At 46.9% G+C, this 60,948-nt stretch overlaps 2 long non-coding RNA genes across 2 annotated transcripts; both read right to left on the bottom strand.

The window, feature by feature from the left end:
• Positions 1 to 2,478: 2,478 nt before the first annotated feature.
• LOC134521779 (uncharacterized) lies at positions 2,479 to 25,164 on the bottom strand. The gene is made up of 7 exons (XR_010072872.1): positions 23,023 to 25,164; positions 21,240 to 21,393; positions 18,646 to 18,992; positions 15,518 to 15,653; positions 11,658 to 11,793; positions 4,631 to 4,778; positions 2,479 to 2,907 (listed from the first exon to the last, which is right to left on the bottom strand). It is a non-coding gene; the product is annotated as an uncharacterized LOC134521779 (long non-coding RNA).
• A 3,934-nt stretch (positions 25,165 to 29,098) lies between these two features.
• Positions 29,099 to 42,192, bottom strand: LOC134521780 (uncharacterized). The gene is made up of 3 exons (XR_010072873.1): positions 41,985 to 42,192; positions 39,699 to 39,927; positions 29,099 to 29,164 (listed from the first exon to the last, which is right to left on the bottom strand). It is a non-coding gene; the product is annotated as an uncharacterized LOC134521780 (long non-coding RNA).
• Positions 42,193 to 60,948: the final 18,756 nt, after the last annotated feature.

Here is a 60,948-nt window from a genome sequence, read left to right as displayed (position 1 = left end):
TGTGCATTTTTGCACATTTCGCCATGTCGCCCTTCCACACATATTTTTTTTTTTTCCATCCAGGCCTGTTTCCCAGACTTGCCGTGCATTCCTGAGTAATCTCATTCCCAGTAATCTCAGTTCCCAGAGATTCCCTGACTAATCTCATAATCTGTTCCCCGTCCCGGCCCCCTGCCTCAGCACCGCGGCAGTGACCCGGGGGGGCTGGGTGCGAGCCCCGGCGAGCGCAGCCGCTGCTCACCAACCTCAGCGTCTCTTAATGAAACGACAACCCCGCTTCTTCCAACATCTGTTTGCCTTCGTAACACACCGTGGCTTTTTCAAAACAGCGTAATTTGCTGAAAATCTTTTAAGCGGCTCTTCTTGTTGGCACGTGCTGATTTAAGCCGTGCTGTGGGTAGGGTGTGGGGGACGCAGACACCTGGCAGAGGTGGCTCTCAGGTGACAGCGCGTCCCCTCTGAGGCACCCGAGGATGAACATTCACGTTTGTCCCAGGAAAAAAGTCCTTTAAGACCTCCTGAGTTTTCGGGAGGTGCAGTTAGATCTCCTAGACTATTTCCGTTGCCCGGGCAGACAAATAAAGGCAAAATGAAAGAAATCAATTTAAGATTGGATTTTGCTGTGTAAAAATGATTTGCTTTCCTTTGGTGGCTCAAGAGACCGCAAGCGGAGCAGTAGCGCCGTACCTGCTCTTGTGCTCCTTTCAACTTTATTTAATTACGATAATACCTCACTATGTTTTAGGCGATGGCGGGGGTAGTCCTTGAGAAGCCGAGCGCTCTGAACATGCCTCAGCGCCAGCGCACACTGTGCTGCTCAGCCGAGTGCCAATTGGCAAGGCTCTGGCCAGCTCCCGCGTAATAAATCTGAAGAAAAACTAAACTTTTACAGAATATATTATTGTTCTCATTCCCTTTCATGTGGAGAGAAAAAAAAAACAACCACCCAACTTTGTTCTTCTTTACCGACCGCTGGGGTGAAGACAAATTCCCGCAGGGGGGAAGGGTGCAGAGGATGCAGCTGGGGGTGTTGGTCAGGACTCAGCCCAGGCTCCCGACACCTCCCGGTGCCCCGGCTGGGCTCGCTCTCCCCCCTCGGACCTTCCCCTCGCGAAGGAGGAGACACGTCGGCAGCACCCGAGGGCGCTGGGGTGGCGGTGCCTGGTCTGCTCCCCGCAGGGGCCCCGCTCTGCAGCTTCCCACACGTTTTCTAGGGCAGAGAGCTGAATTTTGCTATTCCTAGCACTTCTGAGTACCGCCTTGTCTTCTTTTCATGTCAGGGCAGGTGTGAAAGAGCAGCGGATGTTCAGGTTAGACTACCTGTACGATAATTACTGAGGATTTAATTGCCTTCCCTGCGCAGCACTGTATGATGTGCATGGAAAGTAGGAGAGATTCCTTTTGCTACCAGGTGACATCAGAATATAATTTTAATCTGCCTTACAACTATATAATTAAAGGAGCTTAAATAGAGGAATATATGTATGTATATTTCTTTTTCTCGCTGGCTGGGTTACAGTCGTTCTGTGCTGCGACCAGCGCGAGCAGCACCAGCCCAGGCCTGGGCTTGCCCTGTCCCTGCAGGGGCTGTTGCTGTACCCAGGTAAGTGCTGGTGGGAAGAATGGCCCGAACTCATCCCTTCTTCAAACCCTTGTCAGAGGAGAGGACACCTCTCCACTGATGTAACCCCCGCAAAGGACAAGCTGTCCCAGCACTCAGTACAGGGGGGAGGAGAAGGTCTGGGGTGGGAAAGGTGCCGGTGGTACCTGTGTCACCCTTCCTGCTCGCTCGTCTCAGCCGTTCCCGCAAGACGCGATGTTCAGGCAGGGTGAGGTGTGGACCCTGCGAGTCATCCATGGGCTTCAGAGAAATGGGAATAAATTATTACTGTGCCCCCAAACCAGAGAAAATGAGCAGCTCGGTGGTACCCGGTGGAGAAGGAAGATCCCTCCCACTGTCAGGCAGGGCTCGGGTGGGACGGCGGCGCTGGGGACGCAGACCTGGGCCCCCTCCAGCCCGCAGCAGCCGCCTCTCCGCGCGGTGCCGAGGGCAGGGCACAGAGGAAACCTACTGCAGGGAACTGAGACAAGGAGATTGTCTCATGCGAGAGCACAAAGCAGCAGGTACGCGCTTCTTGCTCGACTTTTCGCTCCCGTCGCCGCTGCGGAGCGCCCAGGAGCTGGCGCTGCCCGTCCCCCAGCTGGCAGCGACCACCCCTCGGGCTCCTCTGCCCAAGTCTGTGGGGGAGAACTCTGTAAATACAGCAGGTTAAAAACTGGCAAAGTAACAGCAGATCTGTATTTAATGCAGATGTTTCCCATGTTTTGTAGTATTGTTTTATTGATAAATAAAAATCAACCAAAGACAAAAAAGGCGTTTGGCATCGTCTGTGTGACCTGGACCAAGCCACTGGCATGCACGTGCCCATGGAGAGGGGACGGTCCCCGTCCCAGGAGGAGCTGCACGTCCCTCCGTCTCCCCCCAGCCTCACACCCTCCTTTTGGGGTGACCACAGGGGACCCCGTCCTCGGCTGTGGGTGACACCGTGGTTAGTCCTCGTGGATTCCGCATGGAACCACTGCTGTGCTGGTGACCGCTTCATCAGACAGTTTAGACTAAAATTTTGGGAGACAATCTTTTCAAAGCCATTTGTGGAACATGTACTATTAAGCAGCTGAATTACCTGGCCAGACACAAGCCCATGGGATACATAATGCATTCTGCATCGAAGCCACGAAGATGCCTTGTGATCATCCCTGTGTGTCTTCCCTGGTCCCTCTTCCACCCCCGGCACAGGGAGCTGCAGGGATGGAGGAGGCTCTTTGTCCAGTGAGGGCTCTGGGATATTCCCTTTTTATTCCTGACAGCACACATCGTCTCTGCCGCGATCAGTCTATATCCCACTCCTAGATCAAAGATACAATACAGAAGTTGAATTTCAAGACAAACCAGACTTTCTTTTTCACGTAAGAAATAATAATAAAAGAGAATTTAAAAAATCAAAAATGTAGATTAGAAATGTACATCTGAACAAAAGTATTTCCATATCTGGGGAGGCACAGGGACTGGGTTCAAGGGTGCTGATTACAAACCAAAGCCGACTCCAGATCTCAAAGCAACTACACACTCATTTTTAGAGCAGCCATGAAAAATACTGCCTACTTCATCCACCCATTCCTTGTTTAATCACGACAATACGAGAAGGTGAAACTCCATCATCTTACCAGAATTTTGACAAAGAAAAAATATACCTGGAATTTGCAATTTGGTCCCTCCAAATTAGGGGACGCAGGACCTAAGTGTGATTTCAAACAAGTCCATTCTGAACCTGAGAGAGAACTCTGTATATGTTAAAGAACAGCCCAACTTCTGGCACCTGGTCGCTGAGAGCAATATTTGTATTGCTGGGAGGAGAATGACAAAGCGGCAGCTCAGATGTTCATGGAGGCGGGTGCGAAACCGGAGGGGAAATTCATCTGCCGTGAGCGGGAGGCTGGACCAGATGACCTCCGGAGGCATCTCCCAGCCTGGCTTGTTGTGCTGGAGGGGGGGAGCTTGGCAGAGGAAAGGCAAATTCGTTTAGGGAGATGCGAGGTGGAGGACTACAAAATGGGGAGCAAACCAGGATCAGAAATAATAAGTGGGAGATGAGAGCAGCCCTTCAGCTGGAGGAGCCGGAGGCTGGGCTACGGGAGAGACGTGGAGAGCGGTGTAAGAGGAGAGGAGCTTCCCCTTGGCCCGAGGGGTGTCTCAGGGCCAAGACCTTTGTGAATGGCACCAAAACTATTCATCTTGCTCCCATGAGTCGCTTGGCACAGATTTAACTCTGGATTCCGTGTATTATTTGCTCCATGTTGTCAAACATTGAAGCCATGGTCTTCCAAAGAGAAGGACAAAACTCATTTAGCCGGGAACCAAGAGGGCAGTTTATCTGCGAGCTGATTGATACCCGGCTTTTGTAAACTGCTCTCGAGAGGGCGACTCCAGGAGACCCTTGCAGCATTGCATCCAACACGCATTTTCTTCTCAGCTCTACACTCAGTGTAGAAACAATAATTCCCACACACATCTTCGGTGGCAAATGATGTGTTTGGAGCCACCAGTGAGCTTGAAACAGCCCCTTGTGCAGCCCAGCTGGGGGGCACCAGCCAAGCCTTCAAGCACATTGTGGCTGGAAGGCAAAGCCACGACAAACTCAAAGTAAATGGGATTACTTTTTTTTTTTAAGTATTTTTTTATCTGAAGGAAAGTACTGTCAGAGGGCACCTCATATCCTCTGACCCACGCAGTTAATGAGCACTGATGCCTATATGAACTCTGCGATTTATTTCTTAAACACTACCTAGGACGGACACGGAATAGCAATGCATCCCTCTGAAACCCAGTTATCGCAGCGAACACCCTGCCAAGCACAGCGGGCGCTGGGTGAGGATGTCACCACTCTCTCTGGAGCACCACAGCTTGACGCGGGTCACATTTATCCCCACCGACCCCTCCAAGAGGTCAGGGCCCCTCCGGCTTCAGGTGTGCTGTGCTGGGCACCCGGAGCAGGGCCCCTTTGGTCCAAATCACTTGCTTAAAGCCAAGTGGGGAGTCGGTAGCGGAGGCAGAGGTGGAAGCACGGAGTACCTGAGACTTGCTGTGCTCTTTTTCACCCTGGGCCCTCTCCTGCTGCCGGTGAGGGTGCAGGCCACCATCAGCAGAAAGACCCCGGTAGCTCCATCTCAGCGTTATTCAGCTCGGGGCTTGCTCCAAACACTGTTTTTTTCTTCCCCATCTGAAACATAAAAATTAAATTACAAACCCTGCCCTGCAAACCCCCCACAGTGGTGGAGCACGGGCAGCTGAACTGCTAAGCGGTTGGTGGCGTTACCGTAAAAACCTGCTCCTACGCCCATTTTAAACTAACGAGAAAAGGTGCACTGAGCTTCGCGGGACGAGGAGCCGCGCGCTCGTCGCCGGCTGTGAACGCGTCCTGCTCCGCCACGGGGCTGCTGGTGCAACCCTGAGTCACGAAGCAGGACTGTGAGGACAAAAATATCACTAATGGCTGACAAATTATCCCAAAATGCTCAGGATTTTTAAAGCACAGCAAGCCAAACAAAACTTGAAGCAATTTAACTGCATGTAAATTAGCTGCCTCCCAAAGAAAAGCTTGAGAAAAATGGTTTCATCAGAGACTCACTAAAAATCACTAAAAACATTAATTCTATAAACATCCTCTCTGGGGCACTAATTTTGCATCTTTCCAGATGTATTTTTATTATTATGCCCATTTTATGGGAGGGGAAAGTGAGGCGCAGCTATTAGGATTATTTTGCCCCAGAGATCACAGCAAACAGCAGCCAAGAGGTACTAAAACCATCTCGTCTTAGCGAATTCCCAGTCAGGTGTGCCTGTGCTGTGCCGGGCTGCCAAATCTAAGCCCCTTTATCAGATTTTATTTAGTCTTTACTGAAGCAAAACATTCCCCGATTTTGAGATTTAGTGCTGGCGGTACCGGGAAGCCACTACCTGTGATTCCTGCCCATGTCCATTTACCCATGAAATGGAGCTGGGGGAGCAGAAAGGATGCAGGAAGAAACTCTGCTCGGGATTTAACCGCTTGAACCACCTGGGAAGTGTTTACAGAGCTCTTCCAGCTTTAGACAGTGCTGGACTGTCAAAAATTATTTAGGACATTCTAGCATATGGGTTTGCCGAGCTGCGGAACATAGCGCGAGGAGCTATCGCTGCGTTCGCCCTGCCGTCCCACCCTCCTCTGTAACCCTGAATCCCGGAGGTCCGAGCACGGGGTATCGAGGGCGTTGTGCTGATGAAACAGTGACTCAGGGAGGTCCGAGCTCTCCAGGGCAGAAGAGCTGTCACGGAGAGAGGTGTGGGCAGCTTCCCCGGCGGGGAGGGGAGGGACGGGGGCGGCGGGACCCTCCGTCCCCAGCTGGGCTCTGCCACCGCCCTGGCGCCGTCGGCGGGAGCGATGGAGAGGAGAGACGGGGCCGACCCAACACCGCAACCCCTCTGCGCCGAGCCGGGGTTATGGCAGCTCGTCCGACGCTAACAACATCATTAACTTTGCTCCCCCCTCCCCTTACTCCCTCTTTATGAGTTGATATAAAGCGAAGATAAGCTCCAACAGCAGACGAGCGGTAAGAGATAACGGGCTCCGAGTGTGCAATGGGCCGTACGTGCTGGCGGCGGCAGCCACGGCCTCGGCTGTTCCTCCAAAGATAAATCCCGCACTTTTGGTCAGTCCCAGGCAGTGACCCCCGCGTTCAAGCAGGCGCCCGCCGTGGCACAGCCCCGTCCAGGGCATCCGAACGGCTGCAGCCGCTCGCAGGCACCTCTCGAACATGGAATTTCTGCTTTCTCTGTGATCTCTCTGACGTTGTTATTAAGCTACTCTAATTATTTTTTAAACTCCAATAAAGACGTCTAATATGTGTAATTTTAACATAATTTATTGGGAATATTATGGAGTTTGGTGATATTACCAGTGCTGAAATAAACGGTGCTACTCATGTAGCTGTGAGCTTTTATTTTCACCAGTAGCCTGAAAGAAGTGGTCTTGATCTATTTGTAATTATTCATTAGGACTGTTACATCTTATTCCCTTCCTTCCTTCGCTATAAAATACTCTCTGTCTTATTGCGAACACTGTCAACAACCACAGAATTTTACTTACGTTGTGATCTTGACAGTGAAATATGTGTAAAAAGAGCTCGGACAACCCGTGCTGCGTGTCTGGGATAACCACGTGCCAGCTGAGAGAGAAACACGATTTTTCCTCTTGCCACCGATCTCTCCCTGGCCTTCTGCATTAATGAATTAATCCAATCTAAACCTGTGAGAGCTGAAGAGCGCGTGGCCTGAAATAGCATGGCTTTAGGCAAACCGATAACGAATGCCGAGGACGCAGGCAAGGCTGCAGCTTGGTAATACTGAGAGTGCGAGCGTGATTGCCAGCACTTAATGCCGTCCGGCTGCCGGGCTGCTGAATTACACGCTTCGACTGTGACGTACAACCTGGGACGGGTGACAGTGAAGGTCAATGCCCGCACAGGCAGTAATAGAAGGATTAAAAATATGTCTCTGTTCTAATAATCCCTCAATTAACAGCAGCATTAGCCTGGATGTGTCCGCCCATCCCTTTAACCCAGAGGACCAGCCACAAGAGCAGCTGCTGGTTCCCAGTGCCGAGAGCCGTACGCGGTCCCACGACTCGCGCACGTTTCGGGGAGTGGGGGACCCTCTCCGTGCCAACACGTACCAAGCACAGCAGCTCGGCCAAGCTGCCCCTGCTGGCTCAGCGCCGGGATGCTACGGCTGAGGTGGAGGAGAGGAGCGGGCTGGGAGCAGCCCCCGACGCTGGGAAACCTCCAGCTCGGGAGAACGGGGACCGAAATAAACTCACTCCCAAAACCAGGGACCCGCCTGCGTCTCCAGAGTGCCGGCAGCCCTTGGGGGAGAGACGTGGTATCCCGCTGACATTGCTTTGGGCAATGAAACCTCGCACAGCGGGTCCCACAACCCCTGCGAGGTTATCCTTGAGTTGCCACTGCTGTCCGGAGCTGTAGAAGAAAATCCAAACAAAAACCAAAACAAAAAACCCCAAACCAAAAAACAACAGGAAAAACAAAACAGAATCAAAAAAATGCCCCCCAGAAAAACCCCAAACTCAACAGCCCTCTCTTCTTTCATGATAAAATTGTTGTTTAATGGAAACCTGTCCCTGACTACAGCGGCAACAAGCTGTAGCTGCCTAAAATGCCGAAGTCCGGACACCTTCAGCCACACTTTTCCCGCTGCCCCAACGTCTCCGCTTTCCCTCCAGCTGCGTGTCCTCCTTCGGATTGTTCTTCTCACCTGAATCACCCCCCACGGCACTGCTGCTGCTTTTGTCACTACATTACAATTTGCTCTTTAAGCTGTCCACAAATCTAATATATTGATCTAGTTAGCTACAGAAATCATTCCAGTCTGCACCAGCCTCTTCGGACATTTTTGCAGCTCTTAGCCGACACAAAGGAAGATCTTCCCTCATGACTTCATATATTTTTAATCACTCACATCTTCATGTCATGTCTAATACCTTCATTTACATCTGGGGCAAGCTGCACTGAACATAAAATATTCTTCAACTCTTTACCTCTGCTGCTGCTTGTTATGCCCTGCGTTGCATTGTGGTATTAATACTTATCTCCGACTCACAAGCATGTTTATTTTTCCAGCACTATGGATAAGAAATAAATCCAGCTAACAATGCAGCACTGAAGGCTGGCAGTTTAATTGCAGCTGTACAATATGCGTCCCTAGCAAGTAAAATACAAGCAAGAACATTTTCCTCTCCGCTTCCCCCGAGTACCATGGAGTTGTTGCTGCGGTTGCGTACCCCAGACTACAGAGGCCTGATGCGGAGAGAAGTGACAGATTTTCATCTGCTTAAGACTTTTAGTGATGCATTCAGCTGCATCCGTAGCATCCTCACCTTTCCTCCTGCGCTCCTTGCACTAAGCGGCCAGCCAAACACCCCGGAGAAGCGTTGCTTGTACCTCCCGGCACCTTTCCCGAGAGCCCCGCAGGGTCCCTTCTCTGGCACTGAGGTGGGCGGGCAGAAGCCGGACCAGCCCTGGCTACCACCCCAGCGGCAAACGCAAACTGCACTTTAGGGTTCTGACTTCAACATACACAAGCTTCAGCATAACAAAAAAAACAACCAAACAACTTTTTTTTTTTTTTCCATCAAGATAGAGCCATCAGCCTTGAAGCCTCGCCTCTCACGATGGAATCTCCCCTTCCAGTGGCTCCCGTGTGTGTACAGTTAATCCAGCACTAAGTGTTCTGTCGGGACCTGGATGCTGAACCCAGCTTCAACAAATGAAACAGAATTTGCTGCTTTGGGCGGTCTCTTTGTCAACTATTACAGCATTTTGTAACATCCCCCATGGTGAAACACCAAGCTGTTGTGGCTCATGGGGCAGCAAGTGACCTGTTTGCTCTGCACCCAGAGCCACGGCCAGTCTCCCACTCTTCCAGCCAGAGCTGGAAACAAGGGCATTGGAGGGGGAAAGCGGTCAAACCCCTTTGTAATTTCTTCCAACCACTAATCTATGCCCTGAAACAGGAAAATGGATATTCCCTTTAGATCTACCTGATAGGAATATAAATGTTATTCTGCTTTTTATAAATGCCCTAGTACTGCATTTGAGTTCTTTCTAAAAGGACAAAACAGGTGAGCTCTGTTTTCCAGCCATCATTTCTCCGGGCAGACCGAATTTTCATCCTGTGGTTGTATTTTAGCACTGTTACAACTAATCATCTCCTCCAGGTTAAACCTGCAAAGGCATCCCAAATCATGTATTTAAATGATAGCAAAAAAATTCCCCTAACTCCTTAAAGTTAATGATCTTCATTTTAATTTTCCACATATTTCTCTCCTTGTAATAGCCATGTGCTAAATCTTCATGAGATTTTTATAGTTTCACTGAAGGAATATTTGCATAATTATTAGTGCATAATCTACTTTAATGGTCCCACTGATTTTACTATTATAGCTAAATGTATGTGGTGTCAAATTTAAGCATATAAAGTTCTGGACAGTTCTTGGGCAAATACTGTGTCTGCTGGAAAGAAAGCGTGCCCGTACCTGTGCTCACGTCAAAGGGCAGAATATAGAATCATGGAATCATAGAATGGTTCAGGTTGGAAGGGACGTTAAAGATCATCTAGATCCAAGCCCCCTGCCCTGGGCAGGGACACCTCCCACCACACCAGGTTGCTCCAAGCCCCGTCCAACCTGGCCTTGAACCCCTCCAGGGATGGGGCAGCCACAGCTTCTCTGGGCAACCTGGGCCAGGGGCTCACCACCCTCACAGCAAAGAATTTCTTCCTGAGATCTCACCTAAATCTCCCCTCTTTCAGTTTGAAGCCATCACCCCTTGTCCTATCACTACATGCCCTTGTAAAAAGTCCCTCCGCAGCTTTCCTGTAGCCACCGTGCCCAGGCAGGAACCCTCATGCTTGGTTTGTTGGTGCTGAGAAGGTGGACCCAGCACAACAGGGTGCAGGGCTGGGGGGCTCAGCGCTCACCCTGCTCTGACGGAGAAGCAAAGGGGAAACCATTGATTGTTGTTGGCCTTTATCGTGCTATATTGGGGAAAAAAAACACACAGAGACCCGCATCCCCTGGTGCCACCACAAAACGCAGGACCTCCCCGGGCGGCTGCTGCCCCAGAGAGAGGATCTGGGGCCCCAGTGTAGCACCAGGACCCCCCAACCCCACCTGCGCCATGGGACCCACACATCTCCCGCAGCCCATGCGCCCTCAGCCCTTCCCTACCCGGAGAGATCGTGGCAGCGGAGCTGGTGCTGCGATGGGCAGCGAGGGCGATGGCGAGGAAGAGCCCTGGACAAATATTGGAGATATTAGGAGAAAGGCAAATCTGGAAAAAGCCATCTGCCTTGCTACAGCGGGAGGCACCTCAGTGGGAATTACACTCCGCTGGACACAATCCCCTCAAGTCCCTGCATCAGGTGTTGCTTAACGCTTGGCTTTGGGGATTTAGGGGATGAAGCCAACAGAAAATTGTAGGCTCAGTGCTTGGGGTAGGTTTTGTGCCAGCTGAATCGGGTCTGGCCTCCTGCTCTCCCGTTTTGGAATCTTCCCCCATGGGATTGACGTGAAAATATATAAAAAGGATGTCCTAAAATAAGAGTGGTGAGCTGTGTGGATGCTGTGATGACAGCAGCTATATAGGGAGGCAGCACAGAATTTCTGAGGGAAAGCATCAAGCTTCTGCTATTTTCCAACCATAGAGAGAGTTCATACTCTCTCTATAAAACGTCATTTCTAGAATTTTTTTTAGTCTGTTCTAATAGATACTGATAAATGTTCTTCTCCTTAGGGCTTGTCAAGAATAGAGGTGATTGATACTATCTTCAGAAGTAGACAAAAATGTTCAGTACAGTATCTGCCGGTATGACAGATCGCAAAAACAATGGTATAAAGCTAATCTGTATGAAACTTTTTAAAAAAATATTTAAAATTCCTACAACAGCAATTTAGGTTTAAGTCATACCTCCTCACGAAGGCCATAGTAAAGACCTTTTGACTTGTAAAATCTGGGAAATAAATAAGAAAAGCAAAGCATCTCAAAAAAACGTAGGACACAGCTTGGTGTGACTGCAATTTGGGGGCAAAATGCTTTTTCTGCATTGCTTTTGAAAATGTACTTATTAAATTAATATTATTTCCTAAGAATACTAACAAGTTGTAACTGAGAGATTCCCCAGGCCTGAGCCTGGAGGCCGGGAATGCCTCTTCTCTCCCAGATCCGAGCTCAAGCCTGAAACTAAGCTCTTAATGCCTTATTAACAGCAGAGAGTTCTGAGTGTAAAATGATCTGTTCTTTAAATGATATATTAAATTAACTTTCCTTATGTGTTTTCAGATGGAAGTTAAATATTTCCACATAGCTCTAGAGCGCAAAAGATAATCAAGGGGGATTAGCTGAATGGTTTTTTTCTCCATTAAATGAGAACTCCCGAGCCGAGAGGAGCCGGCGCCGCGCAGCCCAGCCCGGAGCCCCGCGCTGCGCCCCTTCTCACCGCGCTGCGCTTTCACGTAAAGCTTCCCCTGAAATCCAGGAGCATTACTTACCTGACGGGCACTTTTGCTTGCTAGAAGCCACACCAATAACGAGCATCCTTCTGTTTGTTATGTTACGTGCACCACTCTGGGGATTTCAGCTTTCGGAGACACTATACAATTTTCCAAATTTGTTCTTGAGAAACAGCTGACAAATAACATTAATTGTTATCGTTTTAGCTCTATGCAGGCAACAACAGTAGAAGTTCGTGATTTTTTTTTTTTTTGAAACAGAACCTGTCAGAAGAACATGATTAAATGTTGCTGTCACATCCCCAAATTGTGCATACTGAACCCCTCAAGTTTTTTCAACAGTTTTGATGGTACCTTATTTCCATAATAGTGGATAAACAACCACGTAGTACAAGGCTATAATTTCATTGATTGTTCCTGGCAACTTCGTACACCGTGACAGCTCCTGCAGCTCGAGTGGTTTGTCACTTGGAGCTCAAGATGCAACTCCGTCTGACACGGGCTCATATTTTACATACAGTCCACTTACATGACACATCTCCAAAATAAACATATAAAGATCATATAGGAATCTGATGCTCCGTTTTCCCTCATCTGCAGGGGGTCAATAAAGTGCCTCATCAAATATTTTTGGAACAGTGCTCAGTGCTCCCAAGGGGAGCAGGAGACTCCAGCGTTGCCTCCGCTCCCTTCCCACCTTGGCAACCAGCCGGGACTGGGGCATCTTCCTCGGGACCTCAAGGAATGTTTGAGGTGTGGGAGAGCAGAATAGCCCCTCCGACAGGGAGCCTGGCCTGCAGCTGGGGAACCTTGGCTGCCGTGCCCATCCTGAGCTGCCTCCACGGACTCTGGCTCCCTGTCGGGCCAATCGAAGGAGAACGGGACAGCGTGGGCTTTGCAATTTGGGACTCTTCGTGGAAACCACCACTACCATATGGGGAGGGAAAACTTAGCCTTTTTGTCTCTTTGATAGACAAATGATCAGTGTCCTCCTTTGTAAATGATGCAGCTGTAAGAAATTAGTAAATAACTTCTGGATAAATAAATTTATTGGTGCAATTTGGCATTACATGGCTAGACTGGTGTGTTTATAAAATATTTATAGAGTTTTCCTTTGCAGTGATGGAACGAGAACCGGCTAAACAATGCGTGGGTCTTCATTAGTGCTATTTCACACGCAGGTTTGTTTTCTGTCGCATCTTGTCCCTTCATTAAGTTGGCCCTCGTGATAAATCGGCCCAGATCATTAATTAATAATTACCTCTTCTGCATAAAATCAGATTCCTCGAGTTAGCACTACTGGTTATGAATTTAAGATTATGCATAAACCTGTATGCATTTCTCTGCTCCATATTTAAGTCATTCCACTATTCATCCAAAACCTCATCAGAACAGATAATAAACCACTTCAGGAACAGATGTGCCACTTATTCATCTCGTTCTATAATGATAATGAAGAAAATTTAATCTGGAGTGTCTATGGAAGATGATCTAAAAGACAGATTGGTATGAATAATAAAGACACTACACAAGAATTTAAAAACTGACATGAAAAGGCAATCATTAAGTACTCTACAACGCTGCCTTTGATATAGTCCAATGATGTATAAAAACAAGCACCTCTTGGGTGTTGGACTCCACAAGGAGCTACTGTTTCTGCAGATGTAAATGCTCTAAATTGCTTTTACTTTAAAAAAGTATAAAAGATAATTTCTCTTACAGCTGGAAGCAACATCTGACATTGCAAAATGCTGAAAACATGTTGAAGAGAGATGGGAGATTTCAGATACATTCAAGGTGAGTGGGACAACATGCATAGCTGGATATTTATCCAAAAAATAAGAAATTGCAGAGACAAGTGGAAATTTGTGAGGCCAACTTGCTCCGAAGAGCCATTTACCTCTCATTAGCTAGATATATATTTATCTGTTTCCTCGTATATGCTGCTATTGATTCCTGTCAATAGAAAAAAAATCAGGAATGCAGAACAGGCAGGAGGCACTTATTGTAGATGAATATTTGCAAAGCCTTTAATGGAGCTGCATAGCTACATGATTTCTGTTAACAGTCAAAAAGATCATTTAAAATCCCCAAAGTGTCTTTGAAGAAAAAAAGCCACTGCATTCAATGTTGGTTAAATGTCCTAGATTGACACCTGTCATCTATTTATTTCCAAAGCAAGAAAAGCACAAACCGTGCAGCACAAGCTCTCCAAGTGACGTATTAGGGGAGAAAAAAAAAACAAAAAAAAAGATGCTACTTGAAGGAGAGGGCATGGAATAGGACGTCATCACGATGGCCATAAAGTGTCACTAACTCAGAAGTTTACTCTGGCCACACACTAAGCACACGCAGTTCATCATGAGCACGTCAACCAGACCAGTGGGGAAAATCACCCTTTGGTTCTGCGGGAGAGGAGACCTCGGGCAGAGACGGGCGGGGGGGACACGGGCGCCTACAGCTACGGGTACAGAGTCATGCGCAGAGCCGTGCAGGAGAAATGGGTCCTGGCGTGGGGCTCTTGTCTTTCAGCTTCAGGGAAGTTAATGAAACCATTCGTGACAACACCAATGCAGAAAACAACGTAAAGCATGTGGATATGCTCAAGATCCTTCAAACTCCAGGAGAATTCCCTGTGCGTTTGACCCCTGCCCAGACCAGACCACGTGCCCTAACGAGGACCAGGGTGTCAGGGGAGGGATCTTGCAGCATCACCCTCAGCAAACCCCGTGGCCCAACCTGCCCATGTCTCTGCAGAGCGCCGGCAGACACCGGGGCGGGTGGAGAAGGCGTTTCAGCTGGTTCTCCTTGCTGGGCTGGGGGAGGAGAAGCAGCTGGTTTGCTCCCTCCTGCTCTGCCTCACCAGGACTTGCTCGCGGCCACTGCTTTGCCTCTCAGCGGGAGCCAGACTTAGAGCTGAATCTCGTTAGTGAAAGAAGATGGAAAAGAAGCTTGGTGTGAATAGATATTCATCTCTGGAGAAGCCGCTACTGCAAATGACTTGCGTGTGCGCACAGGACACTGTCCTTCCCCGAGGGCCCCATGTCTGCACGTCCCCTGGTGCTGTGTCCCTACACGTCCTCAGCTGACAGAGCCAAAGTTATTCCCTCTAGAAAATGACCCTGAGGGGAAACAGCCCCATAACAGTAAATCTTCTTTTTAGCAGTTTGTCAACAAAGGAGTACTGTTTTTAGCACCAAAACTATTGCCAGCCTCTTTCAGCATCTGTCACAACAGCAGCAGCTGACACTGCCACAAATTCTGGGTTAAGGAGTCAGGAAATAAAAGAGGATTTGAGAAGGCAATGTGGAAACTGGGTTTCTCTTTTATGTCAGGTCCTTGAATCTGAACCAGCAGGAGCAGGTGAGGGGAAGGATCCAGCCCCGTGCACATGGGTCTGAGTTCCCCGTGGAGCTGGGCGCTGTGGCTGCAGTAACCGGGGTTTGCTAAGGCAGAGTTCCTTCACCCTTTGTTACTTCCTTACCAAATTTGGGGCCAAATCCTGGATTGAGAGCTTTCTTTCAGTTTTCCTATTAATTTTGGTGGAACTAGGGTTTGCTTTACTTGACTGAGCTCTTATCTTAGCAGACGCATGTCCGAGTCAGGGTGTCCCCCTTGCTTTAGCTGTTTACCAGAACAGGACACACAGCCAGATCCGTGTGGGCTCAGACTTGGCATGTAGGAGCTCAAATAAATCGACAGAGTTTAGCTGTCTGTACCTGTGCCCGCCTCTTGGCCAGGAGAAGACATTGGGGTTCCTGGTCTGCCTCCTGGTCTGCCTCCTGCAGTCCCAGGTCAGTTGTGGCAGTGGTCACTTTTCAACAACGGTTGTCAGGGATCACACTGATGGGTTGAGGTGGCTTTAAACCCAAGAGAGAGAGAAGTAAGAGAGCCATTACCTGGGACTACTTGATGCTTCTTGTCCCTGACCCAAGTGAAGCCCGTTGCCCCCCGCCAGCAGCATCAAACTCAACTTTGCTGGAGATGTGGAGAGCCACCAACATTTTTTAGTTTCCTTGGTGATCACTGTCAGATCTGAAACACCAAAATGAAATGAAAATAGCAATGTATCAGAATTAGTTATCTACATTCATATTAATTATATACCTTCTCTAACACCTAGCCTTTCATGGAGCAGATTTTAGTACTTTTTGCTAGATCTCTGCTTCTCAAGGACTAGTGTGAATTGGTCAAAAGGATAAGTATTTAATCTTCTAGTGATAGAGCAGACATTTTAATAGTGAGATTGTTTTATTCTTAGGATAACTTCAGTGAGGGATATACATCTTCCCAAGGACGAATAATTACTTGAGCAGCCCGCAGCAATTTGTCAATGAGAATGACCCTGAGACCAGTTAAAGTTCATAAGGTGCAACATGAGTCACCATTAGAAAATAACAGAACTATTTCTTTCAATGACACAAGGTGAAAATTCAATAGCAAATTGGTATGAAAATTCATGACCCAAGCTAAATCAGAGATGAGCAAATGAAGGATTACAGTTGTTGCTCATTTAGGAAGCAAATGTGAGACTGTATTTTGGGTGCTTGAGAGGAAACTTGGTATCTTTGGTAACATAGATATAAAGATATAAAGGAAGAAGATCCAAATGGTTGTCATTTATTACTGTAGCCGTGGAACTTGGAAAGGCAATGAATAATCCCAGAAAGCATTTTAAGGACTCCACTTTTAAAGAGCTGGTGGCTCAAAAGCAAACAGTCTCATGGTCCAGCAGCCATCAGAGCACACCACTGCACAGTGCATAATGCCAGAGAAGCTGTAGAAAGTGCACGTGAGTGCGCAGGATCACACAAGGTCTGTTCACCCACCTGACGTACACTCCGTGCTGCCAAACATCGACATTGACTTGTGATGCGGCTCAGATGAGGACTCTCCCTCCTGACACAAGTAGGCATGGTCTTGGCAGGACACCCCGCTGCTCCATCCCACAGCCTTCCTGCCTGGAGACTGACCTACAGCTCCTGCTCTCCTCCACCTCCGTGTGTCACCGATGGGAGATGGCAGGGATGGACAAGTGTGAAGCAAGCGACCCCTTGGGGCTGTTTTCCAGCTCCATGCTGGCAGCAACACAGTCCCTGATATTTTGGTGCTGGACATGGGGATCTGCTGCGGTACGGCTCGCCCCCTTCCCAAAGATCTGGGCAGGGTCTTCCCAGCTTTCCAGCAGCTCATCCCTCGTGCGGGAGGAGCACGAGGGGAGCAGGAGAGCCATGGTGGGGTGAGTGCAAAGTGCAGCCGCATTTTACAGAACTGCACTGTAAAACCTTTCGGTGCTGTGACAGAGCAAGCGAATATGGGGACTGATCAAATATGTACTCTGATGGATTACACACAATCTTAAATATTATAGGAGAATGTATTTCATCTAGACAGGAAACTTTAAGCAGGACACAACAGACGTTTTTCTTACAATATTAACAATTTACCATCTGAACTTTATCTCCTCCTTGGATAATAACCACTAGACACTGGGTAAAGGAACAATTGATTTAAGATCTCAATCAAAAGAAAGCATTCCACTTATCTGTATAGCCAAGCAATGAAGTAACAGTCATCTGGGGTTATTGTACATTTGTCAGTCCATTAAAAGCATAGACTCACGATCTATATATGGAATGTAAGACATTTGCGGAAATGACTCCTGCAAAAATCTTTCATGGTTAAGAGCTTGCAATCTCTGCCTTTCCCTTGATTTCCACAACGTTTACTAAAAAGGGCAAGGGAAAAAACAGATAAGTTTTATATTTCCTACACTCAAACTTTCTTCACTCCTTCCACATGCTTTTGCTTGATAATTTAATTGCTGTTCTGTCAAGGAGCGATATGGCGCAGGAGGTACTCTTCCTCCTGTCCCTCTGCAGTTAGTTGGGATATCCTCACCCACTTTGGTGTAAATGCAGGGAACTTCTTCTATGGGTTTGGAAATAAGACCACAGCACCTTAGTACTAATTGGAGTTGTGTTATTTTGTGTTCTAAAATATTTGCCGCCGTGAATTTATCAGTGACCGATTCCTGACAAAGAATGGTAGTCCAACGTGCTGGGCAAACCACTTGCAAACAAATTGGAGGAGTGTCTGACGTGGCTCTTTTCAATCCTACTCAGCTGCTGGACACGGAGGAGGAATTCATCACAACGTTACAAATAAGAAAAGCACGTCAAGTTTATATGGCATGCCCGACCCTGAGTGCGAATGCAGTGTGAAATGCACAAACTAATGATGAATGACTGATCTCAAACAAGACCAATTTGCTAATGATTTTTTCTCCACATTCTGCCATCTCTCGTAGACTATATACTGATGTGAGGCAGAGATGTCAAATCCAAACTATTCTGAGTCTTAAATCACAGTTTGCTCATTGACAAAATGAAGTTTCCAAATCCATTTTTCTTCTTAAACTTATTTCTAGCAATTATTTTAAGACACATCTTACAATCTGTGCACCCTCAACTGATCTTATCTAGGATTTCCAAAGCAAGGCCCTTGCTATCCAAGGTTTGCTCTACTCTCAATGGATGATGCGCTGTTATCAATCAAATCTGCATTATTACTGATCTAGGCCAGCAGTTACAAGAGCAAATATTGGTTCCAGGTGTTTCATCAGGGCAATACATACGCCATATTAAATACAGTAAGTCCTGCTAAAACACTATCTTCTTTAAAAGCTATCTTGAGTGGAAAAATAGCCGTGCTTAGTAGGCAAATGCGTTGGTGTACCAACAGTTTCAACGAATGTTAAGGATTTCTCTAAATAAATTAAGAATGACATGAAAACAGAAATAACCATTAAAAGAAAGATCACGGTGTGCTTCAGTCTGTGCAGAGCTTACCAGCAACATACCCTGTGCACGTGTTGGACTGCAGAGCTACAGCCACTGTGCTAAAGTGGATGAAACCATGCCCGCAGCCTTCATTACGTTGGGTTTAACTTCCACCAAGCTTATGCTGCCACTAAACAGCCCTAAAGGCAGATGCCGACCATACACACACACACACAGCTCCTCACCTCCCCCGGCACATGGAGGTTCTGCTGCCCCGTCACCCCGTGGATGCTGCTGTCTCCCGACTCGGGGAGGGTATGTCCACCCCGGAGCCCTCTCCCTCCTCTGCGCAGTCTCCATGCTACTGGACAAGGGGCCCCCACAGAGGTCTTCATCTTCTTCCCCAGATGCCGCTCAAGGAGAAATGATGGCAATGGGCAGAGATGCCATCAACACCATCCCGTCGCACAGGCCTCAGCGTGCGATGCACTCGCCCAAACAGCACCAAACTTTCGGCAGGTCTCCTGCACGGCACGGAGCGAGGTGGCTGAGGAATCTGGTGCAAGTCGTGTTTATTTTTAACATGACTGTTCTGCAAAGATAATTGAGTCAAGCTGAATGCACGGCGCACTGGTTGCATTTCTATTCCAGTTACCATGGTTGCTAATACTTAAAAAACTGCCTGAGAAAGGAAGAATTGTTCTGCCCATGCTGGGAAATGTCTCCCTGGCTCGTTCCTGCCCACATAGTGCAGCGATGCTGCTGGTCTCGCTTCAGATGTGCAAGCTTGGGGAGATCTGCCTCGCCGGGTCTGGCAGATGGAGCTCGGTTTCTCATGGTTTATCACTGCACTGGCAGAACAAATCTGCTCACCTCTACTTTGGTTTTACATAGGGAGAAATCTCTTTTACTATAGCTGCCAGTAGGCATCCGTGGGAGCAGAGAAGTGCATTTGCAGCCCAAAAACCATTGTGGTGTATTTGATCTGAGCCAGCACCAGCGTGCAGTACCAGGTAGACGAGAACAAGGCAAAAGCCTGGAAGAGCAAACCAAGTGCAGACTCAATCCATGCTCCATTAAGCCCAAGGCACTTCTATGATAAGCAGATAACTCTCCAAGATTTAAAAAAAAAAAAAAAAAAAGTGGACAGAGAACAAGCATTTCTGTCTCTGGATTATGATACGATATTAAATATGATGGATTTGAGCTGTTTAATAGCGTGAGCCTTTGTCTTAGTCCTGTTGCTAAGCAGGGGTAGCTCGGCAGCAGCATCTCCCTTCCCAGCCATGGGCTCAGCCATGCCTACAGCCGTAGGACGTACCGCCGGCTCCCCCAGCCCTGTGCCAGGACCCCCACCCATCGTCATGGTGGGTCTCGTCTCCCCAGTGCTATGGTCTGTGCATGGGATGGACCTGGTTCACCCCGCTCACAGCAGGCACCACCGACAGCATATATGAGATCCCTCTGGCTGCCAGTCCCCTTCAGTATTCTCCATAGCTCAGAGCAATAAAAAAATATTGAATCAATACGAATTTGAAAAGTTTTTTTGACTCCAGTTCTGCTGCAAATCCTCCAGCAGGTTGATTTCCCTCTGGCTCTCTGCCTCCCCACATCCACGTGAGGATTCCCTACCTACAAAGAACTAAAACAAAATGTCACACAAAAAAATACCCGAACCCTGTGGAGTTTAAATTCACAATGAATTATGCATTATCTATCAGGCAAAACAATTAGCTGAATCACTAACTCTCTAAAATGGTTTCAGAATCAAAGGGACCTTGGTTCAGTTTAACTTCATTTAGGAGACTCAAAATAGGGTTTAATCCCAGTTTAGTTAAATTCATGCCTGTGTTCACTTGCATTCACTTCTCTGAGCACTTCCATGAAGATGTTTCCCTTTGTCCAAATGGCACCTTGCCCGGGAAGTGTAACTGGTGAGATCTCACCATCAACACCAGTTTCTCCTTTCTACAAGTTTGAGTGAAGTCCTTCAGCAGGAGGTGCCGGGGAAGCCTCACTCCTCGTGGCTGGTGGGGGGTTGCTGCCCAGGTCAGAACACGAAGATGCCCAGCCGCGAAGAGGAGGAGCCGGGTGGCCTCGTCCCGCCAGGGACCTGCACCGCTACGGGACGGGGCTGCCACGGGACGGGGCTGCGGGCGGGTTCTGCGGCACATCTCCCGGAGCAGCCTCCCAGCAGCTCCCACTGCGGCACTGGGAGGTGACAGGAATGAACCAGGGACCAGGAAGCGAGGAAGTCACCAGAACAAATAAATATTTGTTGCCCATCTGATCATCCGGCACAACACTCCATGTTCCTCCATGGGAATTGTTAATTTTTTTGCTAACATTTCAATGAAAATTGTTATATCCAGGAAAAAAATCTTTCTACTGAAATAGATTTTTCCTGTTTTCATAAAAAGCATTTTGATCAGCTCTTCCTAGGCACCTTGGCATGCCATTCCCTGCTGTCATTCTTAGACCTAATTATTTAAATGCCTAAGCAACCATTTGGAAACCACTGCTCTGGAGGCACTGTTATTTTTCCTCTATTTTCTGGTACACGGCTGACCAGAAGGCATCATTGCATGTGGTAAGCTGCAACCACACCTGTGTTTAGATATTTGAATCCTACTGTCACAAAATAATAAATTGGAAGAGGTCTCAAAATATATCCGAGGCAAGACACTGTCCTACATCTGTGCTACTCTTTGAGCTTCTGCAATGAACACTTCTTAATATTCCTGTCCATCTGTCCCCAAGCTTCACATTCTCATTCTGTGGTTTTTTTGCTGAAACTGTTAAAGAAAAGAGAATACATGTTTACATTCCATAGTGTCACCTGGTGCTCCAGGACAGCAGTTCACCTCCGATCAGACCCCGTAGTTCTGCAGCACATCATTCCATACACAGCAGGTTTGGCTGGGAAGTATTTTGTCCCTGCAGTCTCGAGAGGTCAGTTCAGACTTCACAGTGGTTCCTTCTGGCTTATGAGTCTGCCAACAGAGAAAAAAAGCAATAAGAATACTCGGGTCATTGACATTTCAGTGAAAAAGTGTTGTGAGATTAAGACTCACCTGGCTCTACTCTTTCCTACTAAATGGGTATCTGGTTTATTGCAAACTATTCATAGAGTTATCCATCATTCCTCACAAAATTTGGTACGAATTCATGTGAGAAGTCATTACAATATTCACCTTTCATTATTCTCCTGTCTTTATGCCCATTCAACCCAGATGCAGAAATAATGATGCCAGCACCAATGAACGAGCAACGTCACGGGATGAGGTGGCCACGACCGGGGGACACGTGCCAGTGGGTCCAGGGGAAGGCGAGGACAGGAGGCAACGTCTCGTCTGTACACATAATCTGCTCTGTCTCAATTACACAGTTCACAGGCATCTAATAGCCCAGTAATGACACGCTGAGAGGAACTGGCGAGTGCTTACAGACCACTACACCAGCGGAATACCAAGACGGAGCGGGGAGCTGCCGGATCAGCCGGGGCTGAGACTCGGGTGGAGGGTTTTGTCCCTGGCCGTTTTTGCTCAGAAATGCTCCCCGCTAATGTCACTCATGAAAAACCCAAGAACAGTAGAAACAGGTGGGGACAACGCTGTCTCCTCCCTCCTGGCACCGGCAGAGCCAGCAGTGCTGGACCCCCAGACTCGAGGCTGGGCTGGAGGCCGGGCATCCTCCGAGCCGCCCGCCAGAGCTTTAGACCTGCTTGTTTGACTATTATTTTTAAGCTTGTTTGAGCAGAGGCTCCATTTTAGAGAGCAGTGCTCCCTGGCCAGCTCTGTGGAGAAAAGAGACATCGACGTCTCTCTTCAGACATTTTGAGATATAAAAAACAAGTTATGAATAATATGAAATTCCACTGGCGATGTGCATGATGTGCACAAGAAGCACGGGAGAATGGAGGGCACTTGAGAGCCAGGTCACAGAAAGTGCTCCACGTGCAGCATTTCTCATGAGGAGATCAAATAGTGCTTTAGTAAGGACTTATAAATATTAATCCAGCACCTGTTTCAATTACTGTCACCTGCAGGAGCAGTCATGCTCGGTGTGCGTGGTGACACAGAAAGGGAGCAGCTCGTGACAAGTCTCCCATGTTTACTTTTATGCTCTTTTGTAGGATTGCATGGGATTCTTTTTTAATTGGCACTCCAGGGTAAAAGCAAGGGTAATCTAATCACAGGCTGAAGAAGGTAAGGCTTCGTCATTTAGCAGATGTGCAGCACATCCTCACAAAGAGGAGAAGAAGGGCTTGGTGGGTACCGGAACTGAAGGAGGGGACCTTCTTCATACATATGCCTGTATCTAGAAGTACCTTTGGCTACTTGAATTATTCAGACTTGCCAGCATATTACCTTGCAGTAAGTACCCTCCCACATAGAGGAAAATGCAGCAGGTATTAAATTTTGTTCAGAGTCAATATAGAATTTATTGCTACCCCGTGAGACACTGCTCTGTTACTGGCCAGAGACTGCACACAGGTTACAGCTCTTTACAAATGCTACTCTTCTGTAATAGAGAAATTACATTTTTGGGTAAAGGGCAATCCATTCAGTTCTGCCCACCTGAAAACTTACAGTGCTTGAAAGCGAGCGACTATATTTCACCTGATCCTGAAACCTTCCTTCTCCCAGGGTGTCCAAATTGAATTCTGCCACAGAATGTGAAATGAGCTGGGACGGGCCGAGCAGCGTCCTGGCCGTGTGCCCCCAAACCCGCTCCTCCGTCAGGCACTGACTTCTCCCTCGCACCCAGCACAGTTCTGCACACCCCGCTGGAGTTCCGATGCTGACAAATAGCGATGACACAGCTCAGGAGTTTAAAATACGAGGGGAAGAGATAGAAAATAGCCACAACACATTTACTGTCAAATAAGCTTAAAGTGCTTTTATAACTGTTACTTACATCATGAGATACGGCTGTGGTACAGTGATAAACACATCCAACCATTAAAATACTATGTATTTGCTTTTTAAGTCACCTCCAAGTGTTTCGGTGCAGAAAACTCACACAGTGCCATTGTGCTGTACCACATCCGAGCACCTGCACCTCCCGAGTGCTTTTGCCCCCACAGCAGTGGCGGGGAGGTGGTACCGGCTCTCGCAGATGAAGAACGGAGACCCACGAAGAGGCTTCCCAAGGTCACAGGACAGGCTGGGCAGAACAGAGACCTGCTCCAGCATCTCCTGGCTCCAGCAGAACCCCAGACTTGCTGGACCCTATTTCATCGTGAAGATGCTGGAGCTTTGTAACGAGGCACCAGGGCGAGCGTTTCAGAACAACCCAAGTCAGGGAGCGAGGAAAGAACACACTGTAGGAAACAGGTTTCTGGATGATAACTTGACATTAGTTGATATTCTATATGATCTCTGCTTTTTCTCTCTCCCTTTTCTCTATCCCTCTTATTCAACCAGGACCCACGTGCACCAGGGCGAATAAGAACACCGTGGTTTTAGGTATTTCAGTGTTTCAGTCTATTACATGGGTATCTTGGGACCGAAATCCAGATGTTCTCACTCTCATCTTCCTCTTTTTGTTTCTGCCTTCCTGCTTCAGCCAGATGGACCTCAGCTATTCCTTGAAGCTATATTCAGTTTCTGATGTATTTTCCATGAGCAAAGGGGAAACTTCTTTTTTTTCTTCCATCAGCAATTTTCTAGAGTAAATAAGAAAAGGAAATGGAAAACCTCGTAGGAAGTCCCAGGCTGCTGAGGCTTTTTAAATGGGCTCAGAGCTCAGGCAGGAGGCAGATTAATCAGAAAACAGACATGTTGAGCCGGTGCAGAAGATGACATTTCAGGGCTAACGTAAGGAAGAAGGATTAATTGAGTGAAGGGACTAAGAACAAGAGAAGCCTGAGCGTGAACCAAAAGGTACAGGAGAGTCAGGATGTGACAGCACCGAGACTATTCAACAAAATTAAGTGCAGCCGTGGAAAAGATTTCCTTTGGATGAACACTGTGATCTCATTCTAATGTGCTTGTGAGAGATCATAGATGATTAATTGGATCATTTCCATATCCTGCTCCTAAGTGAGGTACTTAAAGGAAAGCGTGTTTCTGCTGCTGCCTGACCTACAAACACAGGGTGTCAGCCGCTCCAGAGAGCTTCAAGATGAAAAAGGATGCAGTGATGAGCAGCACGTGTTAGAGAGACAGGCAAACCAGGTAATAGCCCCCGTGTCCCCTGAACTACATCCCATTCCTCAAGCTAACACTTTAAAAATGTATCACATGGAAATGTACCCCTCATTTAACAAAAATAAATAACTAAAGTCAAATAACAGGTTGCTGTCGACAGAAAGCAGCACTTGCCAAATATAATGATGCCTTTTCATGCAGTGTTAGTGCTCCAGAACGGTTAATCTTTGCTCAATGGGCCTTTTACCCTAAAAATATTTAAGATACATTGCAGTGCTTTCTCCACCGGGAAACCTACATGCAATACTACAGCCGTCAGAACTGAGTCTCACATCTCTCTGTCATTTCCCCCCTTTCATTTGCCTGCAAGTGCTGCAAGGTAGAGCCAAAAAAAGAAAAGGAGGAACAGAAAAGCTTCTGCCACCCGGGGCGCAGCCTCGCTCCTCGTGGGCGCTGCAGTTCTGCTCCACGAACAGCTGGTTCCTCCTTAACGCCTCATTTACTCCCGATTACCAACAGTGTACCGCCTTGTATAACTTTAGCCCCAAATATTTGGTTTTCCTGGGGCTGGAAGCTGCCATTCAGAGCTACTAAAAGCTGGTTTCCACGTTTTACTGTTTTACGTAATTGTATTACTCATGAATAAGCAAAAGGAGGGGCTTGCTCCTATCTAAAACCAGGCAGGTCAGCAAATGTTTCACGATAGGCGTGGAGACAAGCCGTCAGTGTGATTTTATCAGGTGCTGGGAAATCTGGAGTGTGCTTAAATAGCTACTGAATTGGGTGGTCTCGGAGCCCAACGTACAGCCGCCTTCTCGTGGAGGGTTGTTGGTTCCCTGAGCCAGTCCGGGAGGGATCAGCTTCCCAGAGACAAATACCCCGAGATCTGAACTGAAAAGGTGCGGTTTCAACTCGTGTGTCATTCTGAAAACCCACCCATCAATCCCTGACTTCATTCCAGTTTCTCGGCATCGCTAATTTGTTCTGAAGCTGCCATTGATTTACTGCTCGATTTCTGAGTGGTTTGAAGAGTTTTTCCCCAGCATAAATGCTACTTATTTGAAGTAGAAATTGAATCTGATAGGAAAACTTCTTTTAATTTGCAAAAACAGAGAGGACTAAAAGGGGCAGAGAAAAAACAACCTCCTCAAACCTCCAACTGGCAATTTTTGACATAGCAATGGTACAATGGCAGTTTCTGTACTGACTTAAAGAAAAAAAAAAATGAAGCCACAACACCTTCCCAACCCTTGCATCGCTGAGACGTGTTGAAAGGACCTCCCGAAGAGTTCCCAGCGCGGAGCATCGTGGTCTGGCTCAGGGGGTTCACGAGGCAAGTGCTGGTGGTACAGGAGGTTACGCTCACTGGGGTCCGGTGCAGGGTTTGGTTCTGTGTGTTTGCAGCGCACGGTTCGAAACGCACTCACTCCGACCTTGGAGGCTACATCACCTATGGCAATTTTAAAACACTTTATGAACAAAGTAAACCTTGACACCATCTCCCCTTTTTGCTCTTCCATACGTGATCCAAGGCAGCTGAGTACTCACCTTCTAAACACGAGGGGGAGAGGGAAAGGCTCCGTGTCCCCGTGTCCTGCTCCCGGCCATCTCCAGTGAGACAGGGCAGGTTGCAGATCTCCAGATCTCTGACCTCAAGTCGTACTTTGACCCATCAGCCCAAACCGGAGCTCTGCACCTTTCCCAGCGTTTCCGAACCAGGTTACCCTCTCTTGCCGTCTGCTGCCGCACCGCACTGCCGTGTGCTCGCGTTCTCTGTGCGGATGGAGCAGGCTCGCGGAACCAATTCCACCGTTACCACGCGAATAGCACTGTATCAAAATATAGTAACGAACCAGCTCTGAAACGAATTAATGTGGTTCTCATCTGAAGTGTGCAGAGACACCTTACTGTGTCATTTTCCACTAAATACACAGCATTTCTCTTTGCTGAATTTATTTGCCATTTATCCGTGTCTGTACATTTGCATTCTTTGTTGTTCCATTATGTTTGCAATGAATTTTCATTTGTACATTGTAGAGGAATCTTTCGGTCACCACACAAATGCTGCTTCTTGTTTCCTCATCCAATAACTCAAAAGCAGAGGCTGTGATTTTCAAGTGTAAAGGAAAATGATGGTTTTGAAGATTGTGTTCTGTGCAGAATATTTCAAAGTACGTCGTTTCTTCCACCATGAGATCCTTGATCATTGGTTTCTTCTTTCTGTCAATAAGCTGTTACCAGTAACGCTGAAATTTAGATTCCTGGGTGAGCATTACAAACCTAGAAGGGAAATGCCTTGAACTGCTTTTCCTTGGAGTTCCCCACTGCCTGCCATTCCCAGAGGAGAAGGACGTTGCCATTGCACCCCCTTGGCCCCTTCGGCCAAAGCACCGCGCCAGCTCTTTGGCAAAGAGGCACCTGGCATGGGGGGCTGGGTGCAAGTCAGCCGGAGGAATGGATACGGACAGGGACGGGGGAGACGCAGAGCAGGGACGGAGCTGGCAGCCAGTGAGCAGCTCCGTCTCCTGCTGTGCTGCATATTGTGATGGCTCACTGTTCTGGAGCTAAAATTGCTGTTTTGGATACCGTTAGCTTCCAGAGTTGAAGATAGGACTAATTATGAATAACAGACTGTACTGTTCTTTTATCACAGGTTTTTGATTAGCATGAGACATTGTCTTTGGATATTCCCTGTGCCAAATTATCCTTTCAATTACTGAAGCCGACATCCCAAGTACTTACAACCAGTTGTTCTTGTTGAAGGAGAACAGAAAGAAAAGGATAAAAAATAAAATTCAGTTCTTCTTCAACTCCTGCCCAACACTCCTGCTGGCATCATTCAAGTCTTGCCTCTCCCTACAGTGGGAAGTGAAAAAGCTTACTAACATTTGATTTTTTATTACAGCTTTTCACCTTTGAGGCCAAAGCAGGGCTCTGACCTTCACAACATATGACTGAATGCTAAAGCAAGACACGCTTTAAGTCAAACAAATAACGTGTAAATCCACGGCAGCCTGCGCATCGGAAGCAAGAGGGGATTGCAAAGGCAAGAACAGGTTAGAAAGGGTTTTTTGCAGAGGGCAGCGCATGAACCTGTTCTGCTGCTGCCAATTCTGCAGCAAAACCCCACAGGGACGGGGCTCCTGGGAGACCTGGAGCAGGGGCTCAGCAGCAGAAAGCTGCTCTCGCACCACCCCGCTCCTCTGCCCCGGGGGCTCGTCCCAGCCCGGGCGGGTGGCTGCCTCTCTGCACCACCATGGAACCACATCTCTGCCCCACCATGGACCCACGTCTCTGCCCCCACCATGGACCCACGTCCCTGCACCACCACGGGCCAACATCTCTGCCCCCCCATGGACCCACGTCTCTGCCCCACCACGGGCCGATATCTCTGCCCCACCAGGGACCCACGTCTCTGCCCCCACCATGGACCCACGTCTCTGCCCCACCACGGGCCAACATCTCTGCCCCACCATGGACCCACGCCTCTGCCTCACCATGACCCCGTGCCTCTGCCCCACCAAAAGCCCCCATCACCCACACCCTGCCAAAAAAGCAGCCCTGTGTCAGCCTTCACCCCTCCAGAGGACTGAAAGTAGGTTAGATTAAATCTGGTGGACCAGATTTTGGTCACCTTAAAAACAACAACAATCCCCCCCTTTTCCCTCGCAGCCCTCCCACACACACATCTGCCATGCTTAAACTGGAAAATTAAATCACTTTTCCACTCAGCTGGCAGGAGTCAGCCGATAACTCATGAGAACAACAGTGTTTCAGAACAAATTAACCCCTTCAGTGATGCGGCTGAAGGCAGAGGCAAGAGGGCTGGGGGGTCCCCTCGGCACCATGGTGGTGGCCGCCGGGTCTGTCCCTGCTTTGGGGCAGTGGTGGGGAGGGCAGGCTCCGCAGGCCAGGCTGGAGTGAGACAAACAGCAAAGTCCATGCGGAGCAGAGCGATTTCACACGGACAACAGCGGGGCGATGGGGGGATGCCATGGCACCGCCACCTCCCAGCTCAGGTCTGGGGATGCTCCGACAGAACTGGGAGGAGAAGGAACAGATCCTTCACCTGTGTGTCATTCTCAGTGTCCTCACTCAAAAAAAAAAAAAAAAGCTAAACTTTACCATTTTGTAGTGTATTTTGTGTGAATAGATTAAACTTCTTGTGACGAACTACAAATATTAATCATTTGCAACACTTAAGTGATGTTTTCTCTGTCATTGAGAAATATAAGGCTTCAGCGCTCGCTATGAATGCCTTGACTTTATCTGTAATTCACACATCCAAGCGTGGTCCGAAGCGTGTGGACTGTCTGTCTCATTGGAAACGAAATGTCCCCGTCACATGCTTGATGAGCCTTTTATCCGTCTGGAGATGCACCTAAAGGCAAGCTCACGTGTCACTGCTCGGTTGAACTGGCATTTAGGGGCATTTCCAGAAAGATAACACCCCCTTACCGAAATTAAAGTTATTCTATCGTATTTAATTAATTAAGCGATTTTGCTGACCTCCTCTCAGCATTGTATTTCCACTTACCTTGTGCTTCATTAAACTTGCATGAAGGTATCCAGCCGCCAGGGCCTTGCGTTCAGGTTGCCAGGAACTAATCTGACAACAGATTGGAAATCACCATGTAAAATAATAAGCAGCTTTTACTGGAGTTATGAAAATACCTATGTCATGTAAGGCGGTGCAATTAGCGGGGAAGCAGCTGAGGCCCTGATAGTGAGAGAGAGAAGATGACAGACAGATGGAGAGTTAAACCTGCTCGGGAGGAGAGCGGGCTGGTGACAGCTCTGGGACTGGGTGGAAAGGGAAGAAATGGCGAGAGCCGAGGAGCAGGCGAGAACTGCGGCACGACCACGGTAGGTTTTACTACCACACTTTCTTTTTTAGTCTCCGTACTGAATTGCAATCTAGACAGCATAAAACATTTATAGAAGCACTGTGCCTCGTCTATGCCACCGCAATAAAACACGGCCTTTTGCAAGTGTCCCCGCACAAATTTGATTCCCGTTGCCAACACCCAGCTGAAATTGTTCCCTGAATAAAACCACAGAGATGAGCAGAGCCCGTGCCGCCCCAGCCTGTCAAACAAGGACATGAAGCACCCGTCAGGTGTTTGCTCCATTGACACGGGCATTTGTGTCTGGCAAATGTTCTCCTGCAGAGCCGGCCCTCACCTGGAACAGAGATGTTGGAGTAATTTCTAACCCGTGGGTCTCGCTGCAGGGGCTCCGTTGGGATCTGGGAAAGGATGGCAAACGCGGGGCGCTGAGCGGCCGCCAGTGACTCTCTGCTCACCACCACTTTTGCAAAACCCCCATTTTATTATTGGGCAACATCAGCTCAGTAAGCAGGGACTAATGTGAGGAAGGTTTAGCTTTGACAAGCCTCTCGCATCTCTCATAGCTCTCTCTCAATATTTTTTGGAAAAAATATTTTCTCATTTGAAGTGACTTTACAGTTTAGAAATTGAAGTGACTTTACAGTTTAGAAATTGTTGCTCACTTCTGGTGTAAAGAAGTTGCAAGGACAAACCCAGACAAAATTACAGCTTGATAACATCTAAATGTGATGCTCTGATGGAGAACTCAAATTGGTAATGCTGAATACTGTTTCAGGAAATTTTTAAGAATTTAAAAATTTTTCAACCCAACTGAGTGAGAAAAGAGTTGACATCTCAAAAACGTCCTGCCCATCTCTCCCTCCCACACCCCAGTGTTGCTTCCAGGAATCTCTATAGGGTTATTTTTAGCCAGCCATTTTCACATAAGATTCAAGTCCAAAGCATTCACGCTCACTCTCGTTTTAACAAAACGTGTTTAGCATTCAGCGCTGAACCGGAGGGCACGGAACAGCAGGCATTTAAACAGATCTCTCTGCAAAGCTTTCTAGCAGAAGGTGCCTTGCCCTGAGTCAGCCTGGTTGCGTTTTCAAGTGTTTAAACCAGGTATCGCTCCCTCAAAGACAGCGGCTGGTAGAAACCGCTTAAGGAACAAGGATACGGCGATCTTGGGTGAAAGCCTGGTTCATGTGAAGTCCAAGGACACCCCCCAAACCCAGCGATTTTAACTTGCCTGGGATTTTGTTCTTCACATTATTATGAGAATATTAATTTCATCATGTAGACTTGAATAATAAAAATAGAGATGCCTTTTTTAAGCCCTCCCTTAAAGCATTTTAAATGAAGAAACAAGCATACAGGCAAGCACTCCCCAGTGTGCTTGCACGCAGCAAAACATGACAGAGGATCAGCAACCAGAGCAAGAACACGTCAGCACAAAATTAGCACCATTAACAGAAACGCAAGCACGCAGACCAGAAGCACCTAGTGCCAGGAATGCAGAACAAGAAACGAATCCAACCCTGCTGCTGTTAAACCGGGGGATTGAATTCACAGGGACGGCAACACAAGCAGGACCATGCCTCCAGAGAAGTGTCTCACATTGGCCATCCATGGAGGCACACCTGGAAAACCTGCCACATTCCTCAAATACCCGTAAAGACCTGAAGGATAAAAACAAAATTAAGAAAAACATGTAAATATCGATATGTGACTGAGGTGCTGCCCCACGGGTGGTACCTGACGTGTGGTACCTTACCTCCATCGGGCAGTATTTGGCTAAAGACTTGATCTTTTCCTTCGATCTAAATGTAGCAAGGAGCAACCTCAGAGCACCTCTTGCCACATCAGCCAACGTGGGCTGTTTATTCCAAACACATAACAGTCAGTGGCATTTCTGTTCATTTAGCACTAATCATGGCACACAGCATACTTTATGAGGCACCACGTTCCCCTGCACAGCACACTTCATATTCATAATATTCCTAAAGTTCTTGCAAATCGGTAAGATTCAAGCTCTGTTATTCACACTTATAGAGACATCAGCAAACATCAGAGTACTTGGGAGGCCAATCAGGACACTGTGATTTTCAGGAAGGGAACCATTGTTTAATGCTACACCTGGAAAAAGTGCTTTTTGCAAAGGAAGAGTCCCCCTAAGTGTGGCCATCAGCTCCTGGGCAGATCTCCACCTTTGCCACAACAGTTGAACTCAAGCACTTTGTGAGCTGCTGCCACCAGTGCACAAAGACACGCTGTCTCCATTACAAGAAACGCCACACTTGTGAGGTGCATCTACCTGCTTTCCTCCTCACACGTCCACAAACACTACGCTGATGTGGTGGGTTGACCTGGACGCCAGGTGCCCACCAAAGCCCTTCTGTCACTGCCCTCCTCATCTGGACAGGGAGACAAAATATAACTAACGGCTTGTGGAGATAAGGGCAGGGAGATCACTCAGCAATTACCATCACGGGCAAACCAGGCTCGACTTGGGGAGAATTAATTTAGTTTATTACCAATCCAATCAGAGTAGGGTAATAAGAAATTAAAAACTAAATCTTAAAACATCTTTCCCCCACCCCTGCCTTCTTCCCAGGCGCAACTTCATTTGCCATTTCTCTCCTCCTTCCCCCCGAGCGGTGCAGGGGGACGGGAATGGGGATTGTGGTCAGTCCATCACACGCTGTCTCTTCCTCCTCAGGGGAGGATCCCTCAACCCTCACCCTCTGCTCCAGCATGGGCTCCCTCCCATGGGAGACTGTTCTCCACGAACTGCTCCAGCGTGGGTTGCTCCCACAGGGTGCAGTCCTTCGGAGAGGACCTGCTCCAGTGTGGGTTTGATGCGGGGTCACAAGTCCTGCCAGCAAACCTGCTCCAGCGTGGGCTCCTCTCTCCATGGGTCCACAGGTCCTGCCAGGAGCCTGCTCCAGCACGGTCTTCCCACAGGATCCCAGCCTCCTTTGGGCATCCACCTGCTCCGGCGTGGGGTTCTCCATGGGCTGCAGGGGGATCTTTGCTCCACCGTGGATCTCCATGGGCCGCAAGGGGATCTCTGCTCCACCGTGGACCTCCATGGGCTGCAGGGGGTCAGCCTGGCTCACCATGGTCTTCACCACGGGCTGCAGGGGAATCTCTGCTCCAGTGCCTGGAGCACCTCCCCACCTCCTTCTTCACTGACCTTCTACATAGTTGTTTCTCTCACTGGTTGCTGTCATACAGGGTTTTTTTTCCCCCCTTCTCAACTATGTTATCCCAGCGGCACTACCATTGTCACTGATGGGCTCAGCCTTGGCCAGTGGCAAGTCCATCTTGTAGCCAGCTGGCATTGGCTCTATCGGACATGGGTGAAGCTTTTGGCATCTTGCTACAGAAGCCACCCCTGAAGCCTCCTCCTACCAAAACCCTGCCACGCGGACCCAGTACAGGTGACTGTGCTCCTTTGCAGCTACCCCTATGAGCACTCTTCTAGGGGAACCAGGTACTGCTCAAGCCACCTCTGGCTGTGCGTTCATAGCTTAAACTCTGTCATAACCATTTGTGTTGTTTTTTAAATTAAGTTTATGCAAGAACTGAGACCCCACATGAACAGCTGTGACAGTATTTGTGGTATTTCTCACGCTTGGAGTGGGAAGCACGGCTGTAAAGCCAAGCACCCGAGGTGGCAAGTGCTGCAGTGCTGCTGGCAACCACTGCAGCCGTGGATGCCACCACACTGCAAAGCCGTACGTGAGGGTGGCAGAGGATTGATTCGGTGCACGTCACGCAGCAGAGGCATGACAATCCAGTGCGTTATTCAGCAGGGCCTGTGATGGCTTTCCGTTTAATCTATGGGAAAATTGGATTTATGGTATAGGAGTAAGAACTATCTGAACACAGCCCATAAAACTGGAAGAATCATATTTTTCTCTTCAGCAAGCAACTTTTAACAGCTCTGCTGGGTGCTTATTTGCAGTCACAAGGCAAAAATTTTCTCTCTGCTGTTTACGACCCTTTTACTCATTTCTGTGACAGAGGGGGGTGGTTTGGAGTATGGTGCCAGTGATGCTCTAGTTACTGGGTGTTATTTGCTCCAGGGACTCTTTTGATATGTAGTCCTCTGCTGTACTAATGTTCCCATTAGTCTTGATTGCCTCTGCAGGGGGTGGTAAAGACTTCTGTAACAAAGTGCCTAGGAAAATCCTTCTTGAGCCTTTGATATTTTCTTTGCAACATTTTCCTCATCTTTCACAAGATATCAGTTTGACTTTGAAGTTATTTCCAGTCCTGTTGTTGTCATTACTTTATATTTCTACTGGGTAGTTGGATGTTTCTAATGGGGGAGCGAGGAGCCACCAAAGAGCCTCCCTTTCTCTGTTCCTCGTATGGTCCTGATCTCTTGAGTAAAGCTTCCAGTTATTGAAAGCGTACGGTCTAAAACCACAAGGTACTGAAATGCAGGCATCAAGTGCTGTGAGGTATCGCTCAAAATTGCTGCAAGGAAAAATGTATATGTGGAAAATCATATACATAAAACAACCCAGTGAGAAAATGGCTGGGGACCAAAGCTGTTTTGACAGCCGTAAAGCACAGCGGAAGGTCAAACAACAACAACAACAACAAGATATTGGCCTAAAATATTCAGAAGTCCAGGTATTTATTCATACCATGGAATTGTGGTAGATTTAGGAGTCTGAGCTGAAATAAATGGAGGTTTCTTGGTGAAATTTCATAAAATTCCTGATCATGGATGGACTGAAAATAATCACAAGATTATTTTTTTTTCTCTGGGAAGAAATGTAGGACTTGAAATGGAAAACTGAAAATGAGCGGCTGACGGTTCTGCTCACACCTGTGCTACCTGGAGAGAACAGCCCCTTCGTAAAAGGGCTTTATATCCCCTGCGATAACATTTGCTTTATAAGTATGTCATAATCGCTGTAATTTTCATCATGATTAGCAATAGAAAGCATATTTTGAAATACCCAATATGGAAAGAAAACTTAAATCAACTTTTTTAACTTTGAAGATTACTGTGAAAGCCTGGGAGAATTCTGAGGTGATTCAGAAAAGCTGTACCGAGGCTTCTGCTGCTCTGTCACCGCAGAGCTGGATAGACCTTCCCGCGGCATTAAAAGATGCCAGAAAAGTCACTCCGGGTTTGGATTTGACCTTTTCAGTTCTGTAGTACTCCTGTCCTGAACTATGATTCAGACGCATTTCTGTACCATGCAATTCACGGAGCCAGACACCAATTTGCTGTCATTACCTGCAGTTCCTTTGGTTCAAAGACCCTCGGCATTACTTCCCATTACAGCCCATGTCTCGAAAACACAAAGCAAGGGCAAGAGCAGAGCCGAGAAACATCACCGCCAAGGAAGGTACAGCGGCAACAGCCGTGCACACAAAGCCAAGTGCACCGAAACAAAACCAAGCAGAGAGGCATCTTCATTTTCAGTTGTTTACGTGTAACCCAAGGGCTACTCAGCCTTGAGCCCGAGCGGCTTCACCGCATCCTCTGCAAGACGCCCCATCTCTCCATCCCCACCACCGTGCCCCTTTCCAGGCTGGGATCGCGGCTGCCGTCCCCGGGGGTAACCCACGCGTGGGAGAGGACCCAGAGAGATACGATGGGATGCTCGAGCTGCCCTTTCCTGCAATTTCAGCCCGTGGTGGGGTCCCCCGGGGGAGAAGGGGCTTTTCCTGCACGGATCTCCTGTGCTGCTGCTGCTGTTGTTTTTGTGCATTTGGAGGATGCAGATAAAAAGGGCATCAAATTTGAATGTTATGCTAATAAGAACATCTGTGTACTTAAATCAGCACTGAGCAGCTGGTACATTTAAAACAGCCCCCAGCATGTCTAAACACTCTGTAAATACAGAGTTAATATCTCCTGAGATCAATTTATCATTAATAAGTTATAAAAACAGGATTTGATGCACACTAAAATAAAACTAGTGTGAAAAAATCCTGTCCTTTATTTCCATTTCTTCCCTCCGAAAATTCAGTAAAGTGTTTCTTGTGTGACCAAATCTATTCAGAGAAAGCAATTATTACAGTTAAGATGTATTAGGCTGCAGTCCAAGCAATAGCTTGAAATGTATTTTCCAATATATTTTGTTCTAAGTTGGGCGTATTAGGACTTGACTGTAATTCATACAACAACAATTTTCACGATTAAAAATGTGTATTTAAAACTGGCAGTCGCTGACATTTTAATAAGGATTGAACTAAAGATTTCGGTAAGTATCCATTTCAGTTCTGGGGGACTATTATCATCAATCAGCGGATGTCATTCTGTTTAGAAATTGTTGTTAACGATTACAGAAAATAAATCCAAATTGAACCAAAATGTTTCGTGACTACTTAGTCCATCCCCATCACAAGCAGATGCGGGTGCTGGAGGACAGATGGGCGGATCTCTGGCCAGGGAGGACAACACGTCCTCGCCTGCTTCTCCCTGCCTCTCCCTGCCCCGAGCATCACGGCATCAGGGGCTCTCAAGAGGAGCTCTGGAAAGGAAAGATGCACTTTTACATCAAATTTTCTCCCACCTAGAGCTGGGATCCTGAGCTGCGTGGAAAGGACTGTAGAGTGAGGACAGAGCTGAGCTGCCCACCGTTCTCGCCATGTAGTGATAGGATGAGGGGTAATGGCTTCAAACTGCAAGAGAGGAGATTTACTTGAGATCTCAGGAAGAAATAGTTTGCTGTGAGGGTGGTGAGCCCCTGGCCCAGGTTGCCCAGAGAAGCTGTGGCTGCCCCATCCCTGGAGGGGTTCAAGGCCAGGTTGGATGGGGCTTGGAGCAACCTGGTGTGATGGGAGGTGTCCCTGCCCAGGGCAGGAGGTTGCACTGGGTGGGCTTTAAGGCTCCTTTCAACCCAAACCATTCTAGGACTCTATGATCTCCACGGAGAGCCTGCAAACCTCCTGGTATGTGAGGAGCCCAGCCGGCCATCGACTTGCACAGATGGACTCAGGACTGGCCTCATCCTGCCTAGGACATCCAAGTGAGAAGTGCAGCCATCACCTGATCCTCCTGTAGTCAGTGCAGAGATGCAGGCACCCCTAACGGTGATACGGCCCACGACTTCTCAGTTCAGCACCAGAACGTCAACCAGTGAGTGCGTACCCAGTTTCTTGGAAAGTTTCTTGGAAAAAGTCTTGACCAGGTTCCATGTTACAGTAACATTTGGTGGCTCTTATCCCCCTCCACAGTCACCTCTGCCTGGTTGCACCACGGCTCGGCCTCCCCCTACACGGGCGAGGGCCCCCGGCACCTCCTCTTACAGCTCGATGTGCGGGCTAGGACTTTGGCTTGTGCTGCTGAATGGTTCCCTTAACTTAGCATGCCCGGCTTCACTACATATGCAGGACCACCTGCACGTCCCCAGAAGGCTCCAAAAGACTTCAAAATAACTTATTTTGAACACTTTGGGACTCCACTTACTAACTCATAGAAATTAAAGATAGTTACTATGGTGAAATGGATCCCTTTTCCTCTTCTGCTTTCAAATAACCTGTTGTGAACAGGCATTGGGCACATACATCCCACACTCCACTTCTTAAGCCTCTGGATCCCCAGACAGGTGACCGCTTCATCAAACATATATTTTATGCATCCTGTAAGCTCAGGGAAACTGTATAATTCAGGGTACCAGCCGGGGTGTGCAGGTGGCATTCTGATCGATGCTATGTGCATCTGTAAAACTAAATCTGCAAAAATAAAGATACTCCTTTGCATATTTGGAGGTGGGTTTTTTCTCTCCTGCTGCTCTCTCCCTGGAACACTTTTATCTCACCCCAGTAATTGCCAGGAAAACTCACAAACAGTAAATTACATGAGTAAACCTTTATCAGCTACGTTACACTCACAACACTCCTCTCCACTTCCATACAGGTCACATCTTTAAAGATGAGCACTAACGTCACAGCCAAAGGTAGTCACGGGTGTCCTCGTCCCACAAAGTTTGGTGCACAGGAGACATGCCTGGAAAAGGATTCCCAGAGAGGGGATTATATTTTATTTATTATGGTTTTGTTACTGTCCTAAGCTGTGTATGCGTGATCTTCTGCTATAAAAGGCAAATACACGCAATAATTTTTTATTTTGTCCAGCTCTACCCTGTTTGGAACAGGAGAACTGCCACACAAAGTACATCAAAGCCCATTAGGTTGGCTTACGATCTTAAATAGTCTTGCATAAGAAACTTTGGAGCGAGACTGCGACCCTCCAGAGCACACAGATCAATGGTGCAGCAAAATGCCAAAGTCCTGCCTTAGCATTGACTGTCTGAAATAGCTACAGAGCTGCTGAAGCTCCACTTTCTCTAGAAGGAACATAAGATCTTTAGCAGGGCAATATAAACCTGCTGTTATTTGTATGATTTATAGTTTTCCACTCACCTACACCGCATGAACAGCATTAACACCTGGCGGAAGTTCCTGTAAACCCTGATAAAGTCATCTTGGGCAATTTTCTCCGGGCAACTGATTTGATTAATTTTCTGGAGAGCACCGTCCTGCCAGTTGGCCTGGCTGGGGAAATGTTACGAAGTTTGTTTGCTTGGTTATCTCTTCCCAGGGGCCTCGTTGGGATTATGACTAATTGAAGTTTCTAGGCTAATTTGTTTATTAATATCCTTATGTGAAAAGTGAAAAGCTGCATTAAACTTAATATGGGGAAAAGGGGAGGAGGGTCACTGCTTTGCTGTCGTGAAGCTATATCGAACATTTTCATGACTTCTCGTTGGAAGAGAACATCTCTCTTGCCTTGAGCCAGCAGCTCCCCCCTTCTCAACGGGTGGCCTCAGTTAATCGAGTCACTAACAAGAAACGTGCCAGCAAATCCACAACCTCAGCCCTGCATGCACCAGCGCTGGTTGGCCTTCTGCTGATCCAAGCTCTCTAGTTGCACCTAGGTTTTAAGAATTCTTGCTGACATTAAAGGACATTCATAAGGTCTACACGCTGCTTTGTGAGCTTCGCAGTGAAAAGGAACAGGGTGTGGAAGCCGAGACGTGGGTACGTGCATGAGCACAGGTTTTCTCTTGGCTTTGTGCTATCCCAACCCTTCCCTCACCACCGATATTCCCTTCCAATGCAGGTAACTGGTAAAGCCCTTCTTTGGTTGTGCTGTGTTCTGGACGATTTGTTTTTGATGGGAAATCGCTGTTTTTTCCTAGATACATGAAAAAGATGATAAATAAAATAATGCATAATAAATTATACATTCTAGAAATGCATAACTAGAGCAGAAGCTTTGATTCTTAACGTTGCTGTTAAAATCTAAATGTTCACCAACAAGGCTCATTTGAGCCTTACAGGAGAAGAAATTCAGTGCAGCCAGCACAGAGCGCAGAACGCACCAGAGCATGACTGCCAAACCCAAAAGACAGGCTTTCATCAGAACCCTGCCTCGATAGAAAGGAAAACAGGTTTTAGAACAGCCAGCCAGCAGCAACTGAAATTCAGAAAGTCTGCAGTGTTGATCACAACATTATTGCATGTTTGTTAAAAGGCACGTACCATGAAGCCCCCTGTCATCAGAAGCAGAGTTGGGATGAGTTCTGAACGGAGGCTCGTCTTAGTCTGCTCCCAAGCCCAGCAGAGCCTGGCTCTGCACAGTTAATTACAGCCCCTGACTGGTACGGACGGAGTCGTGCAGAAATGGAAACCGACTGCAGCAGAGATTTCTCCTGAAGGTTGTGTAGGACGGGCTCTGGTTTTGGCTGAGGCTCACAGGTTTCACGTGTGTCAGAATCAGGTCAGATAAGCGAGGTACGGGGAAAGGCACAAACTACCAAATCATTCACTTCAACAAGAAATATCAAGATGCATTTGCCAACCCGCCAGGTGACTGCTAGTCGGAACAATTGCTGCCAGGTTAAGAAGGCAATAACTTTGCCATCTGTTTGCTTGAAATGGAAAAGAAAATTATTTCCCTCACTAAGGATAACCATGACCCAAGCCCAGGTGTGCAGCAGATGTGCTGAGATGGCCTTGAAGGGGCTGGCGTGTCCTCCCAACACCCACCAGCTCCGGCAGCACTGGGTGGACCGGGGGACACGCGACGGGGATGAGGATGGTGCCCACGGGTCTGAGCCACCTGCAGCGGCCGCTGCCTGGAGCCATGACAAATACGCGCCTGTAGCGAGCAAGGCAGCTCCCAGGGTGAGAGGAACAGACAAGCGATTGCACGCGCCCGTGGGTCAGAAAGGACAAACCAGACGTACCGGATAAAGGAGATGAAATCAGGTGGCGAAAGGACATCCCTGTGAAATATTAAGAGATCATCACCTCCTAAGCAGCACTTACCAGATGAACGGTTCTTCGTGGGGGTGGCGGCTTGAGCAGAAGACAGGAAGAGCTGGTGTGTCGACACCGAGTTATTTACAGATTTACTACAAGGGCATTTCTCAGAAACGCCTTGGAGAGCAGAGCAGCCGAAGCGGGCTGCAGCCCAGCCTGGGTCCTGGCTCGGGTCCTGGTCTGTCAGCAGCTTCAGTTCTCCTTCTTGCAGAAACGGTGTAACTTCCTAATTGCTCTGAGAGAGGAACAAGGAAAAGGTTATAGATAAACTATGTATGAATTGTCATTGCCATGTTCTTTCAGATCACCTGGAAAACAACCCTGAAGATCAGAGAAATGAAAATACTAGCGCTGCAGAAGCTAAAGGGACACACTCTCCAGCAATCCATCAAACACAGACGGGCCACCTGAGAATGGAAAATTTAAGTGCTTCTGATGCTGTAATCCAAGAATTCTGTTCCTCCTGGCTCTTCCTATCCATTTTTCCACTGAAGGGGAAATTCCCACATCCCATTCTGCTTCTGACTTCTGCAAGAGCTGATGTTTGAATTTCCTTAGCCCACCTCCCGTTTTGCGTCCCACTCCACCGCTTTCGCAGTTCTGGGGCTGTTCTCTTCCACTCATTTTATATTAATTGTGATGGTCCTTCTCCTTATTTCAATCCTAATCTGTCTTTACAAAAGCTGCTTAAATTTATACAATTGTGTAACCACCTCTTTATTGCTAGTCTGCAGACACCGAGGTACAGCCTGTGCATTCGCAGTTGCTTTGGGAATCCATCTCCTCACTTACAGGTGGGGGGTTTATTGGACCATTTCCATGTTCTCCCAGATAAAATATTCCTGTGCCTGTAGCACGATGACACAGTATCATCTTTCTGCCCCGACATATGATACGCTTCTTTTAAACCCCAAAATGTTCTGATCTATTCTCTTTAGTCAGCAAAGGGTTTTTATTTTTTTGAAACTCCTAGTTTAGAATTTTTGTGGAAGATTTAACCGAGCTCTTTATAATAAGTTTTGCTGCGATTGCAGATGCTTTGTTTGTTTTTACATTGAAGTAAGAAAGAAGAGCTCCGCTTGTACACGAGAAAACGTCTTCTCTTTTCCTGCTTTTTCTTGGGAGAATGAACTGGTTAGGAGAAACTTTCACCCGTTATCTCTGCTTTCACCCAGGATTGAAATCCATTTAATTTTTTAAGGTTTCTTAAATTATTTTAGAATGTGGGAGGGCTGAATTCTGATTTGCATATCCTTATTCGGATGTTTTTCAGGGCAGCATTCCCAGGGCAGTACGTGAGGGTTTTCCACCTTGCTCAGGATTCTGCCCGTGGCTCAGGGAGCAGTTTTCAGGAAGGTCCTCGGCTGGTTTAACCCTGACGGCAGAGCGCGGATGAGGCGCTGCGTTCCCAGAGGAGAAGCGATGCTGCTGGGCTCGGAGAGGATCCCGCGCTGCCAGGGCAGGTTCCAGGGCAGTTCCCAGCCCTCCCCGCGGGCAGTGCTGGCAGATGGAGGGAGCGTGGGCGCGCGGCGCCAGCCTGGGGAACAGCGACCTGCTGCCAACCCGGCCCGGGCGGAAAAACCCTTCTTCTGCAACCTCGTTTGCAAGAGGAGAACGAGAAGGACCTTGGTTCGAGTCTTTATGTGTTTAATACATTTTTTTTTCATTAATATAGGTGGTCACTGGATGCGTCTGGGAAGGAGAAATGCTTTGGTCTTGTGCTCTTGCATGGTTACGAGACCCCCCCGATCCCCCCAACAGGTACAGCATTGCTGATACGGAAATAGCAGGAATCCTTCGAAGAACTGTGGAAGCGAACGTTGGAAAATCGGCCTGTTTCTAGCAATGTGTAAATACGCACGAGCAGTGTAATTTTTTTTCCTGAAGCAATATGAATAGGACATTTTCCTGGGCAGAAGCAAGCAAAATTTCTTGATGTATTGGGATGCCATACACTGAAGATTTGTTGTATATTAAATCACATTTAACATTTATTCTCTCTCCTGCTCTGTCAGCTGAGCAGTGCAGCGTTAGATAGTCATCTGGATTTTGTGCATTTCCTTAATCATATTTGTAAATGATCCTACCCAATGCTCAACCCTTCATTAAAAGAACAGGTTAAAACAGTCATCAGGTAAATATCAAACAAAAGCGATTAGCCGAAATGGTCAAATTAAACTGAGTATAAAATTAAAAGCTATTTTTCTGCTATGCACCGTGCAGTTTCCTGCTAAACTGTACGTAACTTCTTCACTTCCCACACGATTTCTGCAGGGTTAGGAGGTGGTTTACCTTGACAGCAGATGGGAAGGAGTCCAGACTCCCCGAAGAGTAACCTTGCCCTTATCCCGTCTGTCCACGGGGTATTTCTGGACCGCTCCACAGTAACGTCTGCCTGAGCTTGTTCCCAGGCTTCTGGAGAGAGCCCAGGAGGGCCGAGAGCTGCCGGGGGGGGGCTCTGGCGGGCGGCTGCCGTCCCAGGCACCCACTGCCCCGGCGAGAAAACGGTTAATCAAAAATCACATCCTGTGCTTCACAGCAGTTTTGCTTGATGAAAAGACTTGACCCAAATAATAATGAAAACTCACCAAAACCCATTAAGTTTTATAACTCTTGTCAGGTATAAAAACAACCCCAGTTTATAAAAGAATACAACTTTTGGCAAAATAAACAACAACAAAAATGATTGCCAAGAACTTTTTGGTAAGATAACCATCATTTTAACTGAGTTTAGTGCACTTTTTCCAAACGCCTTAAGCTTAAGAACTTATTTGCATGTTGCCCATGAGGAAATGTTTTTGTGCTGAATTACTGACCATTTGGTTATTCCGTGCACTTCCCAGCAGTCAGTTACGGCTCTGGACACCCACGTCAGCCAACAGCCGTCATCTGCAATTACCGAGATGGTTAAATCTTGTGACAAAGAACGCGCAGAGGAAATAAAAACATTACATATGTAAACAACAGAGAGTCGCTAACCCTCTTTAATTTATCTGCTCCAGGAAAATGCAGCGCAGGCTGCAAAGCAAGATAATGCTCCCTGCGCCACAGCAGATAGTGCTGGGTGGCAGCTTGTCCTTTTCCGAGAGAAACAAGGATGAACAAAAATCCAACATGTGAGCTATTTGACAAATGCTAGTGAAATTGTCTTGCTCTGAAAGAAAATGGTGTTCTTCCAGCTTTCCCCGGTGGCATTTTGGATGCTTGTGATTCTTTTCTTCTTCTGAGGAATTCTGCGCTTTGCCAACTGCAGCTCACCCTCCTCGCACAGCCGCTGCGGCACCTGCTCCTTACATTCAGATTCTTGGCACAAGGGAAGAAACGCTGCCTATTGTCACTTCTCCTCGCTTCCTTCTATTGTGATACCGCGCTTATTACAAAAGCGACTTAAATTTTAAATTCTGTAACCGAAAGACAGAAACTATGCGGGAGATGCCGATTGACCAGTAACTGTGTCACCTGTGCATCTTCATCTCTGTTTATCCTCGGCATCAGATCTTCATCTTTTCTACCCCAGCTTTCGGCAGGGGCAGCTTTCTGCTGCTCGGCCTGAGCACGTGCCCTAAGAAGGAGAGAAGGAACAAGAAATACACACACTTTTATATGATATAAGATATAGTCCAGTTCAAGGGTATGAAACTGCCCTGCCAGACTCAGCAGACTCGCTCTACGCCACCTTCTTTCACAAAAACAGAGCATGGGTTTCTGAAATTCAGTGGCAGGATGATGCCAGTGGAGACCCAGGTGATGACCAGCCCCCAAAGCACTGAGACCCCCCTGCATACATCCCGCTTGGGTCAATGATCCCATCCCTCATACCCAGACCTCCCCAAACCAGCCTCTTTCAAATAAGCAGATGAAATTAGACTTTCAAGGTTACTTCATGTTCTGCAGGACTTGGGCACAACCTGATACCCTGCCCTCCTCCACCCAAACCCCCCCTGTTCAGTTCCCCCATAAATTCACTGCGCTTTTAAGGTTCTCCAGATTTAACTCAATCGCGTTCCCAGGGGCTGGCAGGAGAGAACAGAAATAAAGAAATCAATCACTCAATGAGAGACAGGCTTGAAGCGGTGCCAGAGCTAATACTCCCAAATTCAGGGAAGGGTGTATTTCAATATTTATTAGAAAGGCACATTTTTGTCAGATGTTTACAAGCCTGTTTTTCGCAGCGCTGCTCACACACCTTCCCCGAGGCACAGAGGACATTCCTTTGCAAAGCCGCCTCTATCAGCATCGTAGGGGATTGCCATTCCCCTTTCTGCACCGAGAACGTCCTGCGTGTCCCGGGGCAGCAGCAGCGGTGACCAGAGACACATTGCCCGTGGTGCTGCTCAGCCCGTTTAAACTTCTTTTCGCCTTTCTTGGACTCTGGGTTTTTCCCCCTCCCTCTTCGCAGCTGACTACATTTTCAGACCGTTGAACTGTACGCGGTAACCTAAGAATAATTGAGGGCAACAGGTAACAGCTCATTACCACGGGAATGTGGGTTCCCTGAGCAGCACTGAGAATAATTCAGAAACGTTTCAAACAGCGTGTCGGGTTAAGCCATTTCATGTTGAAACGTACAGGTCAGCCTTCAGCAAGCAGGACTGGAGGTACGACATTGCTTCTCTTCCTTTCACTCCTCTGCCAGCCACTTATTTAAACTGCTCGCAACCGCACTAAATATGAGTTAAAATATTCTATTGTTTATTTAATCTAGTACCTGCAATCTCCAGTTTAATTTTTAATCATCTGAATTACTGAAACAGGCAGTTCAGACTCATACAGAAATAAATTTTTCCATACAATCTTAGTTATATCTTTGAGGCTATTTTTAGTCTTAATTAAAATCTATACACCAAAACTACCCTTTTCCCATTAAAAGAAACATCAATGTAAATAAAATAAGTAGAAGCCCCTACCTTTCCAGCACGATATTGAACGGATTGATTCACAGAAGCCAATTTAAGAATAATTTGATTCACCCCTCAGAATGGGAACAGCCATTGACTAAACCCCTCTGACGGCAGAGCGGTAGCGCAGCAGCCGCCGGCCGGGGCAGTGCCCACCACGGCCATGGGTTGGCACGGCATGGTGGTGCTCCCCATGCTCCCCACGCTCCCCGTGCCCGTCCCGCTCCCACACCAGGTACCTTCAGGCTAGTGCAACGCTCCCATCCAGCACCTCCAGCCCCATCCCCCGGGACGGGTGTGTGTCAGGTGTCCTAACGCCGGAGGACAGACAACGTGTCTCAGCGTGGGGCCACCAGAGCCAGCCCTGCATGGAGCAGCCGCGTTCCCCGGCCACACCGCCTCAGCACAGCAGCAGAAACAGACACAAAACTACAGCTAGATAACCTTTTCCTGAATTAAACATACTCGTCAGAAATCCAGTTTGAACAAAAAGTGCGCCTTCTAACACACCATGAAGAGGAAAGACGGTCCACAGAGGAAAGCTGGGGCAGCTGCCAGAGTTGTAGGCAGGGCACTGGGGAGCACTGGGAAGAACTGGGCACTGGCATTAGCTCCCACTTATCTCAGGTGCTCAGTCGGTGCTTTTCATCCTGACCTCCAGATAAAAGCAAAGTAATTTGATAAATAAAAGCACACTGCTTTGTTCACAGCTGATCAGAATAAACTCTGTTGTTAGCTTTTGGCTCAGAAAAACAGCCAGAATAATTACTCGGATCAAGGGGAGAGAGCTGAAACAGCTTGTAAGTGCTTCATCCCCTAGCCACTTTGTTCTAAGTAAAGAAACCCATGGGGCCACATGGCGAAGACAAGGGACAACGGGTACAAGATGTACTGGGAGAAGTTTCACCTCGATATAAGAAAGAAACTTTTTTACCATGAGAGTAATCAGTCACAGGAACAACCTCCCCGGGGACGTGGTGGAGACCCCAGCTGGAGGTTTTCAAGATATGACTGGACAAGGTGCTAGATCATCTCATCTAGGCTCCCTTCCCACGAAAGAGTGGACCTGACAGTCTTCCCAGGTGCCTTCCAACCCAGGCTGTTCTATCTGATTCTGAAACCAAATCCCTAACTTTGTGGGTTTTTTTCAGGAAAATAAAAAAGGAGAGAGAGGCAGAATCAATAGCTAAATAAGAAACAGGTCAGATCATTAGTTTTAATATTTTACTCATTGACAAAATGTATCAACTTTCATTGATGTTCTATAATATGTATTTAAAGAGCAGATGATGTTTTACAGAAATCTTTGGAGTACAGTAAGAACAAGAACACTTCCACCCATGACAGAAAATCTATTTTTGTGTGCCATCATTTTATGTTAGGAGGAGCAAGCACAGTCACATCAAAAAATGATGCATAAAAAGGCTGATCTCATTTCCGAGCTCACAGTTTGTGTACTTATGGAACAGTTCTACAAAATTTAATTGCAAATAATAGACCTTTGCAGATTTATTGATCGCCTTTATAGAATTTAATCAAAAGTTACATTTGTGCTACAGAATTCACAACTAGATAAAGATGATGAGTTTATACTGGACATTAGAGATTTTTGAAAAAAAATCTGGAAAATACTATTAAGTTCCTTTTGAATTTCATAAGTTTCATACCACAATAAATTATGTGGTAGCGATGATGAAACACCTACAGAAAGAGGACTATTTAGGCAATGTTATCCTGGTGCTTTAGTTTTGTACACTCTATACCAGAACTTTACCCAAGTTGCACAGGCAGCCATTTATTTCTACCTGTACGCAACCGTTACTGTCCAGCCCGGGAGTCTGGCACAGCAATATCTTCAAGTAAAACTTTCAGAAAGCATTAAGGGTTTAAAAAGAGGTTTTAGGACTTGACCCACATTTTCAGATTAAGTTGGAGATCAAAGTTTTAAGAACCTCTACAATACTTAAAAGTGCCTGAATTTTTATAATCACTGATTATTAACTCTTCCCTTACGTGTTTTTGACAATTTGGTCTGGTAAAGCTCTTTAAAGCTCATTTTTTTGAGCAGAGCCTCAACACGCAACTTGCCTACCATGTCGGACACTGTGCTCCCTGTGGAAGCCCCAACCCACGGAACCAGACCACAGGGACGGACCACGCCGGCTCCTTCCCCGAGAGCTCTCCCAAGGCGGAGGAGCAGCATCGGGAGCTGCTGCCCATGTCCCACACCCCCATCGTGGGCTGCCGCGCTCCAGAGGCACTGCAGAGGAGAACCCCATTAGAAGACACAACCCCTGGCATCCAGCTCCAGTCCATTAAACAGCCAGATGTGCCCGAGCTCAGGTTCGCCTCATACATTCCATTATGGATTAAGTGGAGTCACTGAAGAAAATCATTAAGACCATTTTGCTGTCACATCGCCTCCAAATGACTGAACGATTTACTGGGGTGGTCTCCCCTCTGTGGAGGATGGGCCTGGCTCACATTGCTATGTGCAGAAGCCCCAACGCTCACCCACTGAAATCAAAATTCAAACTGAATTTCTTGTTTCCCATGGGAAATCTTAAGTCAGAGCTTTTCATTACAAATTGATTTTTAAGTGCCAACTTCCAAATAGGTATTTTGGTTTAAAACCTGGAAACAAAAGGAAGTCTTAAATAAAAATGCTAACCCAAAATGAAACAAAACATTTTCTCCAATATATCTCATGATTTTCTTTCATTCATAACGCTGAAATTTGAGTTCCACCGCATATCAAAACAGCTTTTGAAATGCTGACTTGGAAGAAAAATTTTTGTTCTGAATTGAGTCAGACCTAATATTCAGAATATCAAATTAATACAGTGACCATCATTGGTATAATGGTCTTACTTACTTGGTAGAATAAAGAGCCAACATTAAGAAAAAAAGAATTAACGGAGTACTACCATTGTAATCTAACCACAGAGCAGGCGCGCGCTTATACGAGCATAGGTGCAATTGTCCAAACTATTCTGTTCCTGCCAGCCTTTCTTTTCTTGTGTGGAGAGAAGGAATAAAGCAAATTCATTCAATTTATATTTGATGTCATTATTCAGATCTTGATAACTAATGCTGTTATAGATCGCCTTCTGTTTATTGGTTAAACATCTGTGTGTGTGAACCGGCACACTCACGTGTTGGAGGTACCCGTACTGCTATACGGGAACATGCAGCAGGCGAAATGGGCATCCGATTAACACGGCAGCCGTCACGAAATTCCTGCACATCAAACAGAAAGCAACTAAAAAAGACGACAGGCAAGAAACAAGTCAGTGTTTAAGATTAATGCCCTGAATGGCCACAAAAAGGAAGTGCCTACTGAAACCAACCTAAGTAACATTTTTTGTGCCAGGTCTTTGGCCATCAGCTAATCCGTTTTAAAAAACATTTCTATCGTTCAGTTTTGTTGAGCACTTTTTATTTCTATACACGCTGAAACCACTAAGCGCTATAGTTTCTCCTTCAGTGCAAACTCCCTACAAACCATAGAAAAAGAGAAACTTCCGTTAAAGAAACACGGTCCCTGGGTCGCAGAGATGACCACCGGGCGCCCGGTGTGTGCAGCAGGCTGCTCTTTGGGGAAGAACTCACATTAGCACAGCAATTTCAAGGGCATATTCTGGCAAGTGCTGAAGCACTATAATATTTCATTAGGTAAGCCACAGTTTTTAAGGATACACGCTTAGTTCCACGTGGACAGGCACCATGTAAAACTGAGGTATTTCCAAATGGAGCGATATTACTGACAGTGGCACCTGCCCCCATCGCCCTGGCACTGACCCCTGCTGGGGAGCTGGCTTTGTGGAAAACTCGCTTCACCTCATTAATACCCAGGATATTAAACCCCAGGTGAGCACAAAGCTTTTTGCAAAAATCATGAGTTATGACTTTTCACAACGGACTAGTGACAACCAAGCGTTGTGGACTTTAGACTTCATAAGATCTCCATGACGGGGACACTTGGCAGACACTCTGATGGGAGCAGAAGGGGAAATAAAAGCTAAAAAGCAGCACGTCTGAGAATGACGAAGTGCAAACAGTTATACACAGGGTGGCTGGGACGGCATTTGAAGCAGTGGCCCATCTCGCAGGTAGGTGCCTTTGCTGTTACATTTAACCCGGGTGTCACAGCAGAGCCCCAGGGGTACGGCCGCAGCCCCGCGGAAGCCCTGCCCTCCACCAGGTGCCTCCATCCTCCCCTCCCCTGCCAGCACCGCGGGGCTCGCACCGACAAGGGGAGTGGGCACACAAGTGTTACACATACTCCAAAATCACGGGACGAGATGCAAAGCCAGGGGAGAATCCAAAGCTGCAATTGTACAGTTTTTCAAGGCGAATTCCAGCCACGTCCCAGTGAGCTGGCAGAGACTGCCCAGCTCCGGGTGGAACGCTCTGGTTCCTCACAAGCTCCCGTGGGCCAGCAGTGCCTGCAGGAAACGCTGCGGGTGCAGACGGGGACCTCTCCTGTTTTAAGCCCACAAACGCACCAGCCCTTTCTGTCCCCTACAGCCACCCCCCAGCTCCTGTCACCGACCCTGTCGCTGGGCCACGTCGGCCCCTTCCCCACAGAGCAGGGTCTGGCTCTCACAGCAGTGAATTTAAGAAGAGGAGTATCCTTTCCAACATTTTTTTCCAATTAAAAAGTCATTTAAAATGTCTTAATACAAAAACTAGTCATTACAGGTAAAAATGGATCTCCTTTGGAAAGGAGACAAAGCATTTACGTTTTCTGGCAATTTATTCTGAAACCCTATTACAGAAGTAAGCTTCTAGCCTGTCATTCTCACCCTTATAGCATTAGTTGCATCTCCAAATCTCATAGTCTCATCACCAACTCACCATCGCTTTTGGGACAAAATATCACGTGCTCCAGTAAAATAAGGTGGAAACTATGCAAATATAAACCCATAGATTATTGTGCTCCATTACCATTTAGAATTATTATTGATAAAGTTCAGTGCTACCAAAATCTTGAAGACTCATTCTACTGGCAAAATTCAGTACCATCAAAATGTTGGAAATTTTTAATTCCGGCAGTGCCCAGGACTGACAGTTCACCAGGAGGCAGCTGTATTTGCTGAGCCCTCACTCGGCGGCTTTTGACTCTGAGCAGTTATTTTGCGTCTTGATTCAATGAAAACCCACATGATGTGGCAGCTGTAAACATGCTTGAAGGGTATAATAACTGTTTTAGCATCTTCTCTTTAAGTAACCTGCAGCTACCACAGCCTGCGTGAGGGAGGAGTTGGGTCCTGGATCTTTGTTCGACTTTTTTCTTTCCTTTCTTTTAAGTGAGCTGTGAGTCTATTATTTGGTGGTGATGCCTGCTCGGAGAATTTTGACGCGTAGAAAAGGAAATTTGTAAATTCTGAGATTGACGCAGAGGAAAATCAATTTGATTAATGCAAGAGTCTTCTCTCCCTCCCCAATTTTAATAGGGTATAAATATTTACAGAGGAAGGGTGATGTCCAGAGGTGCGTTTATCTCCTTATCCACGTGGCACCAATGCAATAGGTGCTGAGGACATGCCTGGCTGGAGACGCTGTCGTAAATCCCAGCCCAGCAGCCTTTTCTCTGGGGGGGGCAGATTCATCATTAATATGAGGTTCATGATTTGCGTTGTGGTTTCGGATGTTACTGTCACCCAAATAAGAGTGAGGGCCTGGTGCTCCCTGTCATAGAGTGCAATATCCCTCCAATCCGCCCGACCTGACGATTCGGGCAGAGCTGCCGCTGGCAGGTGATTTCTGGTGAAGCGGAGCCTGTTTGCTTTCAGTTTTTCACACTCCTACATCTGGTTTTAAGTGTGGACAACAGGACCTGAGAAGTCCCAAAGGCTCGTGTCACCTCTCCATGGTTTAAAGCAGCGATGCTGAGTCTTACCCTTGGAAAGGGATGAGCGGTAAGAGGTCACCGCGCACCCGTGGCGTGCACACCAGCAGAATGCTGGAACCAGACATCACCACACGTCTGAGCCGCCAGCCAGAGGGCTGCGAATGGCAGCGCGAGTGTTAGGCGTCTGGTTCAAAAGCCGTGTTAAAATACCGGGGTTATGGGGCTAGGGAGGATGGGGAGGATGAGGAGGATGAGGATAGCCCCTACAAGGACACACAGCAGGGAGCGTACCTATCACAGAAGAATTCTGGATTTCCTGGCTTTCCCACTGTCTTTCCTAAGGCAGAAAATTTTTTGCTAACGTTTTTTTTCCTCCTCAGAAAAATTAAGTTAAACCGGTCCATAGCAATAACTACATCCTACTTCTTCCATTTCTTTTCCAAAAGATGTGTTTTACAAATGAAGCTTGACTTTGTTTTAAATCACCTCTTAATTGATTTCAGAGGATATTTAATAATTTTCTTCTGTCCTGAAGTGACTCGGTGATGGAAGATAGATGTTAAACAAAAAAAGAACAATTTATTTATCTGTTCTCACACTCCCTTTGCTTTCATTTGCATGTAAGCTAATTCTAAATGGTGGGATAGGGAGGACATGAACTGCTCTCGCCTTGTTCTGCTGATGTAATGACAATGGGAGGATTATTTCTTAATTTTCAGTGTGGTAAGTGGGTAATTATTGTCCAATTAGACTTGCTATTAACCTCTCTGTATCTCATTTTGCCATCCGTAAAATGAGAATAACAGCACTTACCACTCTCACTGGGATATCGTGGAGATTTATTAGTTAATGTACGTATAGCACAATAAAAATGAAAAGCACTGCATGTTGGCTAGAGCATAATTATTAATAATGAATCGTTGTTAGCACTGTTTGCATGGTTATAGCTTCAAAAACTTGGCGTGTGATTTGATGGCTGGCAATAGGTGCACCAGAAGGGTTTCTCTTGGGAATCTCGGGTCTTAAAGCTTGAGCAGTGAGATGGAGAATCTAGAAAACGGGGTCTAGTGAAATGACAAAGCCAGTCTTAATTGTTGCAGATATGAACGTACTTTTTTCTTAAGTATAAAAAAATCCAATGAATTCGCAAAAAAAAAACCCAAAACCTCTCCTAAAAGAAAAATGAAGTATCTGGAAAAAAAAAATCTTCCTAAGCCGATTGTACGTGAGCAAATGCCTTGTGTCACGTCTTGTCCGTGACGCTCTGGTTCTTTAGCAGAAAGGTCTAAGGGGGAGGAGGAGAGGCCTGGAGGGGTGACCCGCCTCGCTGGCAGCGGTGGGACCGGAGCTGGTCACTCACCAGCGGAAACGTGTCCCGCTGCAGCTGCGCGAACAGGAGCGAAGGGCAAAGGGGAGAGGGGAGAGGTTCGAGGCTCAGTTACTGGCAGGATTATTAATAACTGTCTGGAGACACAGCCGGTGCGTTGTTTGAGGTGTAGAAGGCTCCATTAACACCCAGCCCTGTCCCCCGTTGCTGCCTGCCTGTCTCCTTCCCATTCACACTGAAGTGAACTGAAACCCGCAGGTTTTTTTTGGTTTACCACAGGGATTCCATCAAATCTGGGAAACTCCTACGTCAGAATGATGCTCCTTCGGGCACTCTTTGGAGACAAGGTTTGTGACAGTGCCTGCGGTCACAGGCATTGACCGGGTTATTGGAGGACCACTTGGTTTAGCACACTGCTATAATTAGCATTAGAAGCGAAGCTGATTGTGCAGTGACTGATTAAACTGAGTTCAATAACTACTGTGAGTCCAGAGCTAATTCACACACAGTCTCAGATATCAAGGGAAAAAGAAGAAGAAACAGAAACCTTACATGTTGGTAAAGATAATCTTTTCTAAAATCTTGTGCAAATTTTGTCATACCTTCTCCAGGCAGCCAGTCGTGATGGATAGGGAAGACCCCAACACCCTCCGGAAGATGCATGGCGATGCCAACAGCGCTGCCCGGGCACCAGCTGAGGCCTCGTCCCCACGCAGTCCCGGAGCCCCGCGGTGATGGATAATGTCCGGTTTTCATATCAAATGCTTCACGCCCATGTACCAGACCAGAGGTGGAACCAACGTTTGATTCGAGGAAGAGATGCCTGCAGGCATGTGGTTCCCCACTCAGCTGACTGCTCTGGTTCCTCTTACAACACGGAGATCGGCATCCCACAGTATTGCTGGGGCGGGGACCGATGGCCCCCGACTGAAATGGGACCGTGAGGACATGAGGGTCCCAGGTGGGGCTGGTCAGGTACACTCAGGGCAAGGAGAGCAGCACGGGATCAAGTTTGTTGTTACTTTCTATGCTGTAAAAAATGGAAAGAAAAATAATAGTTAAAAAAAAAATAAAAATCACAGTATTTGGCAAGGGCTTGAAGTCAATAATGCATCCTCCAAACAGGAGGAACTCGCAACCTGAAAAGCCACTGATGCAGATCAACAGAGACCCATGTCACAGGAGTCTCTGCTGTGTTTGAAAACCATTTGTTTTGTGTTTCACTGGTGGAAATCCAGAGTTACATACTGGTCTTCCTGGCATAAAGCTGAAATTGGGCGCACAGTTTGGGCTGTGTTTCTGAGAGCAGCCGGGATGCGCCCCTCAGCCCCGAGCAGCGGTAAGCGGTGTCTCGGTTGGCGACAAGGACGCAGAAACTGCCGAGTCCGGTTCTGCTGCTGTTCTATCAGGGGCTGGACTACTGGTCCGCAGAGCACAGTGATGGTCCCCACAGCTTGTTGAGATTTCTGTGGGGCAGCGTAAGTCTGATGCTGCCTGAGGCTATGACTTTATATCAGTTGGGGAAAATTTAATTAAAGACTATGCTAACTGATGCATGGGAACACACCAGTAACAAGCATATTTTATCCACTAAGGAACAAATACATTCTCAGAAATGTTCTTTCTTCAGCTCACTTCTCATTTAAACATTTGGATGGTTTCCAGTAGCTCGCTGTTGCTCCTTCTCCCATCTGTCCCACTGAGAAATACAAAACATTGTTCTGCTCATGTATATGTGTGTGCATACACGCACACACATATACATCCATATATAAACCCAAAACGATATTAAACCCTCAGACGTGCCATCTGATGCGTCTCAGGCACGTGAAAGCAGCAGCCGGTGCCTCAGCACCAGGGCAGAGCCAGGCAGACGTCAGACCGAAGCCAACACCGGGTACGGAGGAGCAGAAGAGGAGACGCCTCACCCCTGACATCAAGGTGTGCTGTTACTGATAAAATTCCTGGGCTATGTCCCAAACCTGCAGCCACTAATTCGAACTTCGGTGGCTTATTTCTTCCCACTTTCTGCGAAAAGACGGAATTTCAACCATCCACACAAACCCCCAAATGGTATTTTCTCTGAATAAAAGTAGGAAGAAAGAATATAGAACGAATATTACCTGGGGTACTTGTCAGCTTTGCCCAGCCCAAAGAGAAGAATCGATCTGACTTGTGGTCTGCAGCCTCTAAAGAAAGGAAGTGGTGACTGAGTAACTCTCGTGATTGTCCTACCAACAAATCGCTTCTAACAAAAAGATCTATGGACGCAGAGCCGAATCGCAACTCCTTCTCCAACACAGGAGATTAATATGGTGACGCATGTAGGTGTAACAATAATGTGTTAATGAGTTATTGATTTTTTTAATTAAACTTTACTGGTATCATATTTTCAATCTAAATGAATGCATCATTAAAGTAATTAATAGCATGGCGATAACAAGAACTGTCTGAAATTGCAATTAATCAGCGGCACATGGTCCTCCTGCGACACCCTGGCTGCAGACCAGCAGCCTCTGCGGTGATGTTGTGCCCGTCTCTGACGATGCTGCGGGGACCGACACAGAGGAGCCACCGGCCCGGGGAGCCGGGCAGCGCGGGGCCTGCTGCCCCCACGGCCACGGGCCGGCCGGGACCGGGCTCCATGCTGCTGCGGTTACAGCCGTTCTGGGAATTAGTGAAAATGCAGTCGCTAAACAACAACTAAGGAAAAAAAAAAAAGAAAGAAAAAGAAAGAAGAGAGAAGAGAGAAAGAAAAGAAAAAAAGAAAACAATAAAAAGACAACAAAACCAAACAAATAAAAAAAAAAGCCAAAAAAGAAACAAACACCAAAAAGAAAAAAAAAACACTAAAAAAAACCCACCAAAGAAAAAAAAAATGAAAAAAACAAACCCAAATATGCTGTCTAAGGGCCAGACTGCTTGATTAAAGCCATGGTCCAGAGCTCAGCAGCAACGGCCTGTAACTGGGCAGATGAACCGTGTCCTGGTGGTCCCAAGGACCCATCGCCCTGGGGCTGTTCAGCCTCCGAAGCCCGTCCCACACCAGGGAAGCCCGACGAGCCCGAGCCCCGGCCGCAGCCCAGCCTGGCGGGACGCTGCGTGTGCCGCGCTCCCATCGCCCCGGCCCCCCTTCTGGCTCAGAACCAGCAATCGCCGTTCATACAGCACTGAAACCCAGGAATTCGACTTTTCCCTTGCTGATCATTCACATTTGAAGAGCATCCTTGCCGAACCGATGCAGAGTTAGCCCTTCTCCCTCCTACGCACACCGAAAGCAGCCACAACTTGTGCGATTTGAAAATGGCATATTAATTTACAAGAGTTCTAGCTTTGCAAATAATTGCTTAGGACAGAAAATACAGACCAGTAAACACATTTGAAAGCTCAGTATTTTTAAGCACAGCATAAAAAAAATAACCCCTAAATCAAACTCACTTGTTACACGTAGTATGAATAATAATAAAGAAGCAAAAAATATATAACTGTGATCATACTTAGAGAACACCTCCTGAAACTGAGGACACATTTTTCTTGACTGAAATAGAATGTTCAGGTAATATATTTTTTTAAAGATAGCTCTTTTTTTTTTAAAAAAAGACCATCTAATTTTCTCTGAAGAAGAAAGTCTATTGAAGTTATCCTTGGGTTGGGAATAGGCTACAGATCTGGTTGCTGATGCTCATCAAATTCATCCCTTCCACTCCTGCATATTTTAATTCTATCTATCTGAAACCTCACCAGCTGTTTTTAGCCTGAACCGATTTTTGTAGTCATATCTGTCTGTGGCAAACACGTAACAGCAGGCTCACCCGCAGCTATGACTTTCTGTGGTTTTTTCCAAGACTTGTTCTGACCTTTTTACCCTGGAAGAACAGTGCAATAAGAAATTCTGAATTCTTCTGCTATAAACCAAAGAAATAAACGTCCCAGCTGAAAATGAGAGCTAGACAGCAGGACCGTTTCATAGCTTAGCCCATCTTCTTGATGAAGACATCTTACTTATCTTCCCTTGGTGTGTGACGGTGCCTGACCCATTGCAGAACCACGTAATTGCACTAATCTGACACTGATGAGGCTGGTGGCTCCCAGGAGACAGACCAGCAGGTGACATCACGGGCGAGGGAAAAAACCTAAATGATTCTTAAGGGTTCATCTAAAGCTCAGCTTAAAAGCTCTTTTATTTAAACAAGTTGCCACTGCTAGTAACATTATGTCCTTCTCGGGGAAAAACAAAACTGTTGTCCTATTTTTAAAAAAGTGCTTCCTTTAGGGCTAATTAAGCTGACAAATAATGCTTCCAAAGATTGAGCAGTTTAACTGATGACAACGCAGCGACGCTGGGGGCCCTGGAGAGGACCAATTGCTGCTGTGCACAGCTGGGAAAATTGCTGTGCCCCCTCTGTATCAGGACATTGAACGAGAGAAAAATAATACCTCATTAATCTTCCTAATGAACCTCTTCTAAACAAGATAATTCACAATTTTATGGTACACATGGGGTTGCCGTGGAGATTTGCTAAGCTGCCTACCAAACTGTGAATCAAAGCGTAGGAAAGCGGAGCTGTTTGACAGCGGGACGCTCACCGCAGACCTCTCTGTGTCGTCCCCTCCTTCGAGTGCCAGCGACTGCCCGGGACCCAGGGGCGGGACGGACGTGCCTCCAGAGAGGGAGGGTTAGTTTCCATGACTGTTGGGTAGAGGATTCAAAGTACCACAAACTGGCACACGGGAGAAATGCTGTGTTTTGAGGCAGGAGCAGGGGTATCAGTGCTGGCGCTGCATCTCCGGGCAAGTCTTTTTGCTCCTCCGGTGCCAGTGGGGTCAGCGGCTGAGCATGGCCACCCTTGGCCACCTCTGGAAATGAGAACAGAAGAGACTGGAACAACCCTGCCCGTGCGTTTCTACACAAAAGGAAAACAGTGCCCTACATCCTCCCTAGGCATGAAAGGCAGACTGGGTTTAAAGTTTGAAATGAATTACTCTAGACGTAGTACTGTTAATCTACACCATCACAATAATCTTCTTACATTCACAATAAAGACTGAGGTCCCGACCTTTAACAATATTTGTATGTTTAATACTTGCTCAATAGGATTTATAATTACCTTTGAAGATTTGGATTTCAGTGTGCTGCAGTCGCTAATAGGAAGATGCTTCACCACAGCACAGAAGTACACTGACTTTTTAAACCTTCTAGGGGCTTCCAGTGAAGTCCCCAGTCTACAGTGTTTCAGAGTCCACCTGGTGCTTCTCCTATTTTTTGTTACTGAGCTTTAGAAGAATTCTGATGGAAAATCTCAATAGTGAACAGTACAGCGAACCCTCAAGCATCCATGGATTTTTGTATTTCTACATAAATAATATTATTCATGCAAACATCCTTAAGAAACCATCAGGCAACGTCTGTGTGGGAATTTCCTTCCTAGAAGAAAGATGGTCTTTGCTGTTGTAGCCTCCAAAGTGCGCGAACAGAACTTTTTTTGGCAGGTGCACTAGATGCTGGAAGAGTGACCATGAGTGCCACGGCAAGGCAGGTTTACATTAAAACTTTAAAGTCATGGTTCCCCACGATGCTCTATAGCCTGCAGCTTTGGGACAGCCTTATTCCTATTCCACGGGCAACAGCACTGAGCAAACACAGATGGTGTTACAGCAGATCATGAGACTCTCGTGGATTTCTCATGGTCCATTGCACCCTTAAATCATAGACATTCGCATTTGCATGTTGAGCTTTGTGACGGTCTAGGTGGTCTCATGGGGATACATAAGGATAAAGCAGTACCAAGTTATGTGTCTTTTTTCTTTTTCCCATAATGAAAATATAGCTATTATCAGATCAACACGGCATCAAATAAACAATACTATTGCAAATATCCACCAATTTCCATAATGCTTCAACGCTGCATTTCCATAATTTCATACACTCCTGTTTCCTTTTTATTTAACGCTGTTTCTTTCAGGCAAGAGCTCAGAGCCCATGATTGTTTGAGCATGCTGGAGACAACAGTGAACACGGAGAGGAGGTGAAAAAGCCACCTTCGAGTTTCCTGCGATCCAGCGGCTTTACCTGTGAATCCAAAATCGAGGCAGCTTTGCTGAACTCATCTACCAGCTGCTCGTCTGCATGTGCCAAAGCACTGACCATTTCTGTAATTTAGTGCAGCCTGTGAATTATTTCATTCTGTGCATTTCCAATTTATTGTCGATTTCTGTATGCACTCAGCGGAACTACCAGAGCCCAGGGAAAACTCCATATGGCAGCCAAGAACCCTTTATTCCAGGAAGCTCGCGGGGCTGCTCCTGCTCGCCTTGCACCAGGCTTGTGCGTGTCCAGCCCTGCCTGGGAGAGCAAGGGAATATTACACTTTTCTCACAAGGTCTTGGGCAATATCTAGAGAATTAGCAGGGATCATAGGAATATTTGACAACCGTTTGACAGGAGTCTATATCACCACTGACATGTTATCAGAGCTACTCAGACTTCATATAGCACATCTTATGCAAACTCCTAAACAGCAGGTGAGATCTTTGTTCCACATAAGAATCTCATAACCACAAACTCCCTTCCACACTCTTATTCAAAGGGTTAAGACAATGAATTAACCTGCCACTTCTTTTGCCAACAGTATTGAAAGCACCAGCTCAGAAGAGCATTTAGTGATGTGTTGAAATTGAAACCTGCTTCTTGTTCAAACCCTTTCACTTCTTTAAAATTGATTTCCAGCATGAGAAGTGTCCATACAGATAAAGCGTTTACTCCTTTCAGTGACACTGTGTTCCCTGCTCACAGAGCACTACAGGGACAGAGGCTGGTGGGAAATTCAGCTTTGGGTCGGCATTTGTTTTCCAGCCCCTAAATGGCACCACCAGGCTCTGATGTCCAGACTGTCCCTAGCACAATGAATTAAGCCGATCTTTCTTTGTTTCAATATTGCCATCCCCCTCCTGGCTCTTCCCTAACATAATCTCGTTATCTTTGGGCCTTGCATGGTTTTTTAATTATCATTATTATTTATATCGCACGACGCACCCAGGCAAATTTAATCATGTTGTTTACATGAGCTAACCTGAGAGATTAATGGAGAAATTATGTATTTTATTCCCACTGTTGGCACAAACGCAATTTCTTTTCTCACTCTCACTAACGCAGCCAGTGTTTATAAAATTGTGATGGTGCTGGAGATGAAAGTGTTTTCTCCAAAGAACAGTTAAACCATAAACAATAACAAAAGTTCTTCCCGCCGTAATCCCCTCAATGAATGTGTTTCATACAACCCCATCATGGAACGATTAGGTAAAGCAGCCAAAGACGACAGTCCAGATTAATGATATTTCATGAAGAGCTATTGGAAAGCTCTGACAAAAATCATGCAGAAAGACAAAAAAGACATTACTGAAAACAGACCAAAAAAACTTCAGAAAAAAATATGAAACCCAATCCTCCTGAAAAAAAAAAAAAAAAAGAAAAAAAGAGAAAAAAAGAATAAAAAAGAAAAGAACAGTAAAAAGAGGTGTTCATCAGGGTATGAGATGGAAGAGCACAAGAGAGCAATCTAGAGGGTAGGTTAGGAAAAAAACCTAAAAATGTAAACAAAATATAAGCCTAAACCCCAGAATGGGAAAGGAGAGAAAAGGAAGAAGAGCAAAACCTAAAGTCATTCTTGCTGACTTCCAAAGTTATAGAAAAGGTCTCTTGCTGCTTGAACAGATGGGTCTAAAATTGTTCTCTGTCAGCAGAAGCATCACGGGCTGTATTTGCCTGGAAGGGACAAACCCTGGTTGAGAGACGTAGGAGGAAGAAGTGGCACCAAGGTACTTAATCCGAGCGTGCCTCTGAGCAGACGGACTGCAGCTGATGAGCCTCGCGCAGAGACACTTTATCTCTCCTTCCCCTTTTCTGACCAACCTTCGTACAGTACCAGGTACTTCTGCTCATGCACAGATTCAAGGAACACTGGAGCCAAAAATTAAATAGAACTCCAAAACCCCTTCCTCTGTTATTGCAGCTCATTTGTTGAAGACACCTTACAATTTTCTATTTAAAAGGTCTATTCGGTCACCAGAAATGGGGGGCAGGTTTTTACCACGTGTGGGTCAGCACTGACCCTCAGAACAGCCCTGGTGGCTCCAGCTGCTGGTAGCCAGGGACGTTCACTGCCCAGTGGTGGCTACCACACAAACACCTCTTGCAGAAGAAAATGGCTCCATCCCTCAAGATTTGTACCTGTACGCTGTACACCATGGACTTGAAGACACCCTTGATAAACACTTATGTTTCTGTATATTTACATTTTCCTTGGAAGTCTTTCAAATTGAGGCATTTTAATCAATTCTCTGGTGGAACATCAAAAGAAGGTTTTGCCTTGCTTGTAAAACTGAGTACAGAAACAGAACTTTTCCAAAATTGCCCATGCAGAAAATCTCATTAGTGTGCAGATTTCCAAAAGTACAAGATATCTACCGAGCTTCATCCCTTTATTATCTGTACAGCAATGGAATAATTAAGCAGTTCTGCTGGTTCCCTAGAAAGAGGGGAAATACATGGCTACGCCGACACAAATAAAGACGACTGAAAAACTGCTGCAAGTGGAGAACAATTAACCATCAACAGCACAAATTCTTGTTTAGGTACTTCTTTAGTCTGGTGTCATTAATGCACATACCACGACACTAAGGTACTGAAGACCTTAAAAGGTGGCATATCAGCTCAATGAATATTTTCACATCAACACATTTGGACACAGTTGAAACCAAGAAAAGCTTGGCCATGTATTGGCTGTTATTGCTGTGAGCAGCCAGCTTCACTCCCACAGCTCCTGAGGGACAACAGAATTCCATTAAATTTGTAGAATACATCACAACGGATTATGAACAATGGAATGAAAAAAGGCTGAAACACCTTTCTCAATAAGAATTTAAAAAGTTGTTGTGTATCAGAGACGAATTCACCTGCCTTTGAACCCAGGGAAAACTGTGCATCTGCGAGAGTGACCATCAGCACGTCCTGTCCGTGAGTGAGGTCAGGACACTGCTGACCAATACACACCGAACCAACCTATGCAGTGCCTTGACATACTCTTGCCAACATGTCTCTGCAGCCACCACGATGAGCCCCACTGCCAGGAAATCCCTGGGTCCAACGTACGCAGTCTCAGCATGTAGCATCTACCA

The sequence above is a fragment of the Chroicocephalus ridibundus genome, chromosome 11 (genome assembly GCF_963924245.1).
Source record: "Chroicocephalus ridibundus chromosome 11, bChrRid1.1, whole genome shotgun sequence".
In the NCBI taxonomy this organism is placed as follows: domain Eukaryota; kingdom Metazoa; phylum Chordata; class Aves; order Charadriiformes; family Laridae; genus Chroicocephalus; species Chroicocephalus ridibundus.
The sequence above is the reverse complement of the archived record's forward strand: the minus strand, read 5'-3'. Positions and strand labels throughout refer to the sequence as shown.